Below are 72,089 nucleotides of genomic sequence, written 5' to 3' on the forward strand. Positions count from 1 at the left end.
TTATACTACATTATCAATAAAATACTTAAACAATCACATTTGGCTAAGGAAAAACATAAAATAAAGATATGTTAGGACAATTATTTCTATTATGGTCATGTTTCCAGCAAATTTCACATTTTTTTCTACTTTCCCGTTCATTTACGTCTTCGTCCATCTTAGTATAAATGCGAGTTGAAACAGGACGACCCTTTGCAGTCCTCTTTCTCCATGGATCAGGACCCCACTGATCTCCTTCATATTCTTGTCACATTGATTCGTGTGGCAGTAAACCAAAGAAGTTATCGTAGACGTGCAAAATGTATTGTAAAGTGAATAGCGACAACACATAGTTCATGTAATCAACATTGACAAATTTATAGGCAGCCATGACGTGAGAACACGGTAAGTGTTTAGCTTGATATTCACCACAATCACACTTTTGAGATTGTAACATTACTCTAAAACTTCCAGGTAGTCTGGGTGTTTGAAGTGGGGATTGTGTCTCTGTTATAATAAATGTGTGATTGTGTCTGTCGAATTCATTTACAATGTGTGTATTAGATTCTTGTTGACCTCTATTCATTGCCTTAGAGACGACTTCAGAATATTGTGAGCCAGAGTTAATCATTGCCTGAGTTTGTCGACCTCTAATAGCAAAGAGTTGTACAGTCTTGAAGTACGTCTCCTCAACCAACGATGACTCCGGCAAATGTCTTGTGTTTATGAACATGGAATTAATACACTCAAACAAATTGGTAGTCATATGTCCCCAACATTTCCCCTCATTGAAGCATTATACCCAATTTTGTTTGGGTAATTGATCAAGCCATTCAGTTGCACTTGGCTTATTCGCACGGATATCCCTAAGATGTCGCCAGTGCATCTTCTCCGTGTATGTGTAAACTGTAAATATTCAATCAATCTATTACGTTATGAAATTTGATTAAAAGTAAAGTTTAACAAATAAATAAAATAGATTCTCACCAATCAGTATGAGTGGTTTCTTTAATTGTTTGTAGTTTGAGTTACCGCAAAGAAAGTTTTGTGCAATGTGGTGCAGGCAAAAGAAATGGGATGTGTCCTGAACCCATAAGTTACTTGGGTTGTTGTAGGCACTTATAATTGAGGGGTGTCTGTTTGAAATGAGAGAAATGTTAATTTGCGAGGTAACATGTCTTTTAAAATTCTTTAGAAAAAATCCCAAGCTAAAGTTGTCTCCCTTTCTACAATGGTGTAGGCAATCGAGAAGATATGGTTAGCTCCATCTTGTGCGGTAGCTATCAACAATGTGCTAGTATACTTCCCATAAAGCCATGTACCATCTACTTGTACTATGGGTTTGCAATATGCAAACCCATTAATGCATGGACTAAATGACCAAAAGACACGTTTAAACATTCTTTTGCCCAGTACGATTTCTCCTTCCTTATACACGGATTCTGTTTTAGCAGCGACCACAGTCCTGGGAACACAAGATTGCAAAGCTCCCAAAAGTTTTGGCAGGTTGGCATATGATTCTTCCCAGTTTCCATGAATCATCTCCAACGTTCTTTGCTTTGCTAACCATGTCTTTTTGTAGGATGGGATATAATTCATGAACATTTTGATTTCTGCAATCAACATCTTGATGGAGACAGTTGGGTTTGTTTTCACAATTGGTTGGATGATTTGTGCTATGACGTGTTTGTTGAGTTGCCGATGATCTTGTCTGAGCATTGGCGTGAGACAAGTGTGATGACCTCTAATACTCTTGATGATCCATTTGTTATGCCTCTTTGAATTGCATGCGCCTAAGCTCCATGTACAACCATTTTCATGTGATTTACACACGAAGTTTAGCCTTCTCTAGTCAGGGTAAATTGTTCAGCAATCAAAATGATTTCTGATGTTGTATTCTTTGACTACTCGAATACATTATGCTTTTTCCTCGAAGGTCATGCCAACCTTCAATGCACCGATTGGTGGTTGTACATTATGTTGCTACTGAACAAAATGGTGTCGATCAATGTAGTATGGTAGTTGGTCAAAGTTCAAGTCTACTGGACACCTAGGTTGGTGATATTGCAATGGAGGTGACGAAGGTGTCGTTGGTCTGCCAACACCCTCGTCATCGCTATGGTCATCACTTTGGTTATCGCTTTGGTTATTGATGTGATCAAAGAACTGTTGATCCTCATCCTCACTAAAATCATCCATGTTTTCCTCATGAAATCGTATAATGGGATCTTCGTTAGCGATGGGATGTTCATTTCGGTTTGATGTTTGTGTTTGTGGTTGTTGTGAGGGTGGCGTAAAGGGGGATGAAGGATGGTTTTGTTGGTCAAAGGAGGTTTGTTGGGCATAAAAAAAAGAATCATTTTCAGATAATAGTTGTGTGTATGAAGTATAAATGTCAAAGAGGTCTCGTGTTTCAAGGTTGCTGTATGAAGATACTGGATTATTGAGGTTTAGGTTGTTGTACGATAATTGTTGTGGAGGTGGTAGTTGTAGTTGTGGACATGAGGGTTGTGGAGATAATGGTTGTGGTTGAGGAATACGGTCAATAACAACATAGAATTCGACAGAATTCAATTGTGGATTTTTTAGAATTGTTTCCATCGTGCCTCTGAGATCGCCATTGTCGAGTAGTTGTGCTGAAATATAATGTGTCTGACCCTGATGAAATGAAATAGGGACATGAAATAACAATTGAGCAACTCTTTCAATTGCTCGAGTAGGGAGACAGATGTTAATTTTTTGAATCAATTGTGTAAACGTAATAGAACGACTGATGTAAATAAATATTGGGTTTGCACATGTGTACACCAATCCCTGAACTGGGTTGTATGCTATGTAACCATTGTGATAAATGACGGTCACAATTTCTTTAGGTGGAGCCATGGTGGTGCTTGTGGGATATGAGTGGAAATACTGTGACAGTTACAAATCAAGTTTTGTTTTGTGAGAAAGTTATTATATGTGATATGTTGTTGTCAAATGGTGAGATTATATATAGGCTGAGAAAGTTTAATACGAGAGTTAGGGGCAAAGTTAGGTAGGAGAGTTAGATTGAAAGGTTAGGTGGGAGGGTTAGGTGGCAAAGTTAGTTATGAGAGTTAGGTGGGAGGGATAAGTGGCAAAGTTTGGTAGGAGAGTTAGGTGGGAGGGATAGGTGGCAAAGTTAGGTAAGAGAGTTAGATTGAAAGGTTAGGTGGGAGGGTTAGGCGGCAAAGCTAGTTATGAGGGTTAGGTGGGAGGGTTAGGTAGGATATTCAGTGCATGTGAGTGAATATTGTGCAACTGCGGAACAGTGTACAAATGTACGTGAACAGTGTGCAACACCGTACATTAATGTACATGATAGACTATTCATTGCATCATGAGTGTTGACTGCGTGTTCCGCATCACGTGCTAAGGTCACGTTGATTGTTGAGAACCATGTTAATGGGTTAAATGTACGCATGTGAGTGAACAGTGTGCAACACCACACATTAATGGGGTTGTCGGTGCATGTAAGGGTTTGGTACGACATTGCTCCACATCTCTGGAATCATGCATGTGTAGACTACTATTACTGAAGTAAATTAAAAATAACAACTTCAAAGCATGCAACAACTTCAACTACATAATAAAGACTGAGAAAAACTTAAACGCAATACAACAACAAATTATGTTAAATTATTCATTCTAATTTCAGGGAATTGTTCAGCTTCTGCTCCATGTCGGCCCAACTTAGGTCATTAACTTGAGTAGGTGATAATGAATTATGAACATCAACTTTAAGTTCCATACATATTACACTTTCCATATTCACAAATGTATGAAACATGCACAAAACACCTTCTTCGTCAATAATTTGAATTGCCCTATATTGAACTTCACCATTGAATTCATATACAGGACAATGATACCAAAGTGCAATAATTATAGGTGTAACATCATTATCTGTAATTGATGATTGTATTACGGTGATTATGTTTGGCAGCGTCATTGTTGGATTCAAGAGTAACGATTTTATCTTGTCACCTCTGAAAACTGCATTTGCACTTGAACTTTAAATGATTTCATCACTGATATAAAAGTACGCACAAATAGGCTCTGACCTCATTGCTTTCCCTCTCTGTTTGCTCTCACAATTTGATTTGACGCAACTGTGCAAAGTGTTAGGTGATATGGTATGTTTATATATGCAATCAATCACGGGTCCATGGTTCACGTGAATTAGAATCTCAATGCATGACACTAGCACAGTCGTGTTAACGTGCATTGGAATCTCGAGGCCTTACAATGAGACAAATTATAAATGTGCTTTGGAATCTCGAGGCCTTACAATGAGATTAAGGGTAATGTTGAGGCCATGCAGATTGTTGATAATCATATTAATGCGGTAAATGTACTCATGTGAGTGAACAGTGTGCAACACCATACATTCTAATTTCAGGAAATTATGTAGCTTTTATTCCATTGATTCAATAGTAACGATTTTTTCTTGTCACCATTGATATAAATGTACGCACAAATTGGTTCTGACCTCATTGCTTGCCTTCTCTGTTTGCTCTCACAATTTGATTTGACGCAACTACGCAAAGTGTTGGGTGATATGGTATGTTTATATATGCAATCAATCACGGGTCCATGGTTCACGTGAGTTAGAATCTCGATGCATGACACTAGCACCGTCGTGTTAACATGCTTTGAGATCTTGAGGCCTTACAATGAGACAAATTATAAATGTGCTTTGGAATCTCGAGGCCTTACAAAGAGATAAAGGGTATTTGTGCTTTGGAATCTGAACGTAGTTTATACTATAAATAGATGGGAGGTGCATGTCAATACCACATTTGCATCACCCAACTTCAAATTTTATATCATTTGTACTCGGTTTACCATTTGACATCATTGTCATGGCTCATAAACCTCTATCGCATCATCAACACGTTCATCGTTCACGTACTATGATTAACGACTTAATCACTTCCTATTACCATACAATACTTGAACCAGAACCACAAATTATACCATTATTATCGTGTGTCGGGTTCTAACATATTGCCCCAATCAAACAATGTAGAATTGATCCTGCATTGATCACTGCATTGGTTGAACGATGGAGGCCTGAAACACACACCTTTCACCTACCATGGGGAGAGTGCACCATCACACTCGAAGATGTTTGATGCAATCATACCCCGCAAGGGCATTGGATAGAAAACTCCAAGTAGATTGGGCCAGAGATGCAAGAGAAGGCCCTAGGGTTCTTATGAGTCTTAGGGTAGATTTCGGGCCCATGGGCTAAGTACGAGCCCACTTATCTTTGTAAATATTAGATTAAGGTTTCATTATTTTTGGGCCTTGTATTTAGGGCTCCATAATGTAGGTAGGGTACCCTAGAAATATAGGATTTTTCAGCCCTTGTATTTTAGGGCACCTAGACTAGTTTTTGTATTAGGGGTAGTTTTGTAATTTCACATGCACTAAGTGGATATTTGATGTGTGTGGTTGGAAATAAATTTAATTGAATTGGTAGAAGCCCAATCCAATTAAATTTTAGAGGGGGAGGTGAGCATTTGCTTACTACACCCCATTGCCACATCATATAGTCACACTTTGTGCATGTCCTTCATGCTTTTTATGCCTCATGACACCTAAGCACACTTAGTGGAGAATCTTGGAATTGATCTTGGATTAGTGGGCTGAACCATAACTAAAATTCACTAATCATAATTAGTGAAATTTAGGCTCCAAAGTTTGGCTCCACAAATTCAATTTCAAATTCAAGTGAAATTTGAATTTCCCTCCAATTTTGTGTGACACTTAGGCTATAAATAGAGGTCATGTGTGTGCATTTTTTCAACTTTGATCATTTGAATATTAACTTCAGATTTTAGAGCTCTTTTTGAGCACAAAATTTCGTGCTCTTCTCTCCCTCTCCCTTCATTCATCTCCTTCTTCCTCCAAGCTCTTATCCATGGCCTCCTATGGTGGTGAGCTTCTTCTAGACTCATCTTCTCCTTGAAGTGGCGTCTCCTCTCTCTCTTCCTTCTCCATTCCGCTGCCATTTATCTTCCAAGAAGCAAATGAATCCATTGATGAAGAAGATCCTAGGCCTACAAGCTCCAATGGAGCTTGCATCATGTGGTATCAAGAGCATCTTCATCTAGGTGATGTTCTTTTGCTTCCTCTATCTTTTTGTTCGGTGAATTCTCTTTAATTCCTTGTTCTTCATCTTATTCTCCATGTATATCCTCCATTGTCTTGTGGTTTGGTGTTGTTTAGAGTAGATTCAAAAAAAAATCGATTAAATCTTAGATCTACACTTGTTCTTGCATTTCTATGGTTCAAATTTTGTAGATCTACTCTTGAATCTTGTTTTTGTGTTGATTTTAGGTTCTATCAATTTTCATTCATAATATTCTTGTGCTGAACCTTTAGATCTAAATTTTGTTCCAAAATATTGATTAGAAAAAAAAACACAAAAATCTAAGTGTAAATCACTTAATCCATGTTGTCTTAGAGTCATGTTTAGCCATAGTAATTGTCACATTATGTTCTAAGTTTGTGTTGAATTTTATTTTGTTGATTGAATACATTTGTTCATGTATTCTTGTCATTCTTAGCCTATCTTTTGAATTTTGAGTCTAATTCATGCATGTTATTTAGTTCATAACATGTTCTAAATCAATTCCTAGAAGTAGTCTTGTTCTTGAGCTTTTTTTTTTTTGCTTTCTTTCCTACATGATGCCTATGATGAAGTTGAGTTGTGGTGCTGAGTTGTGGCTGGATTTGTGAATCAAAATAAGTCTTAAGCTCTCTTTAATTGTGTTATTCAAGATAATTGAGCATAAGCAAACACAAATTGTAACTATCCAAGCCTTAAGCAACATAAACACTACTCTTGATTTCTAGGCTGAAATCGCTGGTGCTGGCAACTTGAACATACGAACTTGTATAAATTACTGGGAATTGGTCACTACGTTTTTTGAGCTGAAACTTTTACCGAATTTTCTAGACATCTGGACCAAAATTATAAAAAAATAACCAAGCAATTTGGATTAAAGGAAAAAATAAGAAAAATCGCACAAGTTGGCAGAAAAATCAGTGTCCAGGAAAAAAAAAGGTGAAAGGAGAGTGTGCTTGTTGTTTTGGCTCAAAATTTGTTCTATAATTGGTGCCTATTTTATACCAATACTAGTTCTGAAATTTCAATTGAAAATTATTGTGAAAACAAATGCCAAAACTAGAGGTTTGTTGAGTCTTTTTTTTTAGAGTTTTTCTACTCTACTCTAGAGCCATTCTAGGTTTCTCTTTGAGTCCTAGCTTGCTTTTATGTGCTTTTCATTGCTTAATTGTTGAATAATCCTTGGAAATTTGTCTTGTTAAAACTCTATTGGTTTAGCTTTCATTTCATTTTTTTTGGTCTTTGGTTATTGCTTGTCTCTTTGTTTCCTTGCTTGTGAGTTGCCATATAGGGAATTGGAAAGGAGGATTGGTGCCATATCTTGAAGAATTTGAGTCAAGAAGCAAGGGTCCAACCACCTTAAGAGCAATTGGACTAAGAAGCACTCCAAATTGAGTGAAATACTAAAGAGAGAATAGCCACCACAATTGAGGACTTTTTTTTTTGTAATTTTGTAATTGGCAATTTGTTTTGCTTTCAAATTTTGTAACAAAAAGGTCTTTCATTGGAAGTAAGTTGGGAGCCTCCAATAGGTCACCCTACTTCCATTTGTGTGTAATAATTTTAGGCAATTTTCCCTTAGGATAGTGAGTGTTTTGTTGGGAACCTTAAATGAGGTCATCCAAACACTCTTAGGATCCGCCTAGTTTGCATTTCTTGCACTTTAATTTCTTGCTTACTTTCATAGCTTATTTCCTTTACCCTCCATTGTCAAACCGTCTAGATAGCTTTCCTTTTACCAATTAGTTTTTACCTTATCTTTCACACCTCTTTTAGTGTTTATTTTGGCTAGTTTCAACCATAGTTTCTTTTACCTTTCTTTCAAACCCCCAACAAGAAAGAACCATAACTTAGGAACCAACATGAGTCTTCATTCTTCATCTAGTGTTAATGGTGAGGGTTCTACTCCTAAGGACCCCTTGTATAAGATATTAGATGAGTTGAGATCCCTTAAGTTGTGGAAAGAAAAACAAGAGAGAAAAGAAAAAGGTAAAAAAAGAGTGGAAGAAATAAGTCAAGATGAAAGAGAGAAAATAAGAGAGGAAGAAAGAAGAAAAATAATGAAAGAAATGAAAAGGAAAAAACATGCCTCCTATAGTAGTCATGACTCTTGCAAGAGTTTAAGTGAAGAACTTAGCGACTATTATAGAGGGCGTCATAGTTCACATACTAAACATCACTCCCAAAAAAGAGAAAAGGATAAAAGGCCTCAAGAGGTTAACATTAGCCTCCCATATTTCCATGGAAAAGATAATGTTGAGGCTTACTTAGATTGGGAAATGAAGGTTGAACAACTCTTTGCTTGCCATCATATTAGCGAAGAGAGAAAAGCTCCATTGGCTACCCTTAGCTTTCAAGGGTATGCCCTTTATTGGTGGAATTCCCTTGTTAGGGAACGTAGGATTCATGGGGATCCTCCAGTAGAGTATTGGAATGATCTTAAGAGTGCCCTTAGGAAGAGGCACATTCCCTCCTACTATGAAAGGGAGCTTATGGACAAGCTCCAAAGGCTTCGACAAGGGAGTATGAGTGTTGAAGAATATAGACAACAAATGGAACTACTCCTTTTAAGAGCTGGACTTAGGGAAGAGGAAAGAACAAGCATAGCTAGGTTCCTTAGTGGACTTAATATGGAAGTGAGGGACAAGGTTGAACTCCTTCCATATAGGGACCTAGATGAGCTAGTCCAACTTTGTATAAGAGTGGAGCAACAACTTAAAAGAAAGCCTTCTTCAAAATCTTATGGCTCTCACTCTTATCCAAGGAAGGACCAAGCCCATGGAATTTTGGGGGCTGCACCTTCAAAACCTAAGGAAGATAAGGGTAAGACCATAGAGAAATACACCCCTAAGACTAGTTCCCAAGAAAGGACTAGCAATATTAAATGCTTCAAATGTCTTGGGAGAGGTCACATTGCCTCTCAATGCCCCACAAAGAAAACCATGATCATGAGGGGTCAAGAAATTTATAGTAGTCAAGAGGAGACTACTTCTTGCCCTTCCTCTAGTGGAAGTGAAGATGAAGTAAGGGGTGAAGAGTCTAGTGAGGAAGTCTACCCCCATGAAGAAGGTGACCTCTTAATGGTTAGAAGGCTCCTTGGAGGTCAATCTTGTGATCTATCTCAATCCCAAAGAAAGAACATCTTTCATACAAGATGCAAAATTTTAGATAAAACTTGTTCTCTCATTGTGGATAGTGGATCTTGTTGCAATTTTTGTAGCACAAGATTAGTTTCCAAGTTGAACCTCACTATCATTCCCCACCCAAAACGTTATAAACTTCAATGGCTCAATGAGCAAGGGGAAATGATAGTTAACCAACAAGTGAAGGTACCTTTCTCCATTGGGACATATAAGGATGAAGTTAATTGTGATATAGTTCCCATGGAGGCAGGACATATTCTTTTAGGAAGGTCGTGGCAATTTGATAGGAAGATCATTTATAATGGCCTAACTAATGAAATTACCCTCACCCATCTTGGCACTAAATTTGTGTTGCATTCTCAAACACCTTCACAAGTGGCCAAAGATCAACTAACTATGAAAGATAAGAGGGATGAGGAAGAAAAACTTGGAAAACAAAAGAAAAAGAAGGATAGTAAGGCCTTGTCTTCAAAGGCCAAGGGGAAGGAAAAGGAGGAAAAGGATTCCTCCAAAAATATTGTTAACAAGGAAAATCATTTTGCAACAAAATGTGATATTAAAATAGCACTCCTTCTTAAAAAAATTTTCTACCTTCTCCTATCAAGGGAAACATCCCTTAGCACCACCATACCTCTTGAGCTTGAGGTTATTCCTCAAGTAAAGGAGTTGTTGGATGAGGATTTGGTTCGCAAGAGCTTAAATCATTGTGCTTTGTTGGTGTCTAAAATAGGTATTATTAGGCACCAAATCCCTATGATAGGTGGTATGATGAATGTGTTGAGTGGTGCAACACTTTTTTGTAAAATCACTCATGCACCCAACATCTTCATCATTTGTGTACATAGGAACTCATTAGGTAGGTTTGTTCTTATTTTTTGTTTCAATGCAAACCTAGGTGCTCATGTGGGACACCTTAGGTTTTTTGTAATTTTTTGTAGGAATAATCAACATGAAAATAATGAAAAAGGTATGTTTTATTCCATTACATTCCTTAACTTTTTAAATAGTGATCAAGGGCTTCCCATGGACCCTAAGAGAATAAAGGTCATTCCTGAGTGGCTTACTCCACCAAGTATAAGAGAAATTTGGGGCTTCAATATCTTAACAAACTTTTACAAAAGGTTTGTCCCATATTTTTCTATACTTGTAGCACCACTCATTGAGTTGGTGAGGAACCATGTTCCTTCATGGGAAGATTCCCAAGAAATGAGTTTTCAGACCTTACCTTACTTCAACATACTAAACACCACTAATACATATGTTTTTGTTCTTTTTACAAGTGTTGAGGAAAAAAGCCTAGCGTTTCAAGAACCTCGGGATTTGAGGTCAAATCCTTTTCAAGGGGGAGGGAATGATGCAATCCTACCCCGCAAGGGCATTGGATAGAAAACTCCAAGTAGATTGGGCCAGAGATGCAAGAGAAGGCCCTAGGGTTCTTATGAGTCTTAGGGTAGATTTCGGGCCCATGGGCTAAGTACGAGCCCACTTATCTTTGTAAATATTAGATTAAGGTTTCATTATTTTTGGGCCTTGTATTTAGGGCTCCATAATGTAGGTAGGGTACCCTAGAAATATAGGATTTTTCAGCCCTTGTATTTTAGGGCACCTAGACTAGTTTTTGTATTAGGGGTAGTTTTGTAATTTCACATGCACTAAGTGGATATTTGATGTGTGTGGTTGGAAATAAATTTAATTGAATTGGTAGAAGCCCAATCCAATTAAATTTTAGAGGGGGAGGTGAGCATTTGCTTACTACACCCCATTGCCACATCATATAGTCACACTTTGTGCATGTCCTTCATGCTTTTCATGCCTCATGACACCTAAGCACACTTAGTGGAGAATCTTGGAATTGATCTTGGATTAGTGGGCTGAACCATAACTAAAATTCACTAATCATAATTAGTGAAATTTAGGCTCCAAAGTTTGGCTCCACAAATTCAATTTCAAATTCAAGTGAAATTTGAATTTCCCTCCAATTTTGTGTGACACTTAGGCTATAAATAGAGGTCATGTGTGTGCATTTTTTCAACTTTGATCATTTGAATATTAACTTCAGATTTTAGAGCTCTTTTTGAGCACAAAATTTCGTGCTCTTCTCTCCCTCTCCCTTCATTCATCTCCTTCTTCCTCCAAGCTCTTATCCATGGCCTCCTATGGTGGTGAGCTTCTTCTAGACTCATCTTCTCCTTGAAGTGGCGTCTCCTCTCTCTCTTCCTTTTCCATTCCGCTGCCATTTATCTTCCAAGAAGCAAAGGAATCCATTGATGAAGAAGATCCTAGGCCTACAAGCTCCAATGGAGCTTGCATCAATGTTGCATTGCATCTAGGCATTAGAGTTGATGATCGTGTTGTGGTTGGACCTAGCTTCTTACATTGGGATGAGTTATTCGACGAGTTACTAGGGCAGTGCTTTAATTCTTGATAAATCTGGAAATAGAGTTCATTTAATGTATTTGAACCTATTACGTGATTTGAACAACATAAAAAAAATATAGTTGGGGTTCGGCTTGTTTAGCAAACCTGTATAGAGAACTATGTCAAGCATCATCGGATGTTGGTAAAGTTATGGGTGGTTGTGCCATACTATTGCAGTCATGGGCTTGGTACTGCATGCCTTTTATTGTACCAAGAGTTTCACGACCCGAAACAACTTATCTACTGGCTAAAAGGTTATTTACATATAGCAAAATGTAAATTTTTAATTTCAATGATGCGTATTATAACATTACTACTGGCTTTGTATGTTTTACATTTCAAATGGAGTGGTGGTAGATTATAATATAAGGCCACACCTCATGGTGACTTGGTTGGATATAGATCTCGTATAGATCATATGGAAAGCCATGAGGTATAACATTATCATGAACTACACTATCATGAACTACACCATCAATATGTACATACTAACATTTACTAATGTCGCATTGTTAGCATATATTGTAGTTTTCTTGGGTCCCATATAGAGGATTTGAAGAACACCTACCGAGACATGCATACAGAGACATTGAGATTTGGTCTGCATGTACTGCAATTATTTGTTTCTCGATTATCGAATGGCATCGAACAAATCGGGTCAAGCTACAGTTTGGACTACAACAAGATATCCCTGTTGATCCCATGAATCTTGATCGACTTCACCAAATTGACATGCGAGGAAATCATTACATTGACTAGATGAAATATCATGCGGAGTGGATTAATATTTGGAAAAACAAACGCAATGATGTTTTAACTGGGCAATGGGTTGAAGGAATAGTAACACATACACCAACGTACATGGAATGGTATAGGAAAAACACTATTTTGTTCTTGTCTGTTGCACAACAACTAAATGATCCACGCAAAACAATTACCAATAATGTTGCAAGGACAAGTGTTGAACAAACACATTTTGAAATTCCACATCCTCAGTCAATGTATTGTACTCCGTCTCTTATTCATCAAACTTTTGGCCAGACTGGTGAGTTAGTCAGCGCAACCAGCCATGAATGAATGACCAATTTATTTGGCGTTGATTTGAACACACCAAACTCAGTGGCATCATATTTAGCTTCTTTACAACAATTCGATGCACCACATTCGTTTGGAGAACAAGGACAAAGTTCTTCAGCTGCAGCAACTGACATTGAATATACTGACATAGAACAATAACATCATCATGACGTGGGAGAACCAGTCATACAAGAAAGAAGAAATCCACGACGTAATCGGCGTCCATCGCCCTGTGGGACTAGTCATCGTCTTGGTCATTGAAGTATAAAATGTTGTGATAGTGGGATCAAAAAATATGTATAAGTACCCCTATAACGGTTTCATCAACTATGATTTGGACCCTTCCAATTATGCTTAAGTGCTCATGTTCTGCATTTTTTTAAAATTATGTCCAACACATTAATGATATTCGTGACACACTTTTTCCATGGTTTGAACGTCAAAGAATCCAAAAATAATTATATACCGTGCACCAGTTCCATGGAAAACCACCTCAAAATAAAAGCACAAAATCGAAAAAATTATGATTTGAACCCTTGCAAATATGCTTAAGTGTCCATGTTCTGCATTTTTTTTTAAATTATGTCCAACATATTAACGATATTCGTGACACACTTTTTCCATGGTTTGAACGTCAAAGAATCCAAAAAAAAAAATATATACGTGATACACTTTACAATTTGCACACGACTCTACAAAAATAAATGTTGCACCAGTAAAACTGACATGAGATGGACAACTCAAAAAAAAAAAATTCACTCTGAAAATTATAATGGAGTTTTGCTCCATCAATTACCAGGGATAAATCACAGTCCAAATTGACAACACTCTGCAATTTGCAAACGTCTCTAAAAAATTAAATGCCTCACCAGCAACACTCTGCAATTTGCATATTATGGACCCTTGCAAATATGCCTAAGTGTTCATTTACCCGTTCATCTAAATGCACAGTTAACTAGTGACTCACTCAACTACAACCAAATTCTATGAATACCACTACAGCTAAAGACATTCGTAACACTTTCAAATTTTCATCTCAATCTCTACCACAATGTATCACCCAACTGCATATGTTTGTATCACTACAACAGCCAAATCTGCAACACTAATGAGGGCACCACCTTCGTTAGTAACAACATAAAAACTTTCATGGTCAACAAGGTTATAACCTTTACACAATTGCTTGAACTTGTTCACCAAAAACTAAACATTGAACCACAACAACATATCCAACATCTCCACTTTCGGTGCCCTATATTTGAGTCAAGAAAACGTTATATGTACACATCTTTTATTTTGCGAGATGATGTTGATGTTAAAAAATGTTCAACATTTTTTACAACAACCCATCACTACCATTTGTGGAGTTATTTGTTTTAATCTGTGACAATAATAACTCATCAAGCAACCAACATGGCTCAACCTCTAATCTTGAGGACTTATCAGATCAATACGAGACTTGTTAGGTCAAAAACCATGATAGTGATACTGACTCCTCTTCCAGGCCCGAAGAAAGTAACATATCTGCATCCCACGAAACAATATTCAAACGGGATTGGTAATCTATGAATCATTCATGTCTTAGTTATTTTTGCTTTGAGGTTTTCATGTAGTGTCTTATGTCCGTGTTTAGTTATCACTTTACATAATAAAATAAATTTTTTGTTTAAATCTAAGTTAGCAATTTTTAATTTACCCACTTTTACTGCAGTAGGTGGCATGGTAACATAACTGTCAAAATTCACAACACTTTGCAATTTACACTACATTGTTCCAAAAAATTAAATGTCTCACCAGCAAAACTGACATAAAATGAACAACTCATAATCTCTTTTTTCACTTTGAAAATTATAATGGACGTCTGCTGCATTAATTACAAGGGAAAAATTACTGCTCCAAATTGAACACTCTGCAATTTGCACACATCTCTAAAAATTAAATGTTTCACCAGCAAAACTGACATGAAATGAACAACTCATAATCTCTTTTTTCACTTTGAAAATTATAATGGACGTCTGTTGCATTAATTACAAGGGAAAAATTATTGCTCCAAATTGACAACACTCTACAATTTGCACACGTCTCTAAAAATTAAATGTCTCACCAGCAAAACTGACATGAAATGGACAACTCATAATCTCTTTTTTCACTCTGAAAATCATCATGAATGTCCGCTGCATTAATTACATGGGAAAAATCATAGTCCAAATTGGCAACACTCTACAAATTTGCACTCATAATCTCTTTTTTCACTCTGAAAATCATCATGGACGTAAGCTGCATTAATTACATGCAAATTGGGTTACTTCTTTATTGGAACAAATCCAATAAGATTTGGCATTCCTTTGGGATGTAGCATGGACAAACTCAAGGATTTAATCAAGCAAGTTGCACCTATAGGAGTTCCCCCTTATGGAATTCACGAATCACAATTGGTCAGAAGATTATTCTTTCAACAACCAGATTATGTTAAGTATTCAGAAAATTTAATTGAATATGAAATAACAAAAATGAAAAATGACGAAGACGTGCTAAAGGTGTTAACACAATCCAACTATTGGAAACGATTCTGTTCAATAGAAATTTTGGCTATTTTTAACAAACCAGTGACCGAGATAGGAGAAGACATGTATCATGCACAACATATTTCAGATTATCATGAGTTTTGTCATATTTGTGTTGTAATTATATTTTTTAATATGTTTCATTATTCTCGGCTATCATCTCAATTATTACACTTTTAAATTTTGTCTATTGTATAAGATAAATGTATCAATTATTTTTTCAGTGTTTTTTAATCTGTTTTAATACTACTAACTAATTTTCTTATTTTTAATTAACGAACATAACAAAAAATATCAACGGCACATAAATTTAACTACAAAATCACATACAACCTAACTAAAAAATTGTATTATAATTTTATCCAATTTTTTCATTTTTCTTTATCTGTATATTTCTCTTTAAAAAAAATTAAAAACAAAATTAAAAAAATTAATTTAATAAAAAAGTAATTTTAAAACCAATTAAAAATATTTTTATATAATAAAATATTTATATTTTTTAATAATTTAAATTAAAAAAAAACTCGCACGGAAGTCGGAGTGGCCAAACCCGATCTGGATGCAAAACAAGTGTATTGTGGGAAAAAAATTTTAAAGTAGTGTATTCTGGGAATTTGTTGGGGAGAGAAGGTGCATAGCCAAAAAAAAATCCTATAATGTGTGTGCTTGTATTTTTTTCTTTAATTGATTCTAGTTTAGTTAAAATTTAATCTATTAAATAACTACCGACAGTTTTTTAGTTTCCAACATCATTGTTTGAGTGACACCAGGAGTTTAAAATAAAAATTTTAATATATAAAAAATCTAACACATAGGAAAAAAATTGAGAATCCTAAAATAAAATTCATTAATTTATTAGAAATTTAAAACATATTTTAGTTTTATCTTTGTAATAAAATTTATTTTAATTTTTATCTTTTAAAATATTCATTTGAATCATTTAACTCTTAAATTTGAGTTAAAATTATCTTTTTTAAAAACAATGATCGTTTTCAAATTTGGATGATAATTTTGAACCCCTTTTAATTAATTCTGTATGTGAAACAAATTCTACTATATTTATCTACATAAAATCTATAGAATTTAACTAATGTTCAATAAAAAGAATTATAAACAAAGCTAAAATCATGCAAAAAGTGAATTAATCTCATGAGAAGTCGAAAAACCAAAAAATATAATATATTCTTTTCTCAATCATAGTGATAAGTGATAATTTTAAGATTTTAAAATCATCATTATGAACGAGAATTTTTTTGGTACTAGTACAATAACAATAATGAAGTTCTAACCTATCACTTCACATAAATTATTCAAGCCTTACACTACTAGTTTGTTTGGTTTCACTTTGGAGTATTCATTTTGTCTAGAATTGATTTTAAGTGTTTTTTCACATATTTAATTTTGTTAGAGAATAAATTAAAATTGATTCTTATTCCAAAATTAATTTTAAGTTGAAATAACTTTGAGCACGTAACTTATGTGTTACATTCAAAATTTTATGTCATGTTTTATTTCTAACTTAATTTTATATTAAAAATAACCAAACATAAATCATATATCACTTTAAAATAAATTTTACAAAATTATTTTAATTCAAAATGAGTGTCGTCATCGCTCATCCAAACACATACTATTAGACTGACCCTAATGACCCTAATGGATTTTATTACAGTGAAATCTAGTACTTATCCCAACAAAAAATCTCAAGAAAATGTGAGTTCATTTCTAAATAATATATTATCTTAGAGATTAATTTAGCAAGATTACCTAATGTGAATGACCTCCAGTTTTAGAACTTAACTTTGTAGTTATATATTGAATAGTGTTATAAATTGCATAAAGCCTTATCTATTAGGATCATATAGGTAAGACCCTTACGGACTGTTTCAGTATACTTCAAAGTTTTGCACTGCTTAGGAGTGATGGTTAATGGTAGTTTATAAATACCTTTATTCCTCAACTTTTCAAAGTAACTTTTAAGGACAAAACTCCAACTAGAGGCACAGCAAACAATACTCCGAGCGATGTACTGGACTAAAAGTCGAAATAATGGCGTCATCTATGCTAAGCAAGGACGTAAGCCTAAGCCATACATGAAAGCTAACAGGCACTCTGAAAAAGGTCTTTAGCCTCGATCAAGAGGCTATTGTTCTGGTACACTTTAAAGTCCCGCATTAATCATGATCAAGGTAATTTATAAACATATTTGCTCCTCAAATCTCCGAGGTGTTTTTTAAGGGGGAAAAATGAGAGACTCATATATACCAGTACCGAAGTGGACAAAACCTCCAAAGACATAGTGAACTTAAGATAACAAGTATGATTAAGGTTAAATTCCAACTTTTTTGAACATATAATGTCAAGTTATGTAAATTTGGTAAGAAAAACCAATAATCTAATCCTTAGTTGTTTTTAAAATATATGCATGAACTTTATCAACTTTCTCATTAATTGGTTTTCTTGTTTGAGTTTACCAAAACCCATTCTACATGGTGACGGGCCGATAGAAACTGATTCAAATGTTTCAATTCCGTATCTTAGGAAAAAGGAAAAAAGAGTTATCCAAGAGTAAGGGATTTTTCTTCCCAACTAATTGTTCGTCAATGACAATAGGCTCAAAGTATCTATTAAGATCAATCTAGCTTTTATGACATTAGTACTATTAGATAGACGATTACATCAAATCACTTTGTATTGAGTTGTATATAAAGGATGTTATATGTGGCGCTCTGTAATTTTTCATTCATTTTCAGATTAATAAAATAGAGGAGCACTTTGCCTCTCTCTTGAATCCTCTAGATTCAGCATGGTATCAGAGCTACCTTGAGATCGATCTCACGCAATATTTAGATTTTGAGAAATGCTAAACTTTCTCTAATAGTCTTTGTGATTGGTTGAAATTTTTTTGGAAATCATCAATTTTCATAGTTTACACATGATAAGAGTTTGATATTGAGAGAGAGATTTGAGATTAAAGAGAGAGAGAGTATTATTCAACCCAATCATTAAATGATTACAAGCTCGTACTAACTTAAGTCAACAGTCTGTCCTAAGAAAAATAAATCTATCAGAGTATGTATATTCTAATATCACATATCATTTAATAATTTTCTCTCTTGATTTAATAATAAGACCCACTAAAACTGATTATTTTAAGAAATTTTAACCAATCATATTGCTACTCTACCTGTGACAACATTACAGATTACATGTTTGATCCGAAAGTTTTATCAAAATCTGAAATTATCGCATTCCTTGAAACAATTGTTTGAGGAGTACAAAACACTAAGCAGAGAAACCAATGCAAGAGCTGAGATCCGTTCATATATACGCACCAACAAATTAAGTAAAATAAATTTGATACACGGTCACAGACCCTGATTACACGATATATCCATCCATATATTTATGATCATAAATAATAATGATAAGTAAAGAAAGGCAAAGTCAGCATATAGTTCACTCTATTAATTGTACCTCCTTGCAGCATCTTTGATCTGAAAGATTATGCAATGTCACCTTCTCCACTTAGGTTGGATCAATTTATCTGAAATTGATAATATCCACATAATAGTGGTAAATGGAAAAAGTAAAACTTCAAGAAGAGTTCACTACTATTTTAAGGAGTCCACATCGATCATTCAGGGATAAAGAGAAAATAAAGCAACTGTTTGTATTGATTTCAAGTACATGGGACAGATAAAATAAAAAAATAAAATGAGCACATAACATAATAACACTTTATATTGTGAGAAATGAAAACTACAAATATAGATCATTAGATTCTACTTGAATGGTCAAGATTAAAAGAAAAATACCCATAGTTTTTTAAAGTGATCATATGACCGTTAAATAACTTTTAATCTTGATCATTTGTGCATGGTTTTAAAATGAGAACAGTTCTCAGTTGATAAAAAAAATCATTTTAAAACAAGTTGCCAAAATTCTGAATCACACTAGAAATAAGCATGCATGACAAGACCAATTTTGTGTGTGTGTGTGTGTTGAGCATGTATTACTGTAGATGAATGCATGTGTCTAAGCATTGTAATTGTATTTCCAAAAGCATTTGTTACAAATTCACAATCAATTGAAATGATTAAAAAAGATTAAAACCAAATGTTTATCTCGTGAATAGATGAAAAAGCAAAAAGGTGCAAAATCCTATATTCTTACCAGTGCCATCCTTTGAAGATGATAGAGATCTGTTGGTCCTTATCTTGTTGCTCAAGGCAGCCAATCTATCTGACCATGGAGGGAATGAACCTAGCTTGCCATTAAGCGAAGACGAAAGTGAAAGCCGCCTGGTTATACTACTTACGTCCGCCAAATCGCTAACAGACCTTGGAGAGCCTTGTTCATGTCCTCTTAGCTTAGCTTTTGTAGATTCAGTGGGAGCCATATAACTAGGGCGTCTTGGAGTGTTATTATGTAACAGATTTTCATGATCTGCAAAATTAGCTGGCAGGGAAGCTCTTCTCTGGAAATTCTTTGAATTTACATTATTCAAGTCCTCAATGAATTCTCCATCTTTACCATTCACCAAGCTAGACTGCAAGGGAGCATTAGTATCGTTACATGACTCATTAGTATCATGCTCTTCTGTTTGCTGTCCTAAACTTTTTTCAAGATCAGACTGTTTTGACTCTGACACTGCCAAACCTTCCAACTTCTTTGAAGGAGCACCAGCATCATCCTCTTGAACATCAGTGACTGTTGTATGATCTGAAACTGTTCTTGTGATGTGTGTTCTTTTCTTATTAGCAACCTCGGATTTATCAAAACCATTCTGAATTTGAGGTTTTTTAGAACTCCTTTTCTCAAGATCCTTTTGTGGATGTTCCTTGGCTGAATGCAATGGGAGGTTTGAATCCTTTTTCGGATAGCATTTATGTTTGTTAGAATCTGAAACTGAATCATCACCAGCCCTCACAGAAGGTGCTTTCCTGGCATTTCTTTTAACTTGACCCTTGTTAGTTTCAACTATTTGACAACTTCCATTTTTCTTATCAGACATTGAATCAGGTTTCCGCGCTTCTCGAAGAGGTACCCAAAAGTGTGATTTCGTCCAGCGATCAAGCCACTCCCAAGCCAAGTTAGGTTCACCAGCATTATATTTGAGATTTGGAGAAACAGAAGAGGGTGATGAAGCCTGAAGCTGAAAGGGATAATATGTACTCTAAGTTATGATCTAAAGTGAGGAAAAATGGACAAGAGTAGGAAAATATCCTTCTCCCAACCTTAGTTATACAATTCATATTCATAATTCATAAAGGATATCGGTAAATGAGTTTAGTGATTGACCTATGAAATGCTAAGGGTTAACAATTTAGAATCAATCAGGCACCATTTCTTTTTGTTACAATCAATATAATTCATTTTAATAAATAATTGTATGTATGACTTTAGTAATTGACCTGTAAGATGCTGAGGTATAAACTTACAATTAATACATACAACATGCCATTTGTCATTTCAATATCCAAAAACAACTAGTCATATGTAATACCAAGAAATTTTTGGTGCACATTATTGCCAGGCTTCACAAAGCATGTAAAAAACAGGAATTCCGAGAATACAACAGATATGACAAGAGGAAGGCGAACAACTTGAACTGAAGCAAATAATGAAAATAAAATGTGGTGTGAAACGTGATGATGATTCTAGAAATATGATCAATAGACAAAGAGGTAGTAAATGTCCATCATATAACATGGGAAAAAAAAGCCTAAAAATGTGTGCTTATTTTGTCCTTGTTTAAGGCAATATATACTATTACAGCAAACTCAAAATGAAACAGATCTAGGCTAGTAGCAAGAGAACCAACCTTACAATTTATTAAGGCAACAATCCTTCATGGACAGTAAAAATATTAGTTGATAATAGCATCTTCATTCTAGTTTTAGTGAACTGAATAAGCTATATCATTTAAAGTACAAACAAGAACAAAGTTACACTCTTACATTAGACAAGAATACTTTCTACCTTGTTAATAAAGATACTATCCGAGAGCTTCCCTGCCTGTGTGGTTGAATCTACTCCAATAAAATTCGGAAGTTTAGTATCCTGAGCAAAAAGATATTGCAGAAGCAGTTAGCTGCTGCATAAAAGGAGAAGAGGAAAGTAACTGGTGAAATTCAGCTTCTCATCAATGCTATGTGATATGAAGCATAAATCTTTCAATATTGATTAAATGAAAAACCTCTAACATGTCTATTCAAAAAAATTATGTAAAATGAACAACAGATGATTGTGTTGGTAGCATTAGTTCAAGTACTTTTACCTTAAAAATTTTCTGGACTGCAAGCCCAACATCGGAGTGCCTAACCTTGTACCCACGAGCCAATGCTTGAAATTTAACTATTGACTGCACACAATATAAAGCAGAAACAGCTTGTCGTCGAACCAACAGGCCACGAATATAAGCTTGCAGTGGTATGACACTTTTGAGAGTTTTAAATGTCCCACGCGCCTTCAATTCAGCAATATAGGAATCACTTTATGCATTCATGAACCATAGGCATACAAACTTCCAGATGAGGAATCAGTGTTTATGAAATTTGCACTTTGCAGTGATAGTTTATAAATTAAAGATCAAAGCACACCAGATATATTTAGGAAGAATTCCAAAATCCAAATAATAATGCATTAATGAAATGTTGAACAGACAAGGCCATACACATATTTTTCAACTGAGAATCTAAACTTTTAAAACTGAAATGACTGCAGATGTGTTAGTATCTGTCAACATTTCTAACACATGTAATGCGTTCAAGGTTCTCTAAATAATCATAACTGAGATGCATGAGCTAATTCAACAGGTATCAGCTACATTGCTATATTTAATCCTGTTTAATATCTAAGATTAAAGATTAAGAGTTACAAAAAAATTAAAAACCAAAAAACATATGCTGATTATTTTTTACCATATTTTCTATACCCATGAAACACAGCTTCGATATGTGATATCGATATGTGATACAAGTACAACTGAATATATACACGAAATTCTATAAAATATAGAATATGATGTGGCTGAATATGCTAGCCTCATTATAAAAGTTCAAATTGTTAGTTTATTCAATTTCATACAAACAAATCACAAGCAGGAAGTCCACTCGCAGTCATACATCATGATCACTGTATATATTTTTTCTGCTATTTCCGAGGATGAACTCTTGAACAAAAGAATGTGTAATATCATAGGTATTACAATTTCGATCCAAGTCGATCCCAGCTCAAGAAACAGGATGTAACTCATATCTATACTTAATCTTTTGAAAGAATACTCTCGGGAGTCATGATAAGTAATCAGAAGCATTAAATACAAATCAGTGCTGAATTCAGTTACCACCATAAAAAATATTAACAATAAAAAGCTACGTTAACATTTATTTCTCAAAGGTCTTCAATTCCAAGGAGAAGCAAACCAAGTTGTCGATATACTCTATCTTCTGTAAGTTGCAGAACAACAGAATAAAAACCCAATTGTAAAATTCAAAAATTACAGTTGACAGAAGATTGTTAAACAGAGATCATTTTCCTTCATGATGAAATATCTAAGAGGTTCAAGTACAGCAAAGACAAACTAATAAACATTAAGCACCCAAGACATGGTCCAGAAGAAAGTGGTCACAACTATTGCTAAAATAAAAGGGTTTCCCTAATAATTTGTACAAATAGAAAATAACTATAATGTACAATTTAGAAATTTGGTAGTGAACATAACTTCCAAAGGACATTGTGTATATATAAGATGTGAATACCTGATAGCCTCTAATAGCAGCCTGAACTATTATAGCTGCTTCTATTTGCCCGATTTTTTCATGATGGTCCCCAGAACCAATATTAGCGAGTGATTGTGCTTTGTCCTGTTTGTCTTCAATTGAAAGAATTACCCCATCATTTGATGATACACTAACTACTTCCTTTTCTGATAGCACTCCTTTAATAGCATTGGCTCCAGATGTTGGAGTAGACATGGATGTCTCGGAAGACACCACCAGAACATCCTTGTTACTTGAAGGTTTCTTTACAACAGAATTGAAATCACAACTACAACTTAGAGTTACATTTACAGCCAACAAACAACAGAATAGTAAATCTATATATATATATATATATATATATTTATTTATTTCAGGAAAATTTTGCACTTTAGGCATTTAGACATACGATCCATAATGTGGATAAAATAACAAATGTATGCACTTTAATGGTGCAGGTAAATTTTCACCAGTTAAAGATTTTGTCCTTCACAATCTCTTTTATAATACAGACATTGAGTATAATGAATCCTAAACAGAAACTGATTCCAATCACAAAAGCCAAAAAAGAAACTTACATAAATATCTTTCTCTCTTGAAGACTTAGACTTTGATGATGATTTCTTCCCCAGAAGTAAGTTTCTGATCCATTTTCCAGGACTTTGTCTTCCCATGTCGCCAAACATAAATAATTCAGAACGCACCGAACTCAAATATCAAAACCTGCAAAATACAACAGAAACTCAATTACATCTTAATTAGAAAATTTTCAGAAAAACCATACAGACATTTAATTCGACCATGTAAAGACCAAGAACCAGAAATATAAAATCAGAATAAAAAAATTAATTACACTAGCACCAGCACATTGTAATTTCTTCTCACATATAAGGTAACATGTTATTATTATCCCCAAGACTCCAATTTAAACCGTCTCAAATCTGCACAGAAAAATTACCACAAGGAGTTTAAAAAAAAAAATCTTCAGTTCCTATTTTCTACTAATAAGGACAAGAAGTAGAAGTCGAAGAGAAGCAGAAATGGTTCTTCTTGTGCACAATGCCAAACAAGAGTCACCTTCAAGGTGCACGCTTTACTATAAGAGAACAGTGAAACTAGGAAAAACACAAACGTTTGATGCCAACAAGAAGGAAAGGAACAGGTCCAGAGAACAAGTTATGAAGTGGTGGAATGCATGAACATAACATAAAACATAACTGTCATAACATTTGAGGAATGAATGATGTGTGAGAAGAAAACTTTGAAACTTAGAAGGAAAATAAAGAGATAAATAAACAACGTGGCAAGTCATTAAGGAACAGACAGAAGTGACAGTGTACTACGGAATTCAAGAGACGCTCTGGAATACAACTGAAAGATACCTCCCTCGAGGTTTCATGTCTCAAATCTGAAGCAAGCAAATAGATCCACGTTTTATTTTTATCAATATTCTTATTCTATATTCTGCTATGTCTTTTGGTCCCGGATACAGAAATAAATGTAGAAAATAATGTTGTGGAAATTATTACTTGTTGCTTAATAAAATAATTATCGTTATTTTATATAATACAAAAATAAATAAATAAATAAATAATTTTATAAAATTAATCTTATATCATTATTAATTCATTTATAAATTTTTTATTATTATTAATATTATAAGAGATATAAATAAAAATAATAATTAATATTATATTAAAAAGTTAAAATAATAATTTTTTTAAAATAATTTTTTTTTCTTACACAATAATTATAAAAAATTGGGAAGAGTATATGAACACCACCTCTCCTAATTTAAGGCACATTATCCATTTAAGAGATTGGATTTTGTTTTTTTAATAGATGCATATAGATTTAGAAATTATATTTCTGAATACATATTCAAAAGACGTAATTACCTTACTATCATAAACATTGGTATTTGTATTCTTTATTTTTTAAAAAAAATGAATTCTTTTAATAGTTAAAATTGTGTTTCATGTTACAAAATTATTTTTAATTTTTATCAATAGAAAAACTAATCTACTAACTTATAATCTCAAAATGAGTGTTCAGAATTTTATGTTTAGTATATTTATAGAGTCTAATTTTTATGCGCTGTCAAAACAAATAAATTTTACAAATTAATAAATCAGAAGTTATAAAAAAATATTTCTAATAAAATAATTAATGTAAAAATTAATAAATTGATCATTTATAATAATTTATAATTAGATAAGAATATGCAAAGTTTAAAAACTCATTTCATTATCATATAAAGATGACTGGTTAGTGCGTTATGCTAATTGAAATTCATCTAATCATTTGTCATTTCAAAAGTGAGGTGTCTTTTGTCATGTTGCAATGATGAATACATACAATATTAATAATTAATAATTTATTTAGTATAAAAGAAGCCACAGCCAGTCAGCCACTGCACCGCCGTTAGAAATGAATCCATTTTCAACTCCTAGGTATTTTAATTTTAGTCCTGTTACTAAAATTATTGCAGGTTTTGAATTTTCAATACAAGGCATTTTAAATTCTCTATATGTGTTGATAAAGATACAAATTTGTTTCTGTGGTATAACGTTTCAATTTAAAATTTATAATTAAATAAATTTAAATATAAATATTATTTTAATTATTTAAAATTAATTATATTATACTGTAAAATAATTGGGTACTCAAATATTACGTATTTATTCCTTAATTATATTTTGATAAAATAATTCTATTTTAGTATTTTATAATTTTTTAAGAGAGAGCTGTTGAAAGTATTATTTTAATGTAGTTAACTTAAAACAAATAGGCACCATGTTAATTATTAATTAAGAATAGTCTTCAAGAAAATATTTAATGCGATACTGATTGTATAAAATGATATATATTCTGTAACAAATTTATTTTTTAATAAGTTAAAACAGAGGAAGGGAGTAGGAGAAAGAAAAGAATATTAATAATAATGATAATTTTAAAAAAAAAGTTATAAATTTAATTCAAATAATTAAATTAATCATTTTTTTTAATTTTGATGACATGAGTAATTGGTTTTTTATCATATATATATATATATATATATATATATATATAAATTAAATTATATTAATAATTTTGATCAATTACTACAATATTCAATAACCTTCAATTGGATATTATGTTTTTAAAATTTATCTTTGATTAAAAATTTCTTCATATATACAAAATTTCATTAAAATTGAACGGTTAGGTTAATAAAAATTATATATTAAAAAAAATTAGCCCCCACACCCCAATAATGTGTTTCTATAGGTTTTTTTCTGTTTTTTTTTTAATCTACATTATTTTATAATTTAATTCTCAATATATACTATTTGGGACTTTCTCTCTTCTTTTTATTTATTTTTCAAATATTTAAAATTTTCAATATAACCAATACTACTTTTTGAAATTTTATGCTAAGATAGATGTATCAATTATTTTTATTATATTTTTTAGTTTATTTTAATACTATTAACTAATTTTTTTATTTTTTTAATAAACAATCTAACAAAAAAAATAAAGTAACAAAAAAAATTATACTCCAATTTTATCCTATTTTTTTATTTTTTTCTGTATATTTTTTAAAAAAAATTATAAAATTTAATTTAATAAATAAGTAATTTTAAAATCAATTTAAAAAATTATAGAAGATGATATTTATATTTTATAATATTTTAAATTAAAAAAACAGAAAAGAAAAAAATTAAGTAATATATATTGAGAATTAAATTACAAATGTAGATTCAGAAAAAAATACGAGAGAAAGTGTATTTACCGCAAAAAAAAAAAAAAAGAAAGAAACTTCTTCCCATACTGATTACATGGTCTTATGTATAGGAACTGATTACGGAGGGAGTAGTTTTCGTTTTGTTTTCTATTAATTTCGTCTTTTTGTTGAGAATTTTTTAATTAATGTGATATTCCTCAATGTTTGGTTATCCCGAATAATTGCACGTACGAGGCCGTAACGCAAACCATGCTAGATTGCTAGTGCGACTCTAACGTAGTATAGTCGCGAGGAACCAAGATTAAACAAACAAAAATTTAAAGAGGCTAAAGTATGATTTCACGTGTTTTCCTTTCCGTGCCTAACAAAAATTAAGGATTAATAATATTACTCAATTCAAATACTCTTTTAAAACACTTGGATTACACATTACTTGGTTCAGAAAATGGCAAATAGTTCTGTAAAAATAAAAATGGTAAAAGAATGGAGAAATTATAAATTAAGAAAACTCAAATAATCTAGTACTTGAACATTTGAATTACAAAAATGTACAATTTTTTTATTAAAAACAACTTTTTAAACATTCACAACTTGACTCTAATTAATTAAATTAAATATGGAGATAATTAAGAAGAATAATAAAAAAATATCTTAGTTAATTTACTCTTAAAATAAGCAAGAGTTTTTGTCTTATTTTTCATCGCAACGACCAAGATATTTCCTCATGTCAAACAAATCATAATATAATGATACTTTTTCTCATGATACAAGTATCTTTGTATAAGTTGAAAAATCACAGGAAAACATTAGAAAAGTTGAATTATATTTCAAAAAGTTGATGGACAACAAAACTTTTGTCAACTAAAAAACGTTGAGAAGCACTTAAAAATGGATTAAATATAATTTTATTCCTTAAATTTTTGTTGAATTTTAATTTTAGTTTTTAAACATTTATATATCATACAATTTAGTTTCTGAATTTTATATAAAAAAAAAACACATGTTTTTAGTCTCATTTCACAACTGAAGTTAAAAAATGTAAAAATTTGAGAGTAATGTTAGAGAATAAAAACATGTTTTTTTTAATAAATTTGAGAGACTAGATTACATGATATGAAAGTTTGAAAATTAAAACAAGATTCAATAAAAGTAAAGATTAAATGTTAGATTAAAATTTTTAACCTGTGATATTACAAACTACAAAATGAAACACAGTTTATTAATAAAATGCGGAAAAACAAAAAAAAATGTACCTCCAGTCATTACTATGAAAGTGTTATCTTATTTTGATTCTTCCAAGCTCTCAATCTCTATGTAGATGGTGTATCAGAGAAAATTAAAAGAAGAGAGCTCATGGACCAAATACATGTGCTATATATAGACATTCTACCATCAAGAATACATTTAGTAATCATTATCACTCATTAGTGGTAATTACCACCCATTAGTAGTCATTCAATATTTGGCTTCTCAATTCCAAAACTAATGGAACATTTCATTTTCCTAAACGTACAGACCAAATTATTACATTCTCCCACTTGATCCAAACGTTTTGACTTAATTATTAAAATATGTCAATGCTTAATCTTCTTAAGAAATGAATATACAAATCATAGTGACAATTCCTCTTATAACGAGTAATGTCATCCATGTATTACAATATGCACAATTTCCCAAGCAATATACTCAAAGTGGTAATAAAATTTAATGAATAAACTCCATGTTTATTCTTGGTCCAAAACATAATTTTCTCAAATAAATCAATGTGCACCTAAATATGAGAAAATATCATAATATAAAAGTTTCAAGTCTAACATGTATGATACAATCATAAAGTGGAACCAAGTCTCATTCTTTCTACATGATCCTTAAATTTAAACAATGGCATGCCCTTAGTTAAAGGATTAGCAATCATCAACTTAATGCTTAAATACTCAATAACTACTTTCTTATCTTTTACTCTTTCTCTGATGGCTAAGTACTTAATGTTGATGTGCTTACTTCGACTTCCACTTTTGTTATTCTTAGCCATAAAGACAACAACTGAGTTATCACAGAAAATTCTCAAAGGCCTTGAAATAGTATTAACTATCCTCAACCCAAAAATGAAACTCTTAAGTCATACACCATGTGATGTAGCCTCAAAATAAGAGACAAACTTAGCTTTCATGATAGAAGTAGCAGTCAAAGTCTACTTAACACTCCTCCACGAAATAGCTCCACCAGCCATCATGAAATGGTACCCAGATGTTGGTTTGCGAGAGTCAACATAGCCAGCAAAGTCTGAGTCTGAATAACCAATCACATCTAGATTATCTATTTGTCTATACATAAGCATGTAATTTTTGGTCCCCTCCAATGGTCAATACCTGAATTACTCTGATATCTTCCTAACATTCCAACTGGAAAAGCAATGTTAGGCCTTGTGCACACATGAACATACATGAGGCTTCCAAAAACTGAAGCACAAGGAATGTTTTTCATTTGTTCCCTTTCAAAGTTATTCTTTGGGCATTGGTTCAAATTAAACCTATCACTCTTCGCAATGGGAGCAACACTTGGTGAACAATCTTTCATCTGAAATCTCTCTAAAATTTTGTTAATATAGGTTTCCTGTGATAGACCTAAAATACCTCGAGGTCTATCTCTATGAATCATAATGTCGATGACATAAGATGCATCACCCATATCTTTCATGTCAAAATTCTTAGAGAGAAATTGTTTCACCTCATGTAGCAAACTTCGATAATTGGCTGCAAGTAAAATATCATCTACATATAAAACAAGAAAACATATTTTACTCCCACTGACCTTGTGGTATATGCATTGATCCATGAGGTTTTCATCAAAACCAATTGAAGAAATTATACCATGAAACTTAAGGTACCACTAACAGGCGGCTTGTTTTAAACCATATATAGATTTATTAAGCTTGCAAACAAAATGCTCACCACTACTAGAGGAGAAGCCTTCATGTTGTTTCATATAAACCTTCTCCTCTAAATCACCATTAAGAAAGGCTATTTTCACATCCATTTGTTGCAACTCAAGGTCAAAATGAGTAACTAATGTCAAGATAATATGAAGAGAATCTTTCTTAGATACAGGAAAAAAAGTCTCTGTGTAGTCGATTTCTTCTTTTTGAGTAAATCCCTTAGCAACGAGTCTTGCCTTGTATATCTCAATGTTGCCTAATGAATCCCTTTTGGTCTTAAAGACTCATTTACAACCAATGGTCTTTGCCCCATTAGGCAACTCTACAAGGTTCCAAACTCTGTTACTCTGCATGGAATTCATCTCATCCTTCATGGCATCATACCATAAATTTGACATTTTACAACTCATGGCTTGATCAAAAGTTCCATGATCATTTTTAGCTCCAATATTATAGTCAGATTCTTGCAAATATACAATATAATAACTAGGAATAATTGATTTTCTTACTCTAGTAGACCTTCTTAATGTTGCATCAACATTTTCTTGGGGATCATGTTGTTCAACTGGTTGCTCATCATTTTCAGGAATTTGATGATCTATTGGATTATCAGCAACAGGTTGTGGAATGTGAGTCATGTGTTGTTCATCATCCCTTTGAACTTGAGGGGTATGAATTACAACCAATTTTTCACTTGATATGGAAGGTTGAGACTCTATATAATCAATTTCAAAACCTAAGTCCCTTAATTGACTACTCTCACTGATCAAGTCATTTTTAAGAAACTTGGCATTTCTTGATTTCACAATCCTAATAATATGATATGGACAGTAAAACCTATAACCTTTAGACCTTTAGGCATATCCAATGAAATACCCATTAATAGTCCTCGAGTCAAGTTTCTTTTCTTGTGGATTATATATTCTCACCTCATATGGACAACCCCAAACGCGCATATGTTTCAAACTCGGTTTCCAACCTTTAAACAACTCAAAAGGTGTCCTTTGGACATCCTTGGTTGGAACATAGTTTAATATATACACTATCATCTTTATTGCTTCAGCCCACAAGGATTTAGGAAGATTGGAGTTGCTAAGCATACTCCGTACCAAGTCCAATAATGTTCGGTTCCTTCTTTCTGCCACACCATTCTAATTTGGAGAACAAGGCATAGTGTACTGGGTAACAATCTCATGTTCTTGAAGAAACTTTGCAAAAGGACCAGGTGCTTGTCCATTCTCAGTATATCTGCCATAATATTCTCTACCTCTATCTGATCTCACTATTTTTATTTGCTTGCCACATTGGTTCTCAACTTTAGCCTTAAAGACTTTGAAGGCATCCAATGCTTCATTTTTGTTATGAAGCAAATAAACATTCATATATCATGAATAATCATCTATAAAGGTGATAAAATATTTCTGAACACGTGCATCCATATCTGAACAACAAATATCAGTATGAATTATTTCTAATATGCTTGAACTCCTGTTAGCACCTTTCTTAGACATGTTAGTCTGCTTACCCTTAATGCAGTCCACACAAGTCTTAAAGTCAGCAAAGTCTAGAGTATTGAGTACCCCATCTTTCACTAACCTTTTAATCCTCTCAATGGAGATATGTCCTAATCTCCGGTGCCATAACATAAAGGAATTCTCATTAATATTACACCTTTTAATACCAGTTTGAATATACATTGAAATATAAGTGATGTAATTTTGTAAACCAAGAAGATAAAGACCATCAGACAAGATATTATTCCCAACACATTCAGAATTATAAAATAACTCAAATGATGTGTCTTTAAAATTAAAGCAATATCCAAAAGGTACAAGTTTAGAAACAGAAATCAAGTTTCGAGAAAAACTTGGTAAATAAAAGGTCATTTCTAATTTCAAAATAAATCCACTACTTAAAGTTAAAATGCAAGTTCCAATAACCTCCATAGGTGAGCCTAGCTTATTGCCTGATAAAATGTTTTGCTCACTTCCTACTGGTTTCCTTAGGTTTTGCATACCTTATAAAGAATTTGCAATATGGATAGTAGATCCAAAATCAATTCACCAGGTGTTTATATTAACACTAACCATATTAGATTCATAACATACCAATAAGATTGATTTACCTTTCTTCTTAAGCCATTTCTGGAATCCAGGGCAATTCTTCTTCATGTGTCCCTTCTTCTTACAAAAGAAACACTTTGTCACCTTCTTAATATTAGCTTGAGGTGGTATTTTATCATTCCCCTTCTGATTAGCTTGAGACTTAGCTGCTTTATTCTTCCCAAAAGCAGTTATCAACAATGCACTCTCACCCATCTCCATTACAAGTCTTTCTTCTTCCTGAACACACATGGTCATTAATTCATTGATAGACCATTTGTCCTTATGTGTGTTGTAGGAAATCTTAAACGGCCCATATTCCTGCAGAAGGGGTGTTCAAAATGAAGTGCACCAGGAAGGACTCAGACATATCAACCTCCAATTTCTTAAGTTGAGCTGAAATATCTCACATTTTCATTATGTACTCACACACACCTTTCACACTGGTGAGCCGAAGAGAGAAGAACTTCATGATCAGGGTGCTTGCTAAAGCCTTACCTGAAGTGATGAACTTGTCATCAATGGCCTTAAGCAAGTCTTGGACCTTTTCATGTTGGTCGACAAAACCACATATCCTAGCCGAGATTTTGGTCTTAATGAACATCAAGCTAAGCCAGTTGGATCGCTCCCACCGCTCATATAGTACAACATCAGCTGGACTACTTTCATCTGTTATTGTAGGTGGTTCGTCTTTCGTTATAGCATAGTCTATGTCCATCTACCCTAGTTGCAGAAAAATTCTCTCCTTCCACATCTTATAGTTATCTCTTTTGAATTCGGGAACATCACATTGAATATCAGAAAAACTAACAGTTTGAGAAGCTGCAAAATCCAAAGGCTGATGTCAAAATTTGAGGCATATTAATCTTAATTGTATGTTTTACCAATGTAAGCATACCAAATGTAACATCTCATTTTTCGTAAATAAATTAAAAAGATTTTTAGTTAAAAAATAGAGTTTTAGAAAAGGGCGAAGTTTTTATAATTAAATAAATAAGGAGGAATATATGTATTAAAATAATGATTTGATGGAAAAAAAAAGATATTTCATTTGATAGGAAATAAAATAGAGTTCATTTTTTATAAAATAATAAAAATAAATAAATAGAGTAAATAATAGGTTGTGAGAACCCTAGCTATAAATAGAGACATGTTATGCTAGTTTTCAAACTGATAATAAGTTCTATGTCTCTTCTTCTTCTCAATTTCGTTTTCTCTTTTCCCCTCCCAAAACTCTATTTTTTCCCTCATACACTCATACCTATCTTAGTCAAATGATGATCTCAGACTCTTTAACCGTTGGATCATCATGATGCTTCAGTACCACGTACGCAACTCAATTTATAGCATTCTCACCGTTGTAAATTTTAAAATAATGTCGTACCTGAGAGAAATTTCCTTCGTATTATAGCTTTCTCTTTTCCCGCAGAGACCCAAAACCTGTCATAGTAAAACTATGATCCTGGAATCATTAACCGTTGGATTATCGTGAAATTTTGATACATGGTTTACAATTCAATTACGCACATCCTCACCGTTGGGACTTGCAAAGTAATATTTACATTGAGAGAAACGTGAATCGCACGAAGACAGTACAAAATGAAGGCTTTAATCTCTTTTCTTTCTTTCTAACGCTTGGAAATCCTATTAGATCAAATCAGAGGAAAAGCTTGAAGAATCTCAGGAAATTGCTAGAGATGCCGATATCGCTGTCAGAATACACATGTGAGCCCGCTTAGAGGTAAGGAATGAATTTATCGCAATTGGAGTTAGAATGAACATGTGTAGGGATCTTAGAAGATTAAATTGGGGTTTGTTTTGGGATGTTTATTGAATTATAATTTTTCCTTTATGATTATAAATACAATATTGATGTCCTGATGCGAACTGGTTGATAAAATTGAGTGCTGCTGGTGTTTTCATTATTTTACACCTATGATTTTGATTAATTAATTTTGATATAATTGTGTGAAATTATTTGAGGTGTTTTACTCCCCATATTATGATAAACCTTTTGTATAAATTGTTATATTGAGATTATGAAATTGTGCTTCAAATTGTGAGTATGTGATAAATTGAACCTTGTGATGAATGGAGAAATACATGTGTATTGAGATGTGTGTATTGAGTTGTGAGCAATAAACTGTGCAATCACACAATTATAAAACCCTTTAAGGGTGACAAGTATTGTGAAGAGATCTACTGTGGGGACCCGACAAATTTAATCACAACTGCGGTGAGATAAAATTATTTTGAGAACAATTGAGGAGTCGTGTGTATTGCATAATTCATAGGTAAAGTGTATATGATTTATGAGGTGTGATAACATATTAAATTGAAATTGTACCATTGTGATTGAGACCGAGTGTATGAGATAAATTGAGTGTGTATTGACTTGTAATATATGTGTGCATTGAGTTGTGAGCTATGGATTGGAAAATCACATGACTATAAGACCCTTTAAGGGCAATGAGTTAATGCGCGACAAGGATTGTGATGGAAACCTCCGAGGGGACCTGACGAGTTTAATCACCAGCGCGACGAGATAAAATTATTTTGAGAACAATTGAGAAGTCATGTGTTTTGTACAGTTCATAGATAGAGTCTGTGTGATAAAATGTTTTCTTGGTTGGACCAGAATCAGGAGGGAGAGGCCCTGACGGACTCTTCGGAGTGTAGGCCTTGGGGGTAAATACACCTGATTTGAGTGTTCCTTTAAGCCTGTGTCAATCCCACATGGTTCACAAAACAACGTGACCCTAACTGGTTTCCCTATGATTTTACCTAGTGAGAGTGATCTAACTTACTAGTGTGTGGTTTGTCTTGTCATGTACTCCTAGGCACCCGACGAGGTTTTTTGTTGACATGATACCACATTGCATATAAGATTGAGTCTTAGTGTATTTGTTGCATAATGATTGTGTATTGATTGATTTAGTGATATTGTGTTTTGATCATTGAGTACGTGAATGATGTGAAAACAAATGAGACGTGTTATGTTATGATGTGATGTTACGCGACAAAGTGGTGAAATGACGTGAGCTATATTTAAGTAAGTTTTATCTCATTTATATGATATGTATATCTGTATTGTCTTGTTTCCCTCTATTTTGACACTTAATTTTTATTAGTTTTAAATCATCTTAATAATTGAATAACTTGAAAAATAAAAGTAAGGAGGAAATACGAAATCAAGATAAGTCAATATGCTCGTAAAAAATAAGTCAACATAGGAAGAAATATTAAAACCAAAATAAGTGATCGTCATATTCAAACCAGTAGTACAAAAGAAATCAAAATAGTAACAGCAAAACATCATTGGTGGGTCATCCTCCCAATGTACATCCTAGTGCAATGCCTAATTTTGCGAGCGAGTGTTAATATGCAGGGTGTGGAGGTATAAACATTAGTGCTAAGGGGAATCATTCTTAGATCAAGCATAGCCTTAACTTCTTGATCAACCATCTCAAATAAAGCCTACAAAAACAAATATGAAGGTTTGATTGTCATTTAACACATAAGGATGATATTTACACTTATAGGAAAATCATGAGATTGACTTAAATTGGACTCTAGCTACTCTTGTCAAGGGGTCTAACTCAGTTGGTTATATAAAGATGTGTAACTTATTGTAAATCTCCCGACACAATTTTTAATTCTTACAAATAAAAAAAAAATTAAACTCTAGCTTACTACATCCAAGGAGCTATTGCACAAGTACTCTCGAGGAGCCTCTCAGAGGTTGTCCATATATAATCTACTAGGCGCCTAATGTTTGTATGAGAAATGTATGGAACCAAGGTATTCAAGCATGCACATCGATGGACAAACCTTAAGCATAGGCACTCCTTTGGTTTCATAATCAAGGATGAGAACGAGATATTGAATAAACTTTGCATCACATTCCTCAACTAAAGGTACGTGCTTCGTAATAAAGTGTGATAAGTAAGGAACCCCTTAATCTTATTCATGCTAAAACTGTCGTAGCACTCTATAATGAACACTGCATTGCTTGCATGTGTGATGTCGAATGAATATGAATAAACAATTCAACATCAATTGACAATTGTTATTATAGAGATTAATTCTACCTCTATATTTAGTATTTTGATAGCATTAATAAACTATCGGTCACTTACATTAATGTATGCATTCGGCCATTCCTTCTAGGTGCAACTGTTCAAGAATCATGTGAGGGCATGACTACAATTTTATTTTGTCTATGCTCTTTCTTAGGGTTACGACACACATATATCATACTGATAGAATTTGAAATTTTATTATTTTATTATTAATATTATGTGTATATTATATTGTGTTGGTTTGAATTTATCAAGTTTTTAGAACTCATTAACTCAATATCCAACTCAACTATAATTAGGTTAATCAAAATGATCCAAACTCAATCCACTATATAATGTAGTTGAATTGGGTTGAGTTGGGTTGATTGAGTTCAGAAGTTGATGACAACTTGTTTATTTCTATTTATGTATGTGAATAATCAAAGTAAAAATTTTAAAATATTCTTTTTATAGGATGAAGTTAGACTGTAAAAAAATTTAAAACATTAATATATTTTACTAATTGTTTATTAAACATAGTAAAATAACTCATAATTAAGAGAGTTTTCATGAAAAAAAAATTATTACAATAAATATTTTGAATTGATTCTTATAAAGGATGAAATGAAATTTCTAATTATAATTATTCATTTTATTTGCTGTAAAGGTTTAAGGAAAACACTAGTAAACAATCGTACCTGTCATCGATCCAGAGTGGTTGGTGGTAGGTGTATATTTTTCTTGCACATTGCATATATATAGATAAAATTGTAAGTTTACTCAACAAATTTACAAAGATATTTAATTCTTATAATATTTTTTATAATTTACTTTTTTATTATATGTATTTCACCGCATCACTAATTTTATTTCATGTTTTCCCCTTGACTTTAACTACCTAGCTATCTTATTTGTAAAACATGTACAAGCATAATTTTTCAAATATCAGAGTGAAATGTAATTTACCTCTTTTTTATGTATGTCGAGAGTCTGAATTAATTCCATGTGTAGTGTAAGGAATCAATAAATAAAGATGTATATAGTAGCTATATACTATATTAATTTGAATTAAAATATATTATAATTTATAATGTTCACTAATTTTATATAAACTATGAATATTTTGTTTATAATGTTTACTAAGCTCTTTAGAAGAGTATGTGTACTAGCTAATATCAAAAGTCCCTGCCAAATTCAATTTTCATTTAATACATTTATATATTTTGTCAATAAGATTGATCAGTAAAATCTGAACACTTCCATCGCTATTTCAATTTTTTTAAAATCAAAATCAAAATCAAACATCATAAAACTGCGTAGGAAGATTCTGCAAAATCTGAACACATGCATTATCTATTCAGCAAAATCTTTCTCCACAGACTCTTCTATTCTCAGTTTCAATAAAATATCAACTCAATACTTCAAAGTCAAAATTCTTCTCTTCACCTAGGAGTTAGCCAAATTGACTTCTCCATCATCACACACTAAAAAAAATAAAGTGATTACTGATTAGACTTTTGATTATACCAAAATTATTATAGTGATCAAGTTGTGACAATACGACAATACAGATGCTCTATAATACTTTTTTCAAAAACAATGGACCAGTACCAGCAATGTACACAAGGGAAACCAAATGCTAAAACGCTTCTTCAGATCTTGTCCTTTATTCCATTTTAATCTTCATGACAGGTTGTCCAACACTATTCCATAATGCAAGGATAATAAACAAAGAAAAGGATTAGCTAGGCGGAAAATAATTCACTGTACATTAAAATATGTGTCAGTGTCACGCATTTTTACCAAAAATGTGTGTGCCAATAACCTCGGTCTTCAGTCTTCACTTTGCCCTCACTTTAGAGGGAACACCTCACCGACACCAACCCCCACCAGCATAAAGCTCCAAAATCCAAGCTAACTTCACCCCAACCATTGGGCAGTTATGGCATTATTATTGACAATGAAAGCTGAATTATTGTGGATAAAAAGAGCATAATTATGATGCATTATTAAAAAAAAAAAACCTTACATTATGAATTGTAAATTTGTAATGATATGACTTTTTTTTCAGTACTTTGTATAAAAGATTTTTAAGTATATCATATAAATATTATTTATGTGATGTTCAAAGTCAGATAAAATTATTGTTAACGGTACTCAATAGTCTTTTTAAAATAATTATTATAGATTTTAATTTTGATGTATTTTTAAAATAATTATCATAAATATCAACAAATTTATCATGACATAATTAAATGAATTTTGACATTATTAATAAAATCTTATTAAATTGTATTACAAAAGTTAACAATTTTCCTATATATACCATTCATAATTGGATGATACCAGCACATTTTAGTTAAGTTTGGATAATAAAAGAGCCTGCCATTCCCTGCAATCACGTGCCATGGCGTGTGGGTTACATGAACAATTCTTTAGGAAATATCGTGTTAACATACATGCAGGTCCAAAATAAAAATAAAATGGTCACCACCAAAGTTCCTGCACTTTGCAACTTTGATTTCAGCATTATGTTGACTTTGGAAGCTTGGATTTCTCGGGCAATGTAGCTGCTAGCTAGCTAGCAAACCAAGTGGCTATTTAATACGATGCCTTCAATACCCTCTGATCAGAATTCCCGTTTTAATAATGTCTTTGCACTCTTCCATGTGACATCTCTAACAAAAGTTCCTTTACTACTAAAACTCAAACTACTTTCTTGGTGGCTTCACTGAGAATTTTGAATTCTCATTCTTTTCTTCTGAGATCTCATCTCAGATCCATTTTATTTTACAAACTTGGGTCCTCTCCCCCCATTGTCCTACCACACCTGCTCCTCAGTACTGAAATTCTTTATTCTCATAATTCCCATCAAAAAATCTTTTTTTGCAATCATTATGCCATGACAAATAGCTTTTTTGTTTAAAAGCTTTTCTTTGCAAATTATTAGATTATGTACAACTGGAAATAAAAAAAAATTAAGAAAAAAAACAAAGCAAATAAAGACCATGGATTATTCTGTTTTGTATAGCTCTACTCAGTGAAACTCATACCATACCAATACCATCTTTTGAGCAATTTAACTGTTGTTTGTTTGTCATTTCATTTGTTTCAGCTCCGAACCCTGCAGTAGAGTATGCTGTGTTGTGTGTGACTAACCAAACCAATCTCTATCTTAGTAAAAGTATTTTAGCTTCATAACATGAAGAACTTGTGGCTTTGTTTCAGTTACTTGTTTCCTGCAATCATTCTTGTTCTGCTTACTCCTTCCTCAGTTGCACAGCTATCATCAAGTGAGGGTAGAATTCTATTCCAAGTTCAGAAGCTTCTTGAGTATCCTCAAGCTCTTCAAGGATGGACAAGATGGACCAACTTGTGCTTCCTCCCTCCCTCACCTTCCCTCAAGATTGTTTGCTCCAATGGTCATGTCACAGAACTTACAATCATTGGAAACAAGACCTCTCCATCTTCACACAACCCCAAAGCAGGTGCTTGGACTTCCCTTCAGACACTGTCTGAAAGATTCTCCATTGACTCTTTCTTCACTGTCATGACAAAGCTTTCAAATTTGAAGGTGTTGTCCTTGGTGTCTTTGGGTTTGTGGGGTCCTTTACCAGCCAAGATCAACAGGTTTTGGTCCTTGGAAGTGCTTAACATTAGCTCAAATTTCATTTATGGGGGAATTCCACAATCTCTATCCTCTATGAGGAATCTAAGGAGTCTTGTTTTGGTTGATAATCTCTTCAATGGAAGTGTTCCTGACCTCCAAAGGCTAACTTCTCTAGAAGAGCTCAACTTGGGAGGCAATAATTTGGGTGCTCAATTCCCTTCAGTGGGAAAGAATCTTGTCACTATTATGTTGAGAAATAATTCACTGAGATCTCATATCCCTCCACAACTTGTGCACTTTGATAAACTTCAGGTATTTGATGTGTCTTCCAATAATTTATTTGGAAACATCCCATCCTTTTTGATCTCTTTGCCTTCCCTTCAGTACCTAAACTTGGCTTCAAACCATCTAAGTGGTAACCTCTCAGTGAATATGGCATGTAGTTCTTCACTAACATTTGTGGATATCTCACACAACCTTCTGGTTGGAAAATTGCCATCCTGCTTTGGTTCAGTGTCTTCAAAGGCCAAAGTGCTATATTCTGGGAACTGTTTGTCAACCGAAAAAAGGTTAAATGATCAACAGCATCCATTTTCTTTTTGCAAGAGAGAGGGAGCTTTGGCTGTTAAGCCTCCAGCTAAAAATCTGAAGAAGGAATCGGGTTCGGGTACAAAACTAGGCCTAATGCTTGGAATAATTGTAGGAATTGTACTAATTGGAGGACTTCTGGTACTACTTGTTGTGTGCATCTTTAGGAAGTCCAAAGCAGAAAGATCACATCCTAAACTGGACAAATCTGTTGCTAATAAATATTCTACCAGTGTATCCCCCAGACCAATTGGTACAAGTAAGGCCACTATTTTGTTATTTTCTATCATTATTAATTGATGCTATATGATAAATCATACACATCTTAGATCATCTTTAAAATTCATGTTCCTGCATTTAAGTGATGCATTAATCTGGTTTCTTCTGTGGGAGTAGGACATATTCCACAGGCAATGAAGCAAGCTGCAGTTGGACTGCCACCATACCGTATCTTCACATCAGAGGAAATTGAAGATGCAACAAATAACTTTGACCCATCAAATTTAATAGAAGAGGGATCACTGGGACAGGTAAAAGATATTTTTATGATGTTAATGGATTCATAACTAGTGCTTTGTAATGAGATGGAACCCACAAGTTCAAGTATTAATGGCATTTACTATCATATTAATACAGCTATATAAAGGTTGGCTCAGAGATGGTTCAGTGGTCCTTGTTAATTGTGTAAAAATAAAGCAGAAAGGTTTGCCCCACAGCATCATGCAGCAAGTAGAGGTATTACACAATTTGAGGCACAGGCATACGGTGAGTGTTCTAGGACACTGCATCATTACTGAACAGGAGCATCCCCAAACAACAAGCACAGTCTTCATTGTGTTTGAGTACATCTCAAATGTGTCATTGAGGGATCAACTTTCAGGTAAACAATCATATAAAATAAAATGCTATAGCAAAAAATACAAATGCCCCCCAAAAATGTAACATGACATTATTCTTCATTCAAAAGATGGGAGAAAGAGGGAAATGCTGAAATGGCCACAAAGAATGGCAATGAGCATAGGCATTGCAAGAGGAGTTCAATTCTTACACACAGGAGTTGCTCCTGGCATATATGGCAACAATTTAAAGATTGAGAACATTCTGTTGGATGATAGTCTCAATGCAAAAGTCAGTAGATACAACATTCCATTGCCATCCAAGGTTTGGACAGACTACATAAGTTGATCATTCTCTCATTAGTATTTGCACAATTGCATCCATAATTCTAACTTGCATTGATCAATTTTCAGATTGCACATATTGAACAAAATGCCACCAATCATATTGGCAGGTATTTCTCTTCTTACTACCTTTTTCTTCTCTTCTATTCCACTGCTGTATCCTAAGTATAATTTATCGTTAAACCTATATGCAGCACAAACGATGCAGAAAAGGAAGATATCTATCAGTTGGGTATTATTCTACTTGAAGTTATCACTGGCAAACAAATTACATCCTCGAGTGAAATAGAGGAGCTGAAGGAAGAGGTATCTGTTAAAACTTTTTGTTCTTATTCAGATACTCTCCGTCTCATTTTGTTCGTCACTTTTGAAATAATTTTTTCTCTCAAGTTATTTGTCATTTTAGAATATCAAGAATGCATTAATTATTTATTTTTTAACATTTTCTTCAAGAAATAAATAATCTAGTAGATGTATAGCTGAAACTATACAAAAATAAGAGCATTTTAGTCAGATAAAGTTATAGTCATAAAAATTGAATTGTTGTCTTAAGATAAGCACGTTATCTTCAATGACAAGTAAAATGAGTCCAATGAAGCAAATAACTCCCTCTGCTCCAGATTAAATGACGTTTTAGAAAAAAAAATTGTTACAAAATAAATGTCATTTTACAAAACCAATGTTGCATTGAATAATTTTTTTCCAAAACTACCATTAATTAATATTTAGTGAAAATAGTATATAAGAAAAATAAATGAGTCATTAATTAAAGACATAAAGGATATATTAGGAAGTTACCTAATATTTTCTATGAAATTCAACAAATTAATTACTTTCTTTAATGTTAGTGCCAAAACCTCAAATATCATATAATCTTTAGCAAGTAACAACTTACAAAGTTTCCTAATCTTACACAGTAAATGTTCAAAACCCCACCGGAAAATTACAAGTGCTTACTCTAAGTACCAAAAAATTATGGTAATTAAACAAATCAAGTATATTTTTCATATCTTTAATTCTCTCTACGTCATGCTCAGCTGGAGAATGGTTCATCAGAAGCAACATCAGTAATTAGAAGCGCAATTGATCCTTCACTGAGGGGAACTTATGCATATGAATCAATGAAAACTGCAGTTCAGATCACCATCAACTGTCTCTCCAAGGTTTCTAGTCAGCGCCCTTCAATAGAGGATGTTCTTTGGAATTTGCAGTACGCAATGCAAGTTCAAGAGTCCTGGACCAGCAGTGGAAACCTCAGCACAAAATTGTAAACCACACTTGTCAATAAAAAAATGCTTGCTTACATTTCCATATGTTCATTATCATAATGAATAAAATGTTGATGTACATATGTAATTTCTTTCATAAGGCCCCAAAATGCAATTTGGCCTGCATTTTTCCATATTATTGTTGTTACTAAGGTTTTATAATACTTTGAATTAGGTTCCTATCAAAATATCAATCCCTTGCTCCATTTGATTTCGATGGTTGCAATAAATCATGTTATTCCAATAGGCCATACAAATTTAAAGCGTTAGATGGAAGCTGAAAACTAACAAGTTAGCATTAACATCATTAGTAGAACTATGATCGAAACGAGATTCTTGCATATATTTTTATTATACTATTCTACCCATTAACCTTAGAATTGATCTTTTCTTTTAGTCTTTAACTGTAAATTCTAATAGGCAAGACTCTTTTTTTGATAAAGACCATAGTTATCCTTTTTTTAAAATAAAATCAAAACATCATAGTTATCCTCTAGGCAGTCAACACAATTATATACTTAAAATTCAAATTTGAAACTACTAATTAAACTAAAATAATTTTGCGTCAATCGATTCGTATTTACAAAATTTTGAAATTGATAAAAAAAGGAAACTTTAAAACAATAAGAAAAACTTTATCACTACTATATAATTAAGTTAGAACCTCAACTTTAAGTGTGTTTAACTAAACCTCAAGCAAATGACTGACTTATTTGCTTAACCAAATGTTGTAAAAGAACATATATTTAGTATTTTGCAACATTTATAACTTTTTTCCAGTTTTTTATCTATACCATCTGATAATAATTCATTCTTTTATGCCCTTTTCCACTCATTAGCTAACTTGTTAATTTTCAACTTTCAACTAACGCTTTAAACTTCCACACACTCATTTGCTAGTCTTGTCAAACAATATTTGATTAAAAAAGAATTCTGATAATATTGATCCATTTAAATAATTGTCATTTGTCCCATGTGTTTTGTTCATATTATAAATTTTCTAAGCCAAATAAAATAATTGTCTTTTAATGCTTTATTATTAACTATTTTCTAATAAAATTAAATACACTTAACTAATGATGATAGAAATTCATCCTTATAAAATAGTGGTCCTCAAATAATACCTCACTCTATTCAATCAAGTTGGCATCCTACTTTTAGTGCCACGTACACATGCTCCCTTGAGTCCCATTGTGCCTTTCCAAGGGTAAGGACCATTTTGTTTATTGCTAAAAATATCGCCGGTTAGCTACGCCATCCTATGTTATAATGATAAAGTTGTCACCAAAGACACAAAATGAACCACACAACATGGAGAAAATAAGGTGGAACATTAACTCATAGAGTTTGAGCAAGCACAGTGTCAAGGACTAGAAAATCATAATGGTTCTTTTTGAAGTCTGCTGGTTATTCAATCATATATCCTTTTGACAACCTTTTGATTGTCACAGAAGCCCTATCTTATCTATGATGATTAGTCAGCAGTCCAACTCTGCTCAACAATCTCACGTACTCTTCTGTTGTATTCACGCTTGTTTTCACTGAACATCCGAGCAGCTTCAGAATTTGCTGGTGAATTTGGGTTTGGATCACACAGCAATGACTGCAACAAGAAAGCCAATTTAATGAAAAAATAGCAAGAATCCAGAGCAATGTACAAGTCAACACTATATTCCTGTTGAGGAAGAGTAAAAGAACACACTCTCTTTCCAACACACTCTAATTGGTTGAAATTCATATATATCTCAACTGGGACTCACATTCAGTGACATGAATTTGACCCAATAAAAGAGAGTGCTAAAAAGTGTATATATAACTAACATATCTCTCTTAATAAGATACATATTAAACAAATTCTTTGATGTGTTCAGCTATCTATTTTGTTCTTTTAGGAGTGATGTGAATTACTCAACATTAAAGAGTTAATAAGGCGAATGAGGGTTGGCTCAATTTGTAGGACCATATAGTATCAGTAAAGTGGCCTTAGGTTTGATTCTCATCAGTTCAGTTTAATTGTAAGCTATTTGTAAGTACAAACACCACTGTATGCCTCCTCACTAAGGCATATGTCATGCCCCTAACCTATCAGAGTTTGAACCTACGATGCAAGTGATAGTTATATAAACCTTATACCACTTGCAAAACAGATCACAAGTGGGTAATTGGTCACAATGGGTGACGTTACCAGTAGCAATAATGAAGAGGTCAGAGATAAACACATCCATAGGTACAATGGATGCTTCAATGCTAGCCTACATGGAAGAGAACGGTAAATAGGTGACATACAGAACTAGTAGTAACTTGTGAAATTCACATCAAAGTTTAGGTTTCCCTGATTCATAGCATAGACTGAATTCAAATGACTGCAAAACCAAAAATTATAGAGAATTATATAGAGAATGGACCACTTGTACAATAATCTACAAATGACACCAACAGGGAGTACATGATACTAACTGAAAGGAAGGTAGTGTTTCTTTATCATAATTTTGGAATTCAATGCAGGAAAAGGAACACGCAAATCTATTATAATGAATTGGGTTAACTCATCCTCAGAAGGTGACTCAAGAGACAAGGATTGCTCAAGTCTATAATGTTCTTTGATCATATTCCTAGTCAATGTAATATCTTAATACCCCTGCTCACACTAAGGATTGAACATCTAGAGCTTGGTACAATTGTTAAGTCGCCCAACATAAAGATTGGAGGATAAGCTCTAAATTACCATATTACAGAAATGGATTAGGCTTGACTTAACCCCAAAAACTATCTTAAGAGGGGATGACTGTCCAAGTCTCATAAGGAATACTTTGGTAATATTGCTAGCAAAAGCAGAATCTTAAACAACATAGTAAACTCAAGTAATTAAAGTAATATGCAAGAGAAATTATTTGCATGGCTGATTTTTTTCTCTCTCTATTGTACTTGGTTAAGTGTACTATTTCCAACATTGATATCAATCGTACAACAACAATAGTTGATACACTAAATTTTCAAGGATATTCATCATTAGATCCCTTTTAATAATTTCCTCTAATGTCCTCCCTCTACCCCTTTTCACATGGTTAGAAACCATGCCATCTAGTCTCCTCGCCAATGCCTCTAGTGGCCTTCTATACAGATGTCTAAACCACCTTCACCAACTTCTAGTCATCTTTTTCTCAATAAATAGATATCAAACCCTTGTATATTATCATTTTGTATCATGTCTTTTTTACTTCCACTTTTTTATGATTTTGTCCATTTAAATTCAAACATTCACTACCACAGAGTATAGTTGATAGTATAACAGCATGATAAAACTCTCCTTTGAACTCGGTAGGTACCTTACGATCACAAATCTCCCTTTGACACCTTTTTTTCATTTTAACCACTCAGCTTGTATCCTGAGTGTAACATCTTTATTAATTTTTCCATCAATTTGTACTATTGATTCTAGATACTTAAATTTAGAAACTTGTGGTACATCTCTTATTTTTTCCTCCAAAAGATTTTTCTTGTTTCTTGTTAAAATTGCAATGTATTGCTCCAACTCAAGCGAAAAACCTTTGATTTCAAGGTTTATCTCTAAGGCTCAACATGTCCATTTAGATCCCCCACCTATAAGAATCTTTTCTTCTAGTGGAAAGCCTTGAACCAACCCATCCAATCTTTTCAAAACTTTTCTTACAAAAGTACTTCTGATCCTACTTGTGGTGAATAAACATTAATGATATTGATAGCTTCCCTGTGCAACCATTAATTTTAAAGATTAGATTTTCTTCACAAACCTTTTTACACCCACTAGATTCCTTTTCCAATTCTTTCGTACAATAACACCCACTGAGTTATTTCCTCTAACTTACCCTCTAGTCCCTTAGCTTTAAAAAAAAACCATTTAGTTTCTTAAAGACAAATGATGATAATTCTTTTGGAATCATGGTGTCCGCTACCTCCAAATACTTAATGTCAAAGTACTGATATTTCAAACACAAAACCTAATGTCATAGTACAAATATTTCAAATACCAAACCCAATCATAGGCACTTCTGGGCTGGCGTCTTCTAGAATCAGTGGCTCTAGCTCATTTAACACTGTACCTTAGTCATACAACACATTACTTCCAAATAATGACCAACCATTGGCACATATAATCTGTCATCAATGATCCATGTTTGGGGTTTCAACATGTTTTATGTTGGATATCAAGGACATAACACAACCTTTCTCCTCTAACCTAAACACTGATTTCAATAGTATTTTAAATAAATTATGTACAGGATACAATCAAATCATTTTTAGCATAAGTATGGTCTTAATGCAATTCTGAAATATTAAGTGAATCACAATTACCTGGATTGAGGTAAGAATTGCAGCTACGTCATAAATAGGGCTCCACTGATTCTGTAAAATGTCCAAGCATATACTGCCATCCGCATAAACTAAAATTTCCAAGTAAAGAGGGGCTTAGAACCAGATTCAAAGGTATTAGCATGCAAACATATACAAAATTGTTTTGTACCACAATTTAAATTAACATAGGAAATGCTTTCGAAACAAATGAAAATATTCACCACTTGATCACATTCCTGTAATTGTTGAAATTTTCAAAAGTTTGGGGTAAGATCAACACATTAAATTGTTAACTATGTACAATTCAATGGTCAGATCGCTTAAAATAATTTTCTACATTAAGTTATTACATGATAGAAGATCCTTACAGAGCGGTTTTAAAATATCCTGACAAATTAATATTTATGCAAGAATTTTCAAAATTACTATTTTAATCAAATCAATACCCAAAACCAGTTTCTGCAGGACATAAATAGCTATATGAGAAAGCAGCATTCACCCTCTATGCATGAATTTTTATATTCTTTTACTTACAAAAGTTTAGCATGCATTTAAATATCCAAAATATATATGTTTTTTTTTCCAACCAAATATAATAAATTTAGAACAACATTACAAAAGGACTAAATATTAAGGGCAAACAACATATGCACACTGTCTACATTCTACAGAACCAAAGTGCCAAACCTGAACTGAAGTATAAAATAATGCATTATGCATATTTTAATTTTTAGATATATTATTCTTGAAGAAAGCTTCCAGGAAGACAAAATCACCACAGAAGCCGTTTCGAGAATAACTTCCAAAAGCTAAATGAATGTTGTGGATTTAAAAAACAACTTTCCCCTTCTGTTTGAAGTTTTGGTTTAAAAGTAAGGATAACCCTCAGGTATTGATTGTACAAAAATTTCACGTGATTGTCATTCTAACTCCAAAGTGGAATTGCAGGGTAGTTTTGTACTCACTGTTAGGATGAAACATTCGAGAAACAAAACGCACAGTAGGTGGTTTATTAGGATAATCCTCTGTAAACTGAAGTGTCAACTTAAACGTACCTGAAAAGACAAGGATATTGTTCATATAAAAATTCATAAATTAGAAAACACTGTACCTAGGCACAACTAAATTACCATCAAACGGGTGAATTTAAACCTTTACCTTTAAGCACCTAAAATACATCAAATACTAAACCTTGTGTGACACACCCACAAGGTGAACTCATGTTTGTATCAATCAAATAAGAATAACACCATATTAGACACTTCCAATAGACACCTTGAATTGTCCTACTTTCTAGAATAAATTTGAACACAAGAAAACACTTTTAAATCGATAAGAAAAAGCTTATTAATATTACAGCATAACAAATATACATATACATAATAGACAAATGGATGTGCAGTTCACCACCTCAACTTTTATCTCTATAAAAATTTACTTTTGAACAAAAATCAGTTGATCTTGATCCTCTACATATCCATGTGGATCATAATTCATAAAGTGCTTAATGGGACAGATGTTATCTCCACGTAGTTAAAGAATACTAGAAACTCAAATACTATCATAACATTTGGAAACATTGAAATAAGATACAAAGTCTCAGTTATCTATAAGGTAGAAGATAGATATAATTGTACCTCCATCCCAAGGGGTGTCATCTGGTCTGGAAAAAAAGAACCAAGAAAAGCACAATTAGATTGTTATCATACCTTAAATCATCCAAAACCACAAAGTAAAGAGAAACACACACTTAAGAAAACAAAAATTTCATGATTTATATACTCCTACACACCCAAAGATAACAGCATTCCAAAGCATAATATTATTGTCTTGGGGAGCCCCACTGATGCCAGCAGGAGGATCTTGTTGCAATCTTTTAAAATCCCTCATCAGTCTCTTCCTTGCCGGGGTCGACATCTTCACCTCCTATATCTCAATCAAGTAAAATTCAAACAATAGTAATCAGTCATTGGCATGCTCATCAGCTCACGTGCACACATAAAAAATTGAGATATAAAGGGAGAGTAAGTTAGTAAACAAGAAAATCTTCGATAACATATCAGATAATACATCAAAGGTTCAGCGAATGCAAACAAAGAGACAATAGAGCTAAATTTGCATTCTCAAAGCTTAACAATTATCACGCCACTAATACTCTATGAGAAAACTCCAGAATTTTCCATAAAATCAAAACTGAACAACCTTATAAGCATCAGTGAGTTAAAAAAGGATTCATTTCACCCACAAACTAAAACAACAAAGTGGGGACATGCTAATTCAAGCTTTTTAAAAGCCCAGAACAAGAAAACAGAAGATCAAGAGTTTCCAAACACCCATTAAAACATTCTTCACACAATCACAAAGTTGGGATTCTTAGCAGATACCCCAGATCGATTTCTCCAATTCCACCACAAAGTAGGAAGCTACCCACAAAACAAGGGATTCTTAAAAACAAATTCCAAATCAATTATTCATCTGCGTATAAGTTAATTTCAGAAAAAGCCATGCACAGAAAATAAAAAGCGGATTTTTAAGCGAAATCGGAAGAGAGAAAGAGAAAGAGAGAGGGTTCTGACCTGCGAATGAGGAAGGGTGTGAGGGGAGGTGCAGAGGGCAGAAGAGAGAAAAGATTGAAGCTTGGAATGGATTGAGGAGAACCCAAAAAGGAAGAGAGAATTTTATGAGGGAAATGGTTCCATGGCGTAGGGATCATGAGAGAGAGAGAGAGAGAATCTTTGGTTTCAATTATTTTGATTTTATAGAATGGTCGAGTCAGCTGAGTCGTCCCAATCCTAAATACTCTCTCTCTCTCTGTGATGATGTCTGCTTTTCTTGGCAACTTGCTACGAACTCCCAACAACCCATGAGACTTTATTATGGATACACACTCACTAACATACACTATTGTTTATTATTAGTCATCGGCAAAATATATCATGGTAACACCAAATCTCGACTAAGAAAATCCATAGTAAACAAAGGAGGAAATGTAAACTTGGTTCATCCTTGGATGCGAAATTAAAATAAGACAAATGTTATTAGTGTACTAGGGATACCAGAAACTTAAGAGAAAATATTTTTTTAGGTGAAAAATTATGTTATCTTGTAATTTTTTTTATCTTTTTTTTATAATTTACACAATAAATATTTTTTTTTACACTGGTTAACAAAACTCTTAAAATAAATCAAAAACACAAAATAATCAAGAAGTAAGAAATATTTATTGTGTAAGAATAGAAAAATGTTAAAAATATAATGAGTTTAATGTTCATATATAATATAAAATAATTTTACATTATTTAATCCCAAATTATGGTTGGAATCTTTAGCACACATGCATAATTTTTTCTTATATAATATTTATAAATTCAAGAGTATAATATAAAAAATACCAAATATAATTTAAATTGTGTCAAAAATATAATTCACATAAAGTTTGAATTATAGTGTAGAAAAGATTATGCTGGACTGTATGCAATTCATACTGGTATATAATTTCTAGATACATGAGGTTCATAACCACATTCTACTCCATACAGAAAGACAAATCCTTTTATCTAGACGAGCAATTGTGAGAGCAACACTTTGTTTCAACAGTCATATATAAAAATTAATATATTAATTTAAAAAAATCATTACATAAATAAAATTAATATAAAAATTAAAATAGGTATGAATATATAATTTACGGACTGAAAATAAAAGTTTTAAAAACAAATAAATTACAGAAGTAAATTTCAGAAATTAAATAAATTTAAAAACAGTTATCTAAATAAATAACAGAAAATTTTAAATAAATAAATAAAATAAGTAAATAGTTAATATTGGTTAGAAAATTAAATTGAACAATTAAGAAACAATAATAAAGTTGCAAAAATTTAAATTTAGTAACGTAAATTTAAATAGTTAGCGACAAAAACATAAATATTTTAATTATTCAATAATGAATATTTGAGATTAAAATAATAATTTACTTTAAGTATTTTTTATGAATTAATTTAAGTAATATTGATATCAATAGTTTGAATCTAATTTAATCTATTTTAATATTTTAATTATTCAAAATATTGTTTATAAAACCATAATTTTATAAAATTATTTTCATTTAAAATATAAAAATATTTAAATCATTTGAAATTTTTATATATAATTAATTTCTCATAGAATTTTAAATAAAATTAGAAATACATGTGAAACTATAAATAAATATATTTTTCTGCTTAAATATTCTCTTCTGATTTCTATTTTGAAGAACATAATTAAGTAATTATGTTTGTCTTAGTGTATATATATATATATATATATATATATATATATATATATATATATATATATATATATATACACGTCAAAACGAAAATGACTCAATGACTCATACAATTTGTACTAGTATTTTTTGAAAACTCTTTTGCTATCCTCCTACATAGGAGTGAATGCACGCTTGTTGTTTGTCGAAGGGGCAAATTTCCCCATCTGGGGTTCTTTTAAAAACTATTTTCCCAGATGGGATTCTTTCGTTATTATTTCCGGCAGGGGGCAGTTTTTAACGTGAAATGCATGGTCATGCAGGCAAACCGCCATTGCCATTGGCGAGTTCGCTGCGTTTGGCCCACGTGGCATGGAAACCGCCACTGGTGTTGGCGGGTTGATGGCAGGTGGAACTCGCCACCTCTGTTGGCGATTCTGGTGATGCTTTCCTAAATCGCCAGTTTGACTGGCGGTTTTGCTTTGCAGGTGGTGCAGTCAGTCATAGGCACGTTGATGGACAGTCTTTTTCAGAGAAAGGGGAGTTGCAACTCCTCCTGGCGATTTGAGTTCAAGTTGCCACTCCTCTTGGTGATTTAGGACTGAGAAAATAGCCAACCCAATTGGCGATTTAAGGCCTATAAATACGAAAAAAAATTTCAGTCTCACAATCACAACTTTGAGTTTTCTGAAGCTTTGAGTTTTCTGTTTCTAAAGCTTTGAGTTTTCTATTTCTGAAGCTTTGAGTTTTCTGAAGTAGCTTTAAGTTTCTTGAAGTACCTTTATTTTTTGTGAGTGTTTAGGGATATCCGCTTAAGATTTTAAATTTGTTTCTTGAGCTTACATATTTGATGTTTGTAGTTTTGAAATTAATAATTTGTGTTATAAATTTTTTTTAACTAATTTGTAATAGCATTTAGAAGGTATAGTTTTGATTAATTTTTTAATTAAATTAGTTTTATATTTTTATTTCTTAATTCCAGTAAAATATTTTGTATAGTTTTTATGAAATTTTTAATTAAATTACTTTTATATTTTATATGATTGTTTGTGTGTAAAAAATAGAAGAAATTTGTCATCAAATTTTTAATTGGTTTGAAATTTGGTTCTTGAAGATTAATTTTGTGAATAAGGTTCGTAAATTTCAGTAAAATAAATTATATTATAAAATATTTTTGAAGTAATTTTTGAGATCAGTTTGAATTTATAGTTTTTAAATAATTTTTTAATTAAATTAGTTTTATATTTTACATGCTTGTTTGTGTGTATAAAATAAAAGAAATATGTGATGATATTTATTTAAAGAAAATATTTGAGTCCCGAAAAAATTTGGTAAATATGAAATTTTGAGTATATTTTTAATTAGATTATGTTGGTTTTGATAGTTTGTTAGTGTGTTAAAAATTAATGAAGCATGTATTGTCAAAAGTAAAAAAATTTGTAACATCATAATTATTTGAAGTAAGTATTTTGAGTGTCGAAATTTATTTTAATATAAATATATATCAATTTAACTATAACTAACCTAACATATATCTATATATATAACACAACTAATAACATATAATTTTTAAAACCTAACATTAACCTATCAATTAAAGTTACCAAGTTAATAATCACATACCAAGCACATAGAACTCACGTAATATGAAGAGGAGAGAAATCGCGTACCAACAGTGAAACACAGCACACCCCTACAATCATTAACAAATTATTTACCATTCATATATATATACACACACACAATAAATATTTATCATTCAAAAATACTTACCAAAAACAAAAGACAGCAACCAAATAAGAAGAAGGCAACAGCAACCAAATAAGAAAAACGCAGTCAGTCTAATGGAGGAAATAAGGAAGAAGAATAGCAAAGCAATGGAAGCAAAGGAAGGTAGCGCGCAGTGCACTCACGAAGCTTCTGCTTTTATAATGGAAGAGGGCCAAAAAAAATTCAAGCCAAGCAACCCGCCAATGGTAATAGCGGTTTTTTGGCAATCCCTGTGCAAGGCAAACCACCAATGGTAATAGCGGTTTCGCCTGCACTGACCCAGCTACACTGCCATGGCAGGACGTAGCCTGCAGCTACACGTCCATGGAACTTGCCAGTTTGACTGGCGGTTCCCAAAGCGCTAAGCATATCGCCATTTGGACTGGCGGTTTCCTCTCTGCATGCACGTATCGCCATTGGTGCTGGCGATTTGCTCAAGGACACCAAACTCGCCACTGATTCTGGCGGTTTGGGTCCTGCATGCATGGTTTTCACGTAAATAACTGCCCTTGTTGGAAATAATTTGGAAACGACCCCATCTGGGGAAATAGTTTCTAAAACTACCCCAGATGGGGAAATTTGCCTGTCGAAGGCCGATGGCGCTCATCTAAGGTTTAGCCTAATCTGAGTCAAGTCTTTTAAAAAGTTATTTTAGTTAAATAAGTCAAGTTATATGTTTAAAAAAAAACTCATTTTAAACCTGTCAGACTGATATGTTTAGTAATAATATTAATTTTAATAAAAATATTATTATTATTATATATAATTTTATAATTATTTTAATAAAATTGCAAACTTATTTTAGTTTTTTTACAATTTGAATAGTTAAGGTTTGGAATAACAAGTTAATTCTAATATGCATAGAAGAGGAGAAACACAAGTTTTTTTCTTTTAGTGAAACTTAAAGACTTTGGTAATATGTCAATATAATGTTTGTAGGTAAGTTTTTCTTATATTTTCTATTCTTAAAATTGTCTTATTTTTTTAGCCCTTAATAATTTTACTATTATACAGTTTTTTTTTACCCTTCTCAATATGAAATAGAATTTCTGAAGAAAAAAAATTGAAATAGACTAACAAGGCATGCTAGACTTATATAAATGTCACGCTGGGCCTAAAATTAGATTGTCCCCTTTTATGTGTTTAAACTCCTAACCTATTCTCATGTTATCTTAAAATTTTACATGTTATACCTTTTTATTTTTATGTACTTGAATGTTAGATTTGATTTTTTAAATAGATTGTCCCCTAACTCTCAGACCTAGATTTGCCACTAATCACCCTAGCCGCACCCATTTCCTCTCCTACTCCTGTATCTATTCAATTATTTTCCAAATTAATCTTTCTATATATTTACTATCTTCTTTTATTTAGTGAAATAAAGAGGAAGAGACCCTTAAAAATTGCAAGGAAACACGCGTACTACGGTTGACATTACATCAGTTTTAACAACATCCGAAACAAAAGATGGAACAAATTCGAAAATTCTCATCGGACATCTAAAGACAAAACAAAATTTGCTCATCTATCTGCCTGATTTGCCTCCCTTAAAGTATGCGACCAACTCAAAGAGCCTCCATCTGAAATTATCTCGCTAATGCTTTTAATAATGCTTGCACCAGGATGATGTGGATCACAACCCTTAGAGATTAGATTCGCATCATTCAAGGAATCAAACTCTACAATAAATTGTCTGTAACCTTTATCCCAAGCATTAAGAATGCCAAGATAAATTGCCTAATTCTCAGCATAGATCACAGAGCATAATCCGACATTTGTAGCATAGACAAATATTGTTTTCCTACAATAGTCACGAAAAACTCCCCTGCAAGGCTGCAGCAGCTTTCTTCAAACCATTATGTACTAACCCATTGCAATTTAACTTGAAGGTTCCAAAAGGAGTGTGTTTCCAACACATCACGGGGTTCAGGCTTATCTTTGACAGAAACTGAACACAGCTGATTATTGACATTAGCACTAACAATGCCAAAAAAAAAAAAAAAACCCACCAACAATAACATCAACTTGCCTTTGAATAATAGTGACAATCTCATAAAGAGTCAAGGTTATCAAACTCGAAAGTTTACGTAGACTCGTGAGAATTCTATAAACTCGACTAGTAAACTCAACTTGTAGACTCGTACGAGTCCACTTCATATAAAAATAATAACATAATATCTATAAATAACATGCGAATTAAATATTTCAACAATATAATTATACTTATCAAAATCCGGAGCTGACACATGTCGGGGTGGACGTGGCTAAGGTGGACTCTCGGACTTCACACATCAGTTTCGAAAGGCACCTTTGTTAAGAGGACAGGAGGGGGGATCTGCAAAACAAAAGACTTTGATGCTCAAGTAAGTGTATGAGTTAGGAGATAAAGCAGATATATGCTTAAATGTAAGCTTCAGTGAGTGATATAGAGAGATGTGCACAGACGTGTTTACTTGTGTGTTGGTGTGTGGGGGATTATGTTGAGGGTTCGACGGAACCTGATATTTATAAGAGTGAAGCATAGTTGCAAATCCTTGTTTGTAGGGATTGTTATAGCGTTTGCAGATAATTCTCGGCTTATAGATAATAGCCAGTAGCTTGTAGATAATGTTAGAGATAAACTATAGCTTAGATATAAAAGCTAGTAGATAATTGTACCTTGTAGATAATTAATTATCTTCCAAGAGATAAAGGGATTCAAATATATTCAAATATTAATAGGTTAGAGATAACCTGCCAGTTAAGGAGTCCGGCTGCTAAGGGTCGAGTGTTTGTGCTAGCTCCTGTTCCAGGGCTGATGTGGAGGATTGTCACGTGTCTTGGAGTGCCATGTAGGGTGCCACGTGTATTTTGTGGACCCTGAATAATACAATAATAAAGCAAAATAGTAAATTATAAATTTCACAATACTTAAATAACCAAGTCTAATAATGCATCACTACTAGATAATTACTTGTAGATGTTATAGTAGTGGTAGAATATTCCCATCAAGTATTTGATGTTATTAGAACACAAGGGTTTGATGTTATTGAAGGTGAGAATTTTTTTACTCGGGAACTATGTTGAACACTAAGCAAACAGAAAATAACTCAAAATGACTTGCGTTTTTGTCTAATTTTTTTAATTTACTGACTTGTTGACTTGGTGGTAAACTTGAGAGTCTACCGAGTTTACTTAGAGTTTATCGAGTCTACTCATAGTCTACTAAAAAGAGAATTTACGCACGAGTCAACTCACAGAGGGTAAGTAAACTCGTAAACTCGTAAGAGTTAGCGAGTTAACTTGAATGTTTGATAACCATGTAAGGAACCTTTCTCATATTCTCAGAAATGAAATCATTCATACACCTCCAAAGGTTATCCAAGGCTACTAAAAAGATAATACTCCAATTCCTACCATTAGCACATGTAACCAAATTCAAATTTGATAGCATCCAGTCATGGATGTTCTGATTGAAAAAATAGCATGCAAAGCTGATGGCAACAACAGATACCACACTGCCATAACAAAAAGACATTGGCGAAAGACATATGATCAACACTCTCCATGTCAGCACCATAATCATAACAAGTTGCACCATTAGATAAAGGCCTTATATGGCCTTAATCATTAGTCAGAAGTGCATTAATTGATATTTTCCACAACAAATATCAAATCCTCTCAGATCCTCTCCAATTCCAAATGGCCTTATGCATAGGATTGTGGGGAAGCATATCATACTCCTTAATACTGCCATACAATATTGACATTTTAAAACCACCATTGTGAGACCCTAGCCAAGTAAGAATGTCATCTCCTTTAGTTATCTTTGGTGGAAGGATAGCTCTAATGCAATCATTAGTTTGAATTGGAAGAAGAGAAGATAACAACTGCAAATTCCAAGAACCATCTGAACTAGCATATTGACAGACTTTATTATAAATATGATCTATTGGTATGTTGCCAGCATATTTTTCAACCAACCTTCCCTGTGAATGAACCCATATATCAGTCCGAAAGTTAACTTGAGCTCCATTGTAAATGTTCCAGCCAAGATTTTTTTGAACAGAGGCCTAACTACTAAAAGTTCCTTTCCAAAAATTTGATCCATTTCTGTTGGTGTCTATAAATGGAATGATAGACTCACCACATTTATATTTGGCCTTCATAATCTAAAACCCAAAGTTCCTTCCTCCTAGTACACATATCCTATCCAACTTTCATCATAAAGGTTAAATTTGTATCTCTAGACTTCCTAAGGCCAAGACCACCAACACTTTTGGGTTTACACAAGTTATTTGAAGCCGTTGTATGAATGTGCCTATGATTAACCATGTCTCCCCAAATGAAGCTTATGTGCTTCTTATCCACCTTATCATATAAGCATCTTGGAAGGTGAGCAAATTGCATAGCATGAGGTAGAGCCTGAACAACAGATTTCACTAAAGTGACCCTACCTACAAAGGATATCTAGTTAGCTTTATAAAAGGAAAGCCTTTGATTCACTTTATCCAAATAAATTGGAAAAAATTCCTAGACATTTTTTCATGCAAAATTGTGACACCAAGGTACTTTCTCAAATCATCAGTGCAAGTAAAACCGAAAAGGGGTACTCAATTGTTGTCTCCTCTACCAACCCATATTCTTCGAGAAGAAAATGCGAGTTTTGTCTTTATTCACTTTTTGGCCTAAACTTCTATAGAACATATTAAGAACATTACTGATCACCTCCACTTGATCTTCATTAGCTTCTGCAAAAATAAGAAGACCATCTGCAAATACTAAACGAGACAACTTAGGAGCTTCCCAAGCAATTTGGATAGGCTTCCAATACTTGTTATCAACAACAATGTAAATTAGATGAAATAATCTTTAAATGCACAACACAAACAAATAGGGAGAAATATGATCTCCTTGTCTAACACCACGTTGAGGGTAAAATTCATCAAGAACTTCCCTATTCCACAATTGCATAGCACACACAAAGAGACAAGCAAAATGCAATGCCAGATGATATCAACAAAATTACTTGGGCATCCAATACCTAAGAGAGTGTCCCTGATAAAACTCCAATCAAGGCAATGATTAGCTCTCTCTAAATCAATTTTTATTGCCATCCAACCTTGTCCACCTTTCTTTCTTTTCATCGAATGAAAGACCTCCTAAACTATAATAATCTTATTCCTACTATAATGGTTAAGGATAAAGCTACACTGAAAAGGCTCAGATGGGACTTCATCAAAGGCATTAGCTTATAGGCCAAAATCTTTGCAATGGTTTAATAAGACTTATCGACCTAAAGTCTTTCAATGTTGTAAAATTCTCCACTTTAGGGATAAAAGTGATCATGGTCTCATTAATTTCTTTCACAAATTAAGGATTGTGAAACACCTTTTGGATAAGATCACATAGAGCCTCTCCCACAACACCTCATTTGTGGCTATGTAATGTTGTAGGTTTTGATGATGCCAAAAAGTAAATGACAGAAAGGTGAAAGCAAAATAACATGAAGAATCTTGAACCTGAACAAGTCAAGCAATTAGAAGATTCAAGACTTAGGTCAAATTGTTAAAAGGTTTTTCCAAAAAACATATTTGGTCATTTGATTAATTTAAATCATGTCTTCAAGTTCTGGAATCAATGTGATCAGTTACCACATCATGTAATCGATTACTAGAAGTAACAGTATAATAGTTTTTTTTTAAAATTTTAAATTTGATATTGCACCAAAAAGCATGTTTTGAAAAGTTACATTTTTCGGGAATGACCCCTAATGGTTTAAATGAATTTTGCCTATAAATATTCATCATTTTAACACATTTATATAAAAATGAGAAACTTTTGAAAAGATATTTTTAACAATCATTCTCAATTAACAAGTTATTGATAAAAAAAACTTGGCTAAATACACTTATTATTGAGAAATCTTTTAGCGCTTCAATTTGTAACATTTCCTCTAAATTAGAGAATGAATTCTTATATTCTTTGTCTAAACTTTTGAAAAGGGTGAGACATCCCTTGTAAGAACAAGAGTGTGGTATCTCTTGATTCTTGAGAGACTCAAACACAAAGGGTGAGTGATCCCAATGTGTAAGAGTGTCTGTTATTGTAAAGGATTTGAAAGATAGTGAAACTCTCAAGTGGGCTGCTTGAGAATTGAACATAGACACAAGAAGTGATCGAACCAGTATAAATAAAGTTTGCATTTCTCTCTTCCTATATCTTTTTACGTAAATTTATTATATTCATTTATTTTGGTAGATATCTTAATTACTTGTTTTTTCTCTTTTTAATCAAGGTTTTGATACATTATCATAGTTATCATATAAAAAGGAATTAGATGTATTAACAAAGAAAAAGTTTATAAACTCAATTCACCCTCCTCCCTTTTGAGTTCATTGAGGCCACTTGGATAACACCATTGAGACTGGTAAAAAACTATTTGAAAATTGTCAAGGCCTATTGCTTTGAAGGAACCCATATACTTAATAGCTCTATATATCTCCTGAGGAGAAACAACAACACCAAGATAACTCAACATAGAAATATCAATGGTAGGGAATATACCTGTAATGTTGTACTGATCATAATTACTATAATCTACAAACAACTTCTTATATGTAGAAATCAATGACCATGCATTTCAAATCATCAGGATTAGAAACCTAATTCCCATCATCTACCTAAATAATTTCTACTTTGTTCTTTCTCTTCCTAACAATAGTGGTGCCATGGAAGGATTTTGTATCATGACCCCCAAAGGCAAGTCATTTAGATTAAGACTTTTGAAACCATAAATCTCCTATTGAGTAAGAACTTCTTCATATTCTTTCCAAGTAGATAAAATATCATCATCTAATTAAGGATGATGAACTCCTAAACTTCATATGCTTATTTGATCTATCAAGCCTCATAATCAACCTTTTCCTTTTGGCAAAAATGTTACTAATAAAAACCTTATTCCATCTTCGCAACTCAATGAAAATTATGCAAATGAACATTCCAAAATACCAAATGGTTCCAATGTCTGGTCACAAAGTTATGGAAATTCGCATGAGTTATCCAAGAGGGCATGAAGCAAAGCAACCTTCTATAAAGGTTCTGAGATACCGTAGCCTTAACATTCAACAAGAAAGGCCTATGATCAAACTTGTAGTAAGGAAAATGAAGAACATAAGCCTCTTGGAACATCAATCTCCACTGATCTTATCTAGCCTATGTTCAAAGGTCCCTCTTTTCTAGGTGAAGGGGTAACCTTGAAACCCAACACCAATGAGATCACAGCCAACCATTATACTAAAATGGAACCCATAGTCAGATCACTTTTTTCTTTTCCATGATGAAGTATATGAAGAAAGTGAGTTTGGTATCATGGTTAGTAATTTGGTTGCAACATACTATTTTGCACGCCTTTTGAATTAGTTATAAAAATTTAAAGGACATATTTTTTAGTTAAGGTCGATCCTCTTGCCCTAACTAGTTTGTGGAATATTCCTTGGGGAGGTTAGGTTTTGTTTGCACTACTAAATGTGAAAGCCAATAGTTCAAATTGAAGTGAAAGCATCGGTTTTTTTCATATTAAGAAAAGAAAGGATATGATGTGACCTCTCTCAAACTCTGCTCAAAGTACTAGCTAATTTGTTGAAGTTTCATGGGGAACTAGGTGGAATATTGTTCGTCTTCTTATGTAATTCTTGTGTCATCATCATCATCATCATCATCTTTCTTTCTTTCTTTTTTATTTAATTATGTCAACTAATATACTTAGTTATGTGATTTTTCATGTAAGGCAATTCCATTCACACAACCCATTGTTGGATCAAGTGGCCTCGAAATAATTAAGAAGGGGGATGGGGTTGAATTAATTATGAACGTGTCTTGACTAATTAAAAAATTTATCCTTCTTAATGTTACTAGATTCAATTAGGCTTTACTACTAAGTTATGAGAAAGTAAAGAACAGAAACCATAACTTAGACAAAAGTAAAGCAGAAATAAAAGGTACACAGCGGAAAAGTAAAGAGTGTAGGAAAGAAGAAAACAAACACAAGATTTTAGACTGGTTCGGCAACAACCCGTGCCTACATCCAGTCCCCAAGCAACCACTGGTTCATGAGATTTCCAATAACCTTGTAAAATCCTTTACAAGCAAAGATCCAAAAGGGATGTACCCTCCCTTGTTCTCTTTGAACAACCAAGTGGATGTACCCTTCACTTGAACTGATCCACAAGAGATGTACTCTCTCTTGTTCTCAGTATTACAACCCAAGTAGATGTATGCTCTACTACTGGTAATCGATTACTAGAGAGTAAAACTCTTTGGTAAAAGATTTTTCTTTTTGAAAAATTCTCTTGATCAAAATTGTGATATTCAATATTTTGAAAAACTCTTTTAATACTTATCTTAATTGAGTCTTCTCTTGAATCTTCTCTTTAATCTTGATTCTTGAAACTTGCTTTGATTGAACGACTCTTTGATTCTTGAAACTTGCTTTGATTGAACGAATCTTTGATTCTTGAAATTTGTTTGACTATTGATTCTTGACTTGAGTCTTTGACATCATCAAAATACACTTGGAAAGCATTACTTCCATAATCTCCCCCGTTTTGATGATGACAATCCTGAAATCAAGAGAATACATGCAAGTTTTGTTCTATCGTTCACTCATCTCTTTCTCCCCATTTCTTTTTGAATTCATTCTTAATTTTAAAACTTTGAAAACATAATATCTTGATTTCTAAAATACCCATTTTCTCTCCCCCCTTTGGCAACATTGAAAAGCCAAAGTGCGTAAAATAAAATCATACATAAACAATTTTAAAACATACATAAAGCATAACTTTGAATAACACAAAGTTTAAACACATAACATTAGTCATATATCATCAAAATAACCAAGTTTAAACACATAACATAAACAACTAAATGCAAATAAGTAAATAAAATCACCAAGTTCAGTCATAGTTAACTAAGTGCCAAATATGTAAACATAACCAATGTTCAAAGAATAATGTCATAAAATATAGCCAAATACACGACTTAAAATAAAATATAATAATAATAATCAAAATCTATGAAGATGGTGGTGGAAGGTCGAAGCAATCAATCAAGTAATTCAAACACATCAAACAAGTATCACACAAGGATTGAAGGATATAGATCACAAGCATCATCAAACATTCAAATTTGTTAAAGGTAATTTAAAAACTTGGAAAGTTCAAAGAACTCAATCAATCATGTAAACATTATTTTCTCTCAAACCTATATGCTCAATATCTTTATCATGCTGATGCTTGATAACACATTTTTCAGAACCAAAAAATACTTTATATCTGAAAACTCTTATATAAAAATAAATATATATAACATAATGGATTTTTGAAAAACTTTATGAATGAACCTTAAGCAAGTAATTCACATATCATATTAAAAATTATGCAAGAATCATAGGCATCATCAAATATTTGTTTTAAGAATAAACTTCATGCTTTGAGAAAGGAAAAATAACTCAATCAAACATATAAGCACATACTCACAATAGCAATTAACCAAGACAAACAAATAAAATTTTGTTAGTCATCATATAACAAGTTAATTGAAAGGAAAGTTTCAACCATCTTAATTTAAAAGAGAATGGTTTTGATGTTATCTTTTTCATGATTTAAGTGCCTAGATCTTCAAAGATGGAAGTCAGACTTTTGCTTTTTGCTTAATCTTCTTGAGAGATGTTCTCATCTCTCTCATAGTCCTTGGATAGAAGGTTGATCTCCTTCTTTGAACCATTGGATGAGTCATTGTCATCCCATGCAATATATGGCTTCTTGGATCTTCTTTCTTCATGACTTTTCTTCTCATTCTTCTCGAGTCATGACTCATTTATGGGGCAGTGTGCCTTTATGTGACCGGGTTGATTACACTTATGGAATTTAAGTGTTGGGGAACCTTCTTGAGATCTCTTCCCATTGTTGAAGTTATGGCGTCTCTCCATTCTTCTATTTTTGACGAATTTATGAAACTTCTTCACAAAGAGTGAGAAGTCCTCTTCATCATCAGATTCTTCTTCTTCTTCTTCTTCTTCTTCTTCTTCTTCTTCTTGTATTGAGGAGGAGGCTTTGAGTGCTATGCTTCTTTTCCTTTTGTTGGTATCTTCATTTTGGTTGAGACATTGAAGTTCCATTTCATGTTCCTACAGTTTGCCAAAAAGAGTGGCAAGAGACATAGAAGAAAGATCTTTACTTTCAGAAATGGCAGTTACCTTGGGCTGTCATTCCCTACTTAAGCATCTCAAAACTTTATTAATTAAATCTTCATTAGGAAAGGTTTTTCCTAAGGAGGCAAGGTGACTAACTATGTGTGTGAATCTTTTCTGTATGCTTTGGATGTTCTCATTTGTGATCATCCTAAAGAGTTCATATTCATGGGTCAATGTATTAATCCTAGATCTCTTAACATCAGTTGTGCCTTCATGTGTGAGTTGAAGAGTGTCCCACATCTCCTTGGCACTTGTGCAGTTTGAGATTCTAAAATATTCATCTATTCCTAGGGCTGAGGTAATAATATTTTTGGCTTTAAGATTGTATTGAACTCTTCTTCTGTCTTCTTGAGACCATTTATCTCTAGGTTTTTCTATTGTTGTGTCTGTTGATATGCTTCCATCTACTATAGAGGGAACGTAATGATGCAATCCTACCCCGCAAGGGCATTGGATAGAAGACTCCAAGTAGATTGGGCCAGAGATCGAAGGGAAGGCACTAGGGTTCTCATGAGCCTTAGGGTAGATTTTGAGCCCATGGGCTAAGTATGAGCCCGCTTATCTTTGTAAATATTAGAATAGGTTTTTTCCTTCGTTTAGGCCTTGTATTTTGGCCATTCTAGTAGTATAGGGTTTTAGCCTTGTATTTCGAGGCATTTTGAGTAGTATTTGTAGTAGGGACTTTTTTTTTGTATTTTCATGTATTTTGTCATGGGGGTGAGCTTAGCTATTATAGGGGGTGTGTAGCTAAGTTCTAGCTTCTCATCTCAAGGAGGTGAGCTTAGCTATTAGAGAGGTGTGTGTAGCTAAGCTCTAACTTTTTTAGGAATCTTTTCAAGGAAGATTTTCAAGGAGGTGAACTTAGTTATTAGAGGGGTGTGTGTAGCTAAGCTCTAGCTTCTCAAGGAATTTTTCTCAAAGAAGCTTCTCAAAGAAGTTTTCTCAAGAAAGCTTCTCAAGGAAGCTACCTAGTCTATAAATAGAAACATGTGTAACACTTGTTGTAACTTTGATGAATGAGAGTCTTGTGAGACACAACTCAAAGTTCAACTTCTCTCCCTTTTTATTCCTTCAATTTCGTGCTCCCCCTCTCTCTTTCTCTCCCTCTTTCTTTTCCTCCATTGAAGCATCCTCTCCAAGCTTCTTATCTAAGGCTCATCTTGGTGGTGAAGCTCCTTCTTCCATGGCTTATTCCTTAGTGGATGGCGCCGCCTCTTACCTCTTGTCCTTTGTCTTTCGCTGCATCTCCATGGTGGAAAATCACCATTAAAGGACCTCATTGAAGCTCAAAGATCCAGCCTCCATAGAAGCTCCACAAGCAAGCTTCCATCAAGTGGTAATCAGAGCACCAGAGCTTCAAGTAAGTGCTCCTTAAACCTCCATTAATTTTTTGCTTTACCTTCTCTTCTATTGTTGTTTCTTCATTTTTCTCCATGTATCTCCTCACATATCTTGTGCTAAATGTTGTTAACATGATTCTTTAGAGTTTCCACCGATTAAACTTGCTATAGAAGCTAGATTTGATTTTCTATGGTTCAAATTTCTTGTTCTTGTTCTTGAACCATGAATTGTGTTGAGTTTAGGTTCCTTTGAGTTTTGTCTTGTTATTTTTGTGGCTGAAACCTAAACCATAAAATTCTTACAAAAATATTAAAGTAGAAGAAAACCTCAAAAATCTAGAGTGACTTGTTCACGTATTGTAGTTTTGTCATAGAAGTCATGTCTAGTCATGAAACTTGTCACATAAGATTTCTTATGTTGTGCTGAATTTTATTTTCTTGTTTCTTTGTCTAATCATTTGTTCATGAGTGTATGAAATTCTTTTAGCCTATTATTTGATTTGAGTCAAATCTTTCATGTTAATTAGTCCTTAACATGTTCATGCAAAATTCTTAGAGAGTCTTTGATTGTGAACCTTTTCTTGAACTTTTAGGTTTCCTTATGATTGTGTCTATTGTGAATTTGAGTTTTGGTGATTGAATTGCTGGCTGAAATGTTGATCCTAAGTGAATATTGAACTCCTAAAACTGTGGTAAACAATACTAGTGAGTTCAACATACATAGGAAGGTTGAAAGTAAGCCCAAGGCAATCAATATACCATGCTTAAAAAAAAATCGCTGGTGCTGGCAGCTTGGACATACAAACTTGTAAAAATTATTGAGAATTGGTTACTTCGAATTTGGAGCTGAAAGTTTTACTGAATTTTCTAGACATCTGGAAAAAAGTTATACAAAAAGAACCAAGTGATTTGGATAAAATGAAAAAATAAGAAAAATCACAGAATTTGACAGAAAAATCAGTATCCAGAAAAAAAGTGAAAGGGAAGTGTGCTTGTTGTTTTGGCTCAAAATTTATTCTATAATTGGTTCCTATGTTATACCAATCTTAGTTCCGAAATTTCAATTGAAAATTACTGTGAAAACAAGTGCGAAAGCTAGAGGTTTGTTGAGTATTTTTTTTATAGTTTTTTTTACTCTATTCTATAGCCATTCTAAGTTTCTCTTTGAGTCCTAGCTTGCTTCTATGTCCTTTTCATTGCTTTAATTATTGAGTAATCCTTGAAAAATTTTCTTGTTAAAACTCCATTGGTTTAGCTTTCATTTCATTTTTTTTTTGTCTTTGATTATTGCTTGTCTCTTTGTTTCCTTGTTTGGGGGTTGCCATATAGGGAATTAGAAGGAGGATTGGTGCCATCCCTTGAAGAATTTGAATCAAGAAGAAAGGGGCCAACAACCTTAAGAGCTATTGGACTAAGAAGCACTCCAAATTGAGTGAATCACTAAAGAGAGAACAACCACCAAAATTGAGGACCATTTTGTAATTTTGTAATTTGCAATTTACTTACCTTCATTGCTTTCAAGTTTTGTAACAAAAAGGCCTTTCATTGGAAGTGTGTTGGGAGCCTCCAATAGGTTACCAAACTTCCATTTATGTGTAATAATTTTAGGCATTTTTTCCTTAGGATAGTGAGTGTTTTGTTGGGAACCTTGAATGTGGTCATCCAAACACTCTTAGGATTCGCCTAGTTTACATTTCTTGCTTACTTTCATAGCTTATTTCCTTTACCTTCCATTGTTAAACAGCCTAAATAGCTTTCCTTTTACCAATTAGTTTTTTTACCTTATATTTCACACCTCTTTTAGTGTTTATTTTGGCTAGTTTCAACCATAGTTTCTTTTACCTTTTGTTTTCAAACCTCCAACAAGAAAGAACCACAACTTAGGAACTAACATGAGTCATCATTCATCTAGTGTTAATGGCGAGTGTACTAGTCATAAAGACCCTTTATCTAGAATCTTAGATGAGCTGAGTTCCCTCAAGTTATGGAAAGAAAAACAAGAGAGAAAAGAAAAAGGAAAAAAGAGAATGGAAGAAATAAGTCAAGATGAAAGAAAAAAATAAGAGAGGAAGAAAGAAGAAAAATAATGAAAGAAATGAAAAAAGAAAAACATGCCTTCTATAGTAGTCATAACTCTTGCAACAGCCTAAGTGAAGAACTTCGTGACTATTACGAAGGAAGGCATAGGTCACATCTTAGACCTCACTCCCATAGAAGAGAAAAGGAAATAAAGCTTTAAGAGGCTAACATTAACCTCTCATACTTCCATGGGAAGGACAATGTAAAGGCTAACTTAGATTGGGAAATAAGGGTAGAGCAAGAACTTAAAAAGAAATCTACTTCAAAATCTTATGGCTCTCACTCTTATACAAAGAAAGACCAAGGTCAAGGCATCTTAGGGGTGACACCTTCTAAGCCCAAAGATGATAAGGGGAAGACAATAGAAAAGCAAACCCCTAAGGCTAGTATGCAAGAGAAAACTAGCTCTATAAAGTGCTTTAAATGTCTTGGAAGAGGACACATTACTTCTCAATGCCCCACCACAAAAACCATGATTATGAGGGGCCAAGACATTTATAGTAGCCAAGATGAGACTACTACTTCACCTTCCTCTAGTGAAAGTGAAGAAGCAAAAGGGGAAGAATCTACCCCCAAGAAGAAGGACAACCATTAGTGGTTAAAGAGAAGTGTAAGGAGGTAAGTGTCTCCTCCAAGAGTTTAGCTAAGAAGGAAACTCATTTTACAATAAAGACAAACATTAAAGAAGCTTTCCCTCTTAGACAACCTCCACATTTTCTCTTTTGTAAAAAGACACTTGCTAGCATTGCCACACCTCTTGGGCTTGAGTTTATTTCTCAAGTAAAGAAGTTGTTGGATGAGGGTTTGGTTCGCAAGAGCTTAAATCCTTGTGCTTTGTTGGTGCCCAAAATAAGTACTATTAGACACCAAGTCCCTAAAATAGGTGGTATGATGAATGTTTTGAGTGGTGCAACCCTCTTTTGTAAAATCATTCGTACATCTAACATCTTCATGGTGTGTGTACATAGTGACCCATTAGGTAGGTTTGTTCTTATTTTTAGTTTCAATACAAACTTAGGTACTCATATGGGACACCTTAGGTTTGTCATACTTTTTGGTAGGAATAATCAATATGAAAATACAGAAAAAGGTATGTTTTATTGCGTTACTTTTCTTAATTTTTCAAATAGTGATCAAGGGGTTCCCATGAATCCTAAGAGAATAAAGGTCATTCCTGAGTGGCCCACTCCACCAAGTATAAGAAAAAATTGGGGCTTCCATGACTTAACAAACTTTTACTAAAGGTTTGTCCCATATTTTTCTATACTTGTAGCACCACTCATTGAGTTGGTGAAGAACCATGTTCCTTCATGCGAAGATGCCCAGGAAATGGGTTTTCAAACCTTACCTTACTTCAACATACCAAACACCACTAATACATATGTTTTTGTTCTTTTTACAGGTGTCGAGGGAAGGAACCCAGAGTATGAAGAACCTCGGGATTTGAGGTCAAATCCTTTCCAAGGTGGAGGGAATGATGCAATCCTACCCCGCAAGGGCATTGGATAGAAGACTCCAAGTAGATTGGGCTAGAGATCCAAAGGAAGGCCCTAGGGTTCTCATGAGCCTTAGGGTAGATTTTGAGCCCATGGGCTAAGTATGAGCCCACTTATCTTTGTAAATATTAGAATAGGTTTTTTCCTTCGTTTAGGCCTTGTATTTTGGCCATTCTAGTAGTATAGGGTTTTAGCCTTGTATTTCGAGGCATTTTGAGTAGTATTTGTAGTAGGGACTTTTTTTTTGTATTTTCATGTATTTTGTCATGGGGGTGAGCTTAGCTATTATAAGGGGTGTGTAGCTAAGTTTTAGCTTCTCATCTCAAGGAGGTGAGCTTAGCTATTAGAGAGGTGTGTGTAGCTAAGCTCTAGCTTCTTTAGGAATCTTTTCAAGGAAGCTTCTCAAGGAGGTGAGCTTTGTTATTAGAGGGGTGTGTGTAGCTAAGCTCTAGCTTCTCAAGGAAGTTTTCTCAAAGAAGCTTCTTAAGGAAGTTTTCTCAAGAAAGCTTCTCAAGGAAGCTACCTAGTCTATAAATAGAAACATGTGTAACACTTGTTGTAACTTTGATGAATGAGAGTCTTGTGAGACACAACTCAAAGTTCAACTTCTCTCCCTTTTTATTCCTTCAATTTCGTGCTCACCCTCTCTCTTTCTCTCCCTCTTTCTTTTCCTCCATTGAAGCATCCTCTCCAAGCTTCTTATCCAAGGCTCATCTTGGTGGTGAAGCTCCTTCTTTCATGACTTATTCTCTAGTGGATGGCGCCGCCTCTTACCTCTTCTCCTTTGTCTTCCACTGCTTCTGCATGGTGGAAAATCACCATTAAAGGACCTCATTGAAGCTCAAAGATCCAGCCTCCATAGAAGCTGCACAAGCAAGCTTCCATCACGTAAGGTCTTATTTCTATAGCTTCCCAAATGTTATAGTCTATGACTTCAATAAAGATTTGCATTCGGGTTTTCCAGTAGTGGTAACCCTCACCATTAAAGATAGGTGGCCTAGGGATGGAGTTTCCTTCGGGAAACAGAGAATTTGAGGAGGCCATTTATCTTGAAGTTGTCAAACTTTTCTCAAGAAACCTGATCTGATACCACTTGTTGGATCAAGTGGCCTCGGAATAATTAAGAAGGGGAGGGGGGTTGAATTAATTATGAACATGTCTTGACTAATTAAAAAATTTATCCTTCTTAATGTTACTAAATTCAATTAGGCTATACTACTAAGTTATGAGAAAGTAAAGAACAGAAACAATAACTTAGCCAAAAGTAAAGCGGAAATAAAAAGTACACAACGGAAAAGTAACGAGTGTAGGGAAGAAGAAAACAAACACAAGATTTTATACTGGTTTGGCAACAACCCGTGCCTACATTCAGTCCCCAAGCAACCACCGGTTCTTGAGATTTCTAATAACCTTGTAAAATCCTTTACAAGCAAAGATCCACAAGGGATGTACCCTCCCTTGTTCTCTTTGAACAACCAAGTGAATGTACCCTTAACTTGAACTGATCCACAAGAGATGTACCCTCTTTTGTTCTCAGTATTACAACCCAAGTAGATGTACGCTCTACTTATACCACAAAGGATGTACCCTCCAATGTGTTAAGACAAAGAATTCTTAGGCGGTTAGTCCCTTGAATCTTTGTAAGGGAAAACAAAAGATATCTCAGGCGGTTAGTCCTTTGAAATCTTTTGTTTAAAGGGAAGGAGAAGAATCAAAAGAATTCTTAGGCGGTTAGTCCTTTGAATCTTTTGGCAAGAGGGAGAAGGAATGAAGAAAAAGAATACCACAAGTTTTTGGCCAATGAACTTTTCTTGAATAAAGAATGTATTGAACAAAAACTCTTAGAATAATGCTTTGAATGAATGACAGAAATCTGAAAATTCTCTCTTTAAAATTCATGTCATGGTCACATATTTATAGTCATTTGATGGCTCTTGAAAAAACAAGTTAAAAATTGCGACTCTTGGCAATTTCTTCAAAACTAGTAACTTTTTAAAAGTTGTGACTCTTTTGAAAACTAGTCACTTAAAGGTTGTGACTTTTGAAAAAAATCTTCAGAAACAAGTCACTTTAAGAATTGTGACTTTTGGTAATTTATTTTTCAAAATAAGTCACTGGTAATCGATTACCATCATAGTGTAATCTATTACACATCAACAAATGTGTCTCTTCATGTTTAAATTTGAAAATCAAAACATTTAAAAATACTGGTAATGAATTACAAGTATTGTATAATCGATTACACAAGTTTGAAATGATTTGAAAATGTTTTATCACAAGTTGTGACTCTTGAAATTTGAAATCTAACGTTTTAAAACATTGGTAATCAATTACATGATTATGGTAATCGATTATAGCTTTGTAAATCAGTTTGAAAATAATGTTGACTACTGGTAATCGATTACTGCCTTATGGTAATCGATTACTAGAGAGTAAAAATCTTTGGTAAAAGATTTTTCTTTTTGAAAAATTCTCTTGATCAAAATTGTGCTATTCAATATTTTGAAAAACTCTTTTAATACTTATCTTAATTGAGTCTTCTCTTGAATCTTCACTTTAATCTTGATTCTTGAAATTTGTTTTGATTGAATGACTCTTTGATTCTTGAAACTTGCTTTGATTGAACGAATCTTTGATTCTTGAAATTTGTTTGACTCTTGATTCTTGACTTGAGTCTTTGGCATCATCAAAATAAACTTGGAAAACATTGCTTCCACACCCACTCAGTTGAAACCATTAGAGGAGAAAACACAAGTAAAACTTGGCAAATTTGGTGAATGAAAATATGTAATTTTTTTTGTCACCATCATGATGTTGGTAGGATATATTCACCAATTTTATCTAATGATTAATCTCCATCGAAGAACCTTGCTAACTACCTTTAGTGGAATTTTTCTTCTCAATCACATTTTTATCTACAAGGGTCAAACCCGAGATCTTGTTTAAAAGAACTGAATTCAATACCACTCAAATCAATGACTTGTTAGTAAATAAATATATGTAATCTAATTATAATTAATTAACTACCAAACAGAAACATTCTTTATGAAATTTCGCAAAGCAAACAACAATCACCCTTGCTATTCCTTAAAAAACAACATGAAAAAAATTTATGTAACTTTCATGAGCTATATTGAAGCTCTAATTTGAGATGTAAAAGTTAGCAACACACTCTTTGACACACTCTTTAGAATTAATATATTTTTTATTGGTTGAAATTTTTTAGAAATTACAAAATTTGGTGAATCTCACATCTTATTTAATAACTCGCTTGAGTTTGTTATTTTCAATACATTTTAACCAATAAGAGAGTGTGTATGGAATAATGTATTATTAACGCTTTGTTTCACTTCTATTGGTCTATGAATTGGTTACTTTTAAGAGACGACGATCCAAAGGAGCTTTTAGATGCTTGTAATGGTTGAGATATGACCAAATTTCTTTTTGGAGCAGTAGGAGCAGAAGATGACATTCTCTTGTACCTTGATGCATTAGAAGTGTAATCTGCCTTCTTCGTTGTGTATGGCATATCTCCACCTAGATTTAAGTCCAAACCTGCACTTTCAGCCCCAACATGATTTTCTCTAACCCCATTACCAACATATGCTGTGAGTGCAGCTGCTATTGCAGATTGAAATTTTGGGGTAGCCGTGATTGCCTTGGTTGCAGCTACAACAGAATCAGGTAAAGGTTGTTGAGAAATGACACGGTTGCTAATGTAATTGGGTTGATAAAGATGCCCCTGAAATGGTTGTTTTCCAGTCTTAGTAAGGAAACCATTTTGGTTACTATTTTGGGTGATCAATCCCTCATAGTTGAAGCAATCACCATAAGGACTCCAAGGTGACTGTAGCATGCTTGATTGCAAAGGAGAGAAAGTACTTGAGGAAAAATGAAGATTTGTTGATGAATGTTTTGGTATGAAAGACAAGCCTGGGGTGAACTTTCCAACATGAGGTGAAGTTTGAGGTGAGGTGAGGTCAAGAGTGATTGTGGGGTGAGAATTAGAGGTTGAA

General features: G+C 33.2%; 4 protein-coding genes across 16 annotated transcripts in view; 1 reads left to right on the forward strand and 3 right to left on the reverse strand.

Annotated features, from left to right (window-relative positions):
• Positions 1-18,566: 18,566 nt before the first annotated feature.
• Positions 18,567-24,514, reverse strand: LOC114394884 (protein IQ-DOMAIN 31-like). 11 transcript variants are annotated; one of them, XM_028356558.1, is made up of 8 exons: positions 24,451-24,514; positions 23,961-24,048; positions 23,686-23,830; positions 23,108-23,371; positions 21,625-21,813; positions 21,327-21,407; positions 19,518-20,499; positions 18,567-18,888 (listed from the first exon to the last, which is right to left on the reverse strand). In XM_028356558.1, the coding sequence occupies exons 3-8, from the start codon at positions 23,791-23,793 to the stop codon at positions 18,857-18,859; spliced, it is 1,656 nt and encodes a 551-aa protein (XP_028212359.1). In that variant the 5' UTR covers positions 23,794-23,830; positions 23,961-24,048; positions 24,451-24,514; the 3' UTR covers positions 18,567-18,856. The 11 variants fall into 11 exon arrangements, with proteins under 11 accessions (XP_028212359.1, XP_028212366.1, XP_028212361.1 ...); XM_028356565.1 differs by having other exon boundaries at positions 23,969-24,048; positions 24,451-24,511; XM_028356560.1 differs by having other exon boundaries at positions 24,490-24,508.
• Positions 24,515-38,386: 13,872 nt separating this feature from the next.
• LOC114396662 (probable LRR receptor-like serine/threonine-protein kinase At1g14390) lies at positions 38,387-42,794 on the forward strand. Its single transcript, XM_028358749.1, has 7 exons — positions 38,387-40,389; positions 40,527-40,660; positions 40,767-41,010; positions 41,098-41,291; positions 41,381-41,421; positions 41,506-41,617; positions 42,349-42,794. The coding sequence occupies exons 1-7, from the start codon at positions 39,135-39,137 to the stop codon at positions 42,580-42,582; spliced, it is 2,214 nt and encodes a 737-aa protein (XP_028214550.1). The 5' UTR covers positions 38,387-39,134; the 3' UTR covers positions 42,583-42,794.
• Positions 42,795-43,877: 1,083 nt separating this feature from the next.
• On the reverse strand, positions 43,878-49,680 carry LOC114396663 (ubiquitin-conjugating enzyme E2 2). Of its 3 annotated transcripts, none has more exons than XM_028358751.1 (6): positions 49,488-49,678; positions 48,704-48,843; positions 48,549-48,574; positions 47,877-47,966; positions 46,912-47,000; positions 43,878-44,182 (listed from the first exon to the last, which is right to left on the reverse strand). In XM_028358751.1, the coding sequence occupies exons 2-6, from the start codon at positions 48,826-48,828 to the stop codon at positions 44,054-44,056; spliced, it is 459 nt and encodes a 152-aa protein (XP_028214552.1). In that variant the 5' UTR covers positions 48,829-48,843; positions 49,488-49,678; the 3' UTR covers positions 43,878-44,053. The 3 variants fall into 3 exon arrangements, with proteins under 3 accessions (XP_028214552.1, XP_028214551.1, XP_028214553.1); XM_028358750.1 differs by having other exon boundaries at positions 48,704-48,837; positions 49,488-49,675; XM_028358752.1 differs by lacking the exon at positions 47,877-47,966 and having other exon boundaries at positions 48,704-48,837; positions 49,488-49,680.
• A 21,610-nt stretch (positions 49,681-71,290) lies between these two features.
• The window catches only part of LOC114394654 (probable WRKY transcription factor 72), a 4,954-nt gene continuing 4,155 nt past the window's right edge, over positions 71,291-72,089 (reverse strand). The window contains exon 3 of the mRNA XM_028356321.1: positions 71,291-72,089. This exon is cut by the window's right edge and continues 290 nt beyond it. Within this exon, the coding sequence (XP_028212122.1) occupies positions 71,426-72,089 (664 nt within the window). The 3' untranslated portion in view covers positions 71,291-71,425.

The sequence above is a fragment of the Glycine soja genome, chromosome 18 (assembly GCF_004193775.1).
Source record: "Glycine soja cultivar W05 chromosome 18, ASM419377v2, whole genome shotgun sequence".
NCBI classification, from domain to species: domain Eukaryota; kingdom Viridiplantae; phylum Streptophyta; class Magnoliopsida; order Fabales; family Fabaceae; genus Glycine; species Glycine soja.

Coding starts and splice junctions, on each gene's coding strand:
- LOC114396662 (XM_028358749.1), top strand. CDS start 39,135: ATGAAGAACTTGTGGCTTTGTTTCAGTTACTTGTTTCCTGCAATCATT. Junction 40,390..40,526: donor CCCCAGACCAATTGGTACAA/GTAAGGCCACTA, acceptor CTGTGGGAGTAG/GACATATTCCACAGGCAATG. Junction 41,011..41,097: donor ATTGAGGGATCAACTTTCAG/GTAAACAATCAT, acceptor TTCATTCAAAAG/ATGGGAGAAAGAGGGAAATG.
- LOC114394884 (XM_028356558.1), bottom strand. CDS start 23,793: ATGTTTGGCGACATGGGAAGACAAAGTCCTGGAAAATGGATCAGAAAC. Junction 21,408..21,624: donor CAGTCCAGAAAATTTTTAAG/GTAAAAGTACTT, acceptor CTTTTTGCTCAG/GATACTAAACTTCCGAATTT. Junction 18,889..19,517: donor ATCTTCAAAGGATGGCACTG/GTAAGAATATAG, acceptor TATCAATTTCAG/ATAAATTGATCCAACCTAAG.
- LOC114396663 (XM_028358751.1), bottom strand. CDS start 48,828: ATGTCGACCCCGGCAAGGAAGAGACTGATGAGGGATTTTAAAAGATTG. Junction 47,967..48,548: donor TGACACCCCTTGGGATGGAG/GTACAATTATAT, acceptor TTGTCTTTTCAG/GTACGTTTAAGTTGACACTT. Junction 44,183..46,911: donor CAATTCTTACCTCAATCCAG/GTAATTGTGATT, acceptor TTCTTGTTGCAG/TCATTGCTGTGTGATCCAAA.